The 72,089-nt window shown below is 47.6% G+C and overlaps 2 protein-coding genes across 2 annotated transcripts; one reads left to right on the top strand and one right to left on the bottom strand.

Moving 5' to 3' along the window:
• The first annotated feature begins 41,217 nt into the window (after window positions 1-41,217).
• LOC146174978 (uncharacterized) lies at window positions 41,218-46,499 on the top strand. Its single transcript, XM_084584237.1, has 4 exons — window positions 41,218-41,767; window positions 41,827-41,934; window positions 42,019-42,090; window positions 42,782-46,499. Exons 1-4 carry the CDS (start codon window positions 41,464-41,466, stop codon window positions 43,894-43,896), a joined length of 1,599 nt encoding a protein of 532 aa, XP_084440363.1. The 5' UTR covers window positions 41,218-41,463; the 3' UTR covers window positions 43,897-46,499.
• A 3,586-nt stretch (window positions 46,500-50,085) lies between these two features.
• LOC146174977 (uncharacterized) lies at window positions 50,086-51,722 on the bottom strand. Its single transcript, XM_084584236.1, has one exon. It carries the CDS (start codon window positions 51,635-51,637, stop codon window positions 50,369-50,371), a length of 1,269 nt encoding a protein of 422 aa, XP_084440362.1. The 5' UTR covers window positions 51,638-51,722; the 3' UTR covers window positions 50,086-50,368.
• Window positions 51,723-72,089: the final 20,367 nt, after the last annotated feature.

Below are 72,089 nucleotides of genomic sequence, written 5' to 3'. Positions count from 1 at the left end.
AACTGAGCGCACTGGGATGCTGCATACTGGGACGCTGCGCACTGGCAGCACTGTTCGCCCGGAGAAAAAAAGGCGTGGGATGAAAATTAAAAAGTAAAAAGTAACGAAACAAGTTAGGTACATAAAAAACACTTAAAAATTAAAAAAAAAAAGAAAAAAATATTAGTGCACCAAGCGCACCTCGAACTCAGACCCTAGGCACATCAATCACTAGCTCAGCACGCTAACCGCCGCCGAGTTCAGCACGCCGAGCTCAGCACGCTAACCGCTCGGCCACGCCGAGAACCGGATTTCCTTGAAACATTTCTGCGTTTTATGTAATGATCGGCATTTATAAGGTTGGGACTTCATGTTTCGCAGTCTACCGGCCAATGCTACCGCTCTAACAATTGCAACTTCTTGATCATTTTAGCTTGCTGTCTGCTCTCACGACTTGCAACTAATGTTCTAAGTGCCTATGTGCGCTATTTTGTGCACTGGAATCATTTTAACATGTGGAGTTTGACATCGCCGGCAAATTTACCAACGCCGGCTCTTGGGTGGTGCTCTGCTACCGTGGGCGTAATTTTCGCTGAACACGGAGCTTTAGTAGAAGCCTTCAAGGAAAAAAGTGCGACGAAGCTTCAATACCGGCAAGCGCCGCAGCGACGACCCTAATCGCGTGTAACTAAACCTTATTTCTATGTAAACATTGCGGGAACGTTGCGATGACCGAGGGCTCGGCTGCTTGATACGCAGAGTAAGAAGGAGCGCAAAAGCTTGCGAAACACGCCAAATATTATGTATTACAAGCACTGTATGTTGTTGCTTTTTCTCTAATGGGTCCATCGCTCGGTAAACTACTCTCTTCCTGGTTTTAGTTTTTCTTTCTGCTGTTTATACTGGGCCGTGGTGCAGGCTACGCTTGCCTGCGATTGAGCCCGCATTGAACATTTCGGCAGTAATCATTGTTTTAGAGTGCCCTTAAGATCAGCTGTGAAGTTGGTTATGCATGGTAGCCCACATTATTCAATTCCAGCTTTAGTTGTGCGTTAATCGCCAGTTTGTCATGAGATCGAGGCGCGGCGGTCGTTGTCTCTCTCGAAACGCTCGAAACGATCTATGGAAGCATGAAAACTCTAGAAAAAAGATACTGCGTTTGTTTTCTTACAAATGCGCAACGACTTGGGAGCAAAAAGCGCTTGCTTGAACCATATTTTTCATATGCCCACGGATGGTCGATTGAAAGTACGCTGTTGCCCTGTTCGCTCCCGAGGGATGCTACTCTGGCTGACGCCGCAGGCCGCACCGGCTATACTGGGGCACTGGAACCAGTGCGGCCCCAGCGCACATACAGCGCTTTTCCCAGTGCATCGCAGATGCCAGCGACTCACCCAGCGTCAAAAGGCTAATCCCAGCGTTTTTCTTTCATCGCACCGGTGCAGCCAGTGTCTTCCCGTTAGTGCTCCAGAGAATATCGCAGACCTCCAGCGTGCCCAGCAGATCCAGTGCAAAACCAGCGCGAAAATCTTACTGGTTTCGCACTGGAGACGCTGGTTTCCACGCCGGACACAGGGAAATCGTTGCCATGAAAGCGCGTTCCAGAAGCGATACCTAACATTGACAACGAGATCAAAAGAACAGTCCGAAATTGCAAGCCTTGCCAAAGCAGCCGGAGCAGTCCGCTGAAAGCTCCTCTCCCCGAATGGGAAAAGCCACGCACACCTTGGCACACCCTGCACATTGATTTTGCAGGTCCAATTGAAGGCTGCACTTTCCTTGTGCTCGTAGATGCCTACACAAAGTGGTTTGAGATAAAGAAAATGCGACAGACGACGTCGGCAGCAGTCATTGACAACCTCCAATCACTGTTCTCAACGTTCGGCATTCCCCGCAAGGTAGTGTCAGACAACGGAACACCGCTTGTGTCTGCGGAGATTCTCAAGTTTTGTTGCGACAACGGGATCTCATCAGTCACATCGGCCCCCTACCAGTCAGCGATAAACGGACAAGTCGAACGCTACGTGGCTCAGTTAAAACGTGCCTTGAGAGCGACCAGACAGGGTCGCTGCAGTGCCGCCTTGCACGTTTTCTTTTCAAGCAGCACACGACAGTACAAAACACGACAGGCAAGACCCCAGTGAAAATGATGTTCGAGCGCGATTTGCGAACGCAGCTCACAGCTATTCTCTCCGAGCCAGAAACAGGACGACCCGGGAAGAAAAACCGATTCCGTGCTGCGGGACCCTTGTTGAGAGGCAGCGCGTCCTCGCCCACCTGTTTCTCAGAAACCCACGCTGGGAGGATGCTGCTGTTGTGTGACATATAGGCCTGCGCTCTTGGCTCGTCAGCATACATGGAACAGTGGCACGCCGACCAGCTGCGTCGATTTACGACGCCTTCCAAGAGCGGTTCGCCAGCAACGAGGATATCGGAGCCATCCTCCCACATAGCCTGGAATCTCTCCACAGAAGAAACGACTGCATCTGGGACAAACCTGCAAACAAAGCGGGCAACATCCAGCCTACACGTGGTTCTTCCCTATAGGGAATTCAAGCTCAAGTTTCGCCGCGCGATGGCAGCGCCGCATTCCTGGCATAGTGGCGAAATGTGAAATAATGCGACGTCGCCGGAGCAGACGTTCCGCTAGCTTCCTGTGCACGTGCGGCGATCAAGTAGCGCCTGGCGGTTATTTGGCGATACAAAAACGCTTCCGCTGATGCGAGACGGAGGTACTAAGTAGCATTATGTCATGGGTAGCCACAATAGTAATCGAAGCGCCAAAAGACGAGACTCACGTGTGTAACTTTGCAGATTTCATTGGAAGCGTTTCCACAAAACCTGTATTCCAACCGCATGACAGCATTCCGAGAAGTCTCGCGTTCTTTGTGGAAACGAAAAGGGCCAATTTTCCCCTTCTCCATAAACTCAGAAATGTTCGACAGTTGACAGAGCCGTCTTAGAGAGGCATCAAAAAAGTACAATGGTTTAACACCATCTAGACGAAGTGAAGGGGGTAGAGGATTATCCTATTCTTCGCTCCGCGCGTGTCTTGCTTTGCCGATTTTCTGTGCTCTCTCCCGGCTTTGCGAGTGCTCTGAAAGCAACCAATCAACAGATGTCCAGCGTGCGACGTCCGCGATCGATAATGATGTGTGAATGTGCCCTACGACCAAGAAAATATCTAGGAACGAGGCCTTTTTTTTTGGAGGGGGGGGGAAACATGGGGGGAAAACAGCGAGCCGGTTATGTCGCGTGCAGCGCGCGGAGCACGCATGTGCTCTTGAGACTGCTAGCGTTCGTGCCTTTGAAGAAACATCTCCTTCGGACTATAGCTTATTCTTCTGCTGCAAGATTTGCTTTGGTAACATCGTAATAATAGAAACAAAACCGTATATAGATATCATGCTACAGGCCAAAACAATAATCAACCAGCGAGCAACTTTATCTCAGAGTACTGATAATACTTCCGCAGTTTTTAAACATATTATATACGACAATATAGTTGCATAGCTGACTTACCTCGAGATAAACTTCCTACGTTTTCGCTCACGTCGGAAACGCATTAACAATCAATATTTACTCATCGCCGTCTGTCGTCTGCTCTACAGTGCTGACGTGAATAAAAATTTCCTCGCCTATAATTACGTTTCCTCCATGGAAATACGCGGCAGGTTGTCCAATAATCAAGACGGAATGCAGGCGGCATGTTGCGATGCGCCTGCGGGGGCGCGTCAGGGCGCGTGCTCGTTCGAGAGAAAGCGCTCGGAACACGTCGCGAAGGCAGCGAGCCGAGCCGGGGGCGTCCCAGTGTGTGTTTTTCTGCCACAGATGGCGTTGCCCATCAGGAGCCGCAGCGCCGCCGAGCGATGCTTTGGGAGCCTTTGCGCACAGAACCAGCGCGTCTCCACGCGTCCTCGCCGACCCCCTGCACGCTATCAGGCAACTTTTTAAGGGGGAAGGAAGTATTGTGTTCGAAGTGCTGTGTCTTCGTCGGTTCTGTTGTGACTGGAGCAGCGCGCGCTAATGGACAGGCCCGCACCCCTCTTCGCGCTTCACCGGGATGCCCTCCAGCGGGATGCCCTCCACGGTGGGCTGCCTCAATCTCCTCTAGTTCTGAGAAGCAAGCCCATCCACATCAACGGCCTCCGTTCACTCCGTTCTTCGCCCGGCAGTGCGGCTTACGCCTCGGCCGACGCTGGTCGCACCCTCGTATCTGGTGAATAAACAAATTTAGCAATTTAACAGTAGCGCGTACGTCTTTAGTACATCGACGACACGCAAACACGACAAGTTACATGAACACTAAAGTGTTTATTGGTTTTCTATTTATATTCCGCAAACTATGCGCAACCCTTACTACTTTCGAGCACCACGCAATGTAATGGGAGATTGGTTTTGTATTTTACACGCACCAGTAAATTACATCATCACCACCATCATCAGCCTGACTATACATACTGCAGGGCAAATGCCTCTCCCATATTTCTCCAAATAACCAGGTTCTGTGCTAGCTGCATCCCCTTGACCCTGCTCTTATCCGCTCATCTAAATTTCTGCCGCCCCTTGCTACGCTGTCCTTCCCTTGGAATCCAGTATGTTACCCTCAGCGACCATTAATTATCCTCTCTTCGCACTACATGTTCTGCCCATTTCTTCTTCTTGGTCTCCACTAGAATGTCAGTAAATTGAGTTATTTCTCTGACCAACTCTGCACGCTTCCTATCTCTTAATGTTACCCCTACAATTTTTCGTTCCGTAGCCCTCTGCGTTATCCTAAACTTAAATGGAACCCTCTTTATTAGCCTCCACGTTCTAGCCTTATAGATGAGTGCAGGTAAGATACAACTGTTGTATACTTTCCTCTTGGGCGATACCGTTAAGCTGCTAGTCATAATCGTCGAGTGCTTGCCAAATGCGCTCCATCCCAATCTTATTCTTGATAATTCCTTTTCTTGGTCCGGGTCTGCGGTTACTACATGTCCTAAGTAGACATATTCGCCTACTACTTAAAGTGCTTCGCTACCTGACGTAAAGTTCTGTTCGTTCCCGAGGCTGTTGAACATTACCTTAGTATTCTGCATATTGATTTCCAAGCCTATATGTGTACTTTTCCTGTCTAGTTGACCGATTATTCTTTGTAGCACATCTCCTGAGTTACTTATCAAGGCAATGTCATCAGCAAGTCGCACTTACTAAGGTATTCTCCATCTACCCCTATCCAAAACTGCTCCATTCCAACACTGAATACTTCCTCTAAGCAAGCTGTGAATAGTACTAGGGAGATCCTGTGTCCTTACCTAACACCTTTCTATATGGAAATTTTGTAACCTTTTTCATTCAGAACTATGGTTGCTGTGCAGCTAGTATTATATATATATATATATATATATATATATATATATATATATATATATATATATATATATATATATATATAAGCAGATCAATTAAGGGGAAAATGAGGGTGCTCGTTATAATACATGACGGAAAGAAGCCAACAGTCGGCGAGGCCAAGGAAAGCGTTGGGGATGGTACTTTGTCTTTTTTTTATGTTTACTTGGATAATCACAGAAATTAGTAATGTAATCTGTTTAGGGGAAGATAGGTAAACACAAAGTAGAAGAAAAAACAACGTGCCGATGGTGGGAACCGAACCCACGACCTCCGAATATCGCGTCCGGTGCTATATATATATATATATATATATATATATATATATATATATATATATATATATATATATATATATATATATATATATATATATATATATATATTGTGGGAATTCAACATTTCCTTCGCCGGCACGACGCGGCGAACACCCTCTCTTTCTCTCGGGGAGCCTCATCTTTCACCTTCTGGCCTCTTTCCTCCGGTGCTGTGGCGAAGAGGGCTGGGGTGAGAGAACGGCCCCTCCCCTACCCTCTCATCTCAGTGGACAGCACCCAGAGAGACGACGCCGCGACGCCGTAGCTCGCGGATGCTGCTATGACACCGAGGAATAACATTTGGCGTTCCCAATAAACAACTTGGCCCGCTGGCTATGTTTGCCTCGGTGTGACGTTCTTCACGGCCACTGCTACGGTCAGAGCTAGCGGTGTGGCCTCGCTTCTCACTGCGGAGCCGCAGCCCCGTGAGAATCCCCACAATATATATATATATATATATATATATATATATATATATATATATATATATATATATATATATATATATATATATATATATATATATATATATATCTTCAAGGAATTTCACGTAAGGAATTCGTCTACCTCCTGATTTCGCAATGCCTGCCTCACCGCCGAGGTTACTACTGAGTCAAATGCTTTTTCGTTATCAATGAATGCTATCTATATGGGCTGCTTATATTTGGAGCATTTTTATCACCTCGTTGATGGTATGGATATGATCGATAGCAGAGCACCGTTTTCAAAAACTTGTTTGATCCTTTGCTTGATTGCAGTCTAAGGTTGTCCTGATTCTATTAGCGATTACCTTAGTAAATACCTTATACATAAAAGAGAGTACACGGATTGGTCTGTAATGTTTAAGGTCCCTAACGTGTCCTTTTGTATGAATCAGGATAACGTTTGCGTCCTTCCATGGTTTCATTACCGTCGATGACACCAGGCACTGCGTAAACAGAGTGGCCAGTTTTTCTAGCACGAATGTGCCTCTCGTCATTCAACAAATCTATAGTTACCTGATCCTCTCCAGCTGCTTCCACCTTTTCAGAGTTTCTATTGCTTTCTTAACCTGTCCTTCGTCACTGGTGGAACGTCTGAATTTTTTTAAGTGTGCCAATTTCATTACTGTCCTGACTACTTTGGCTACAGTAGAGATCAGTATAGAACTCCTCAGAAGCATTGACTATCTTCTTCATATTCGTGATGACGTTGCCCGCCTTGTCCTTTAGCGCATACATCTGTGTTTGGCCTATGCCCAATTTATTCTTCACAGCTTTAAGACTTCCCCCGTTCTTTACAGCATGGTAAATTTCCCTCATGTTATATTACCTTATATCAGCCACTTTGCGCTTATGGATTAGCTTTGACACCTCTGCCAGTTCTATCTGGTTTTTTGGATTGGAAGCTTTCATACTCTGCCGTTTCTTAATCAAAACGTTCGTCTCCTTAGATCGCTTACCGGTATCTTCTCTAACTATCCGACCGCCTACTTCTACAGCGCTCTCAGTAATGATATCTCTGAAATTATTATTCATCGCTTCTAGGGCAATGTCGCCATCCTCGGTTAGAGCTGAATATCTATTCTGTAGTGAGATGCTGAATTCTTACAGGATCACTTACAGGAACGTCTACAGAAAATTACATGTCGGCGTTTTATTCCTCCTTTTTCAGAGTTTCTGAATTTTTTTTACTGGACGTGGGTAATTATTGGTACCAAATACATCAGTAATATTGTGGTAGTTAGTGCTGTGACATTACGTATATCATCATCATTATCATCATCACCAGCCTGACTATACCCACTGCAGGGAAAAGGCCTGTCCCATATTTCTCCACTTAACCCGGTTCTGTGCTAGCTGCATCCATTTGACCCCCGCGAACTTCTTAACCTAACCCACCCACCTAACTTTCTGCCGCCCCCTGCTACGCTTTCCTTCTCTTGGAATCCAGTTTGTTACCCTAAGCGACCATCGGTTATCCTCTCTTCGCACTACATGTTCAGCCCATGCCCATTTTTCTTAATTTTCACTAGAATGTGGGTAACTTGAGTTATTTCTCTGACCCCCTCGGCACGTTTCCTATCTCTTAATGTTACCCCTACCATTTTTCTTTCCATAGCCCTCTGGGTTGTCCTCAACTTAAGTAGACCTCTCTTGGTTAGCCTCATCGTTTCAGCCCCATAGGTGAGTACAGGTAAGATGCAACTGTTGTATACTTTCCTCTTGAGCGATACCGGTAAGCTGCTAGTCATAATCTGCGAGTGCTTGCCAAATGCGCTCCATCCCAATCTTGTTCTTCTTGTTATTTCCTTTTCATGGCCCGGATCTGCGGTTACTACCTGTCCTAAGTAGACATAATCGCCTACTACTTCCAGTACTTCGCTACCTAATGCAAACTGCTGTTCCTTCCCGAGGCTGTTGAACGTTACCTTAGTCTTCTGCATATTGATTTTCAAGCCTACATTTCTACTTTTCCTGTCTAGGTCATCAATCATTATTTGCAGTTCATCCCCCGAGTTGCTTAGCAAGGCAATGTGATCGGCAAATCGCAGATTACTGAGGTATTCTCCATCTACCCTTATCCCTAACTGCTCCCATTCCAAGTCTCTCTAAGCAAGCTGTGGATAGTACTGGGGAGATTGTTTCTCCTTGCCTAACACCTTTCTTTATTGGAATTTTGTTACTTTCTTTATGCAGAACTATGGTTGCTGTGCAGCCACTATATATATCTTCCAGCACTTTCACGTATGGCTCGTCTACCCCCTGATTTCGCAATGCCTGCATCACCGCCGAGGTTTCAGCTGAGTCAAATGCTTTTTCGTAATCAATGCATGCTATGTATAAAGGCTGATTATATTCTGAGCATTTTTCTATCACCTGATTGATGGTATGAATATGATCGATAGTAGAGTACCGTTTCCGAAAACCTGCTTGATCCTTTGCTTGATTGCAGTCTAAGGTTGTCCTGATTCTATTAGCGATTACCTTAGCAAATACCTTATACGTAACAGACAGTAAGCTGATTTGTCTGTAATTTTTAAGGTCCTTAGAGTCCCCTTTCTTGTGAATGAGGATAATGTTTGCATTCTTCCATCGTTCCGGTACCGTCGATGACACCAGGCACTGCGTATACAGGGTGGCCAGTTTCTCTAGCATGATATCCCCCGCGTTCTTTAGCAAAGCTGTAGTTATCTGATCCTCTCCAGCTGATTTCCCCCTTTTCATAGTTTCTAGTGCTTTCTTGACCTCGTCCTTCGTCAGTGGTAGAACGTCTGACTGTTTTTCCCTGCCGCAAATCTCGTTACGATTCTGACTACTTTGGCTGCTATAGAGATCTGTATAAAACTCCTCGGCTACTTTGACTGTCTTGTCCATATTCGTTATGACGTTGCCCGTCTTGCCCTTATCGCATACATCTGGTTTTTGCCTATGCCCAATTTCTTCTTTACCGCTTTAAGGCTTCCCCCGTTCTTTACAGTATGTTCAATTTTCTCCATGTTATACTTCCTTATATCAGCCACTTTGCGCTCATTGATTAGCTTTGATATCTCGGCCAATTTGATCTGGTCTGGTCTATTTTACTGCAATTTTTACAATAGCAATTTACTTAAGGTCTACAGCGCATTTATTGCTAATCTGCTAGTGTGGTCAATGGTGTTATTGTCCCTGCGTCGCTGGATGTTAAAGAAGAGGACGATCAACAGTAGTGATGCGAAAGGAAGACGAAGCTGGAGCAACGGTAGCTGTTACTACGAGCAGGTTAGCGCCTACCCGAACATTCACTAAGTTATCAGCCATTGCGTTCTCGAGCTAACATTCTTGCTACGTGTCATCTTAGTGGAGGGGACCACAGATCCCCGTGCGCACAGATTACCCCTTGCGCTGCCAAAAGTCGGATTTGCGCAGTGGCCGTCATCTACTTGGGCTTTTAACGACGTCAACAACTACCACTACGACCTCTGAGGCAGTCCCTACCACCGCGGCAACTTCAGCTCAAACAGTCATGCTCACAAAAATCCGCCACCCTTCCATATTTAATGGCGAAGACAAGACAGACGTGGAAGATTAGCTGAATGAGTAAGAGCGCTGCAGCAAGAACAACCGCTGGGACGCGACCATTATGCTGGCCAACATCATTTTATACTTGGCGGGAACAGCTCGCACGTGGTTCCACAATCACGAACAAGAGCTGGTGACGTGGGTAATCTGTAAGCAAAAGCTTCAGGACCTGCTCGGGAAGCCCATTGGTCGAGCTGTCGCAGCAAAAACAGAACTTTCATCTCGCATCCAATCTTCCACGGAGTCCTTCATTGCGTATATGCAAGACGTGCTTGCGTTGTGTCGCAAGGTCAACTGCTCAATGCCGGAAAATGACAAGGTAGGCCATATCTTCAATGGCATTGCGGATGATGCGTTCAACATCCTGTTCTGCATGGATTGCTCCACCGTCGACTCAGTACTTCAAGTCTGTCGAAAATGGGAGCACGCATAACAACGACGCCTCGTACATCGCTTTGAGCGCCTTCCAAACACCGCAGCTACATTATCCTGCGATGATCTGGCCCCTTTGCCAGAGTCTTCTCATCCCACGTACATGACTCGTATCGTACAGAGAGAACTCGAGGCCTTAGATCCTACACCACTCATGTCTCCGCTACCCGACACAGTGGCCATGATACAGGCCGTAGTTTGCCAAGAAATTGCAAACGTCGGCTTCTCCTCCAGCCCGGTGTCGCCCACGCCACCATCCCACTCTGTTCCTGTAGTGGCTGTTCCTGTAGTGCCAGCCCACCTTCCCCACGTCGCTACCTTAGTCGCAATCCTGCAGAGTGGCGCACCTCAGATGAAAGGCCAATTTGCTTCATTTGCTGTCGCGCCGGTCACACATCGCGTTATTGCCGTAACCGTACCTTCTTCGCTTCTCGCTCCTATTACAACGCCGACCACCAATACAACCAAGGACCTCGGCGCTTCCCTGCCCAACCAGAGGAGCTCCGCCTCGCTTACGATGGACCAGGACATTATCTTTCTCAGCAAGATGAGACTCGAAATGAAATCGTCCCTACTGCCCGTCGTTGTGAAGACATTTTGCTGTGCCGCCTGTGGGTTGGCGTAGAATACACGAACTCTTGTTAATTTATGATAACTCTGGCGAATAACCCTGCATGTACAAACTGCGGGTGCGACGAGACTATAGGCCACATTCTATGTTAGTGCCACATATACAGTGAGGAAAGACACTGTCTATGCTCCGCGCTGGAGCGTCTATATGTACGCCCACTGACTGAAATTAATATCCTAGGTCCCTGGCCACAGCGATCGTCTGCGGTGAAGGCCTCCCAGGCACTCCTCCTTTTTATGAAAAGCACTGGACTGATCGAAAGATTAGGTTTTTGCTGTTAGGTTACATGATATGACTGCGACGTGATGGGGTGTGACATGTCTGTGATGTGACTGTACTGACTTTATCCATCTCTCTCTTACCCATAGCTTTTATATCCACTCACCCCTTCCCCACTGCAGGGTAGCAAACCGGTTACGTCTACCGGTTAACCTCCCTGCCTTTTCTCTTCACCTTCCACCTCCTTATGCGAAGCCACTGCAGTTTACTATACATGACTGTTCGCTGGAAGAGGTCTAATTAGGACACGTAATAACCAGCCGCTATTCGCTGGAAGATGTCTACTAAGGACATGTAATAACCAGAGATGCGGACCGCCAAAGGTAGTAGAAGACAGCAGGCCCGGAAAAGCACAAGCCTCACAACCCACCAGAAACGGGCCAAATTGAGGTAATGCAGAGTGGGGCATAACACCGGGACGACGCTTGGCCAGCGTCACAACGCTTTAAACCGCCGTTTGCCGGCTTCTTAATAAGGTTATACATACATATATACATATTGAGGCGCAAAACTGAGGCGCCTAATACATCGATGGCTGGCTGGACGAGCAGGCGCTGTTCGTCACCCTCAATACGAAACCAGTACACCCAGGCCCAGATAGTATGGGACATAGGGTTTCTTACTCTTACCTAGAGGGAAAGCTGTGCTGTGCTGCCGTCTATGGGAGTTTACATGGAGTTTCCAGACGGCCAGTTCAGCCACCATGGGCGCTCAAAGCATCATGGGCCGGTGAGCTACCGAGTGCAGAACTACAACTTTTGGCCAAAACTAATGCAAAGATAAACGTTGTTCTACCGTAAATGATGTCCTAAGATTGAATATTGTGACTATAAATTGCAAAAAGAGTGAGAAACAGAATGCCAGTGTGAGATTTATCCAATATAAGCGATGGCCCTTTCTCCTATTGGCGTAGTTTTGAGCAGCACAAATACTAATATTTCGCACTTAATAGGCAAAGTTTGAAATAAAAAATGTGAAAATATTTATCGTTGTGCCATCACTTAAGGAAGTTTTTAGTGGCATTTCGGGAAACAGAAACCATTTATTGGCGACGTCTGCTTTTGCGCCTTCGCTACTATGTCTTTCGCGGTCTATGTAAGCACCTTCAGATGATGATGATAACGAAAAGAAACATTGCAGTAACGCCACTCCACGTACTCGAGAAAAACCGACTGTCCCGCAACAAGTAGCATACCGGCCCATGATTCTTAGCGCGCCCATGGTGGCTGAAGTGCAGCGCCCTCAGCTTTCCCTCTAGTTAGTGTAAGGAACTCTATGGTATGGGAGGAGGTGGGAAAGAATCCCAATTGCAATGCAACAGGACATGAAATAGCAAGTGGCCTGCATTCTTGATCTCTGCATTCTTGATATTGTGCTTTCAGATAGGAAATAATAAATTTTATTACTCAGTTAGAGGTAACTGTACGTTCATTACGCTATCGACATCATCCGCCGGGATAACACCCACTGTTAAGGAGAGCTCTCTCCCATATTCATTCAAAGAGCATTTCCTCTTCGAGGCGCTAGATCTTAAGATTTTAAGTGCAATATCGACGACACACAGAAAGAGAAAAACACCAGGACGGGATGTACTTGTAGCCCTGTATTCAGTTTTGAAATGTTTCATATACAACCATTAGAAGGAGGGGAGTGAAAGCGAAAACATTTTGGATAACGCACGAGATCAAGAATAAGGCACAGGAATGAACAAGCAATAAAATGTTGCTACCGTGCTTTGTCCTACTGTCACTCCTGTAATTGATTCTCATCGCTATAGCGCTTTAATTTTTCGAAACTACGCGAAAACTTGCTCCACAAGGTACATTGTCACAATTCATTTAATCCACGCAAACTTCCTAATCTCCTGCTCCCAAATTCCTCTCTGCCGCCCACTGCAATGCTTTTCGTTTCTTTGAACTTTCGATTTACCTTTAGCCACCTTCAGGTATCAAGCCTTGTCAATATTTAACCAACCTGTGCCAATATCTCCTACGCTTCTCCTACTGGTAAGGCATTGCCCCTCTTTTTTTCCCATGATCCACTCCGCACGTTTCCTGTTTGTTAACGTTACATTTCAACTGTTTTCCTATAACATTCTGCGTGTCCTCTATTTATGTATAACCATATCGTTAGCCTTTAGATTTGACCATTATAGTTGAAGGTATTTATTTTTTTATTAGTGTATTTCTAAGATGTAGCTCTTATACACTTGTTGAGAAATACTGGTAAAGTGCGTTTGTGCTGTGAGTGTACTTGGCAATACGCAGCATCCCAGTATTATTCTGTTAGTTATTAACCCGACCCCCATCTCATCAGGCTATTGAAGCATCTCCAAAAAGCTTCTTCGAACAGCCTACACTGCAACTGCGCTCCATCAAATTTCAGACCACCCTTTCAATTGATATCGTGACATATTGTGCTACGCTTGAGGATTCTCGATGGAATACTCTATGCAATAATCTTGACACGGCGCTCTATAAAATATCACCCTGGAGTCTTTTTCTAACCCTACTTTGTACAGTTCTAACCCTACTTTGTGCCACCCTGCCCCGACTCTTGCTAAATCCAGCCACAAATTAAGTCTCCCAATAAGGTTTTCGCAACCATTTCAGATCTTTATATCCCACCCGTTTTGTCCCCCTTTTATTATGAATACACATGCTGTGCAAGCAATGACCTCAATGCCCGTTTTACACTGCGCAAGCTTGAAGCTGTACTTCTTGCTAAAGCAATTCGGTCGGCTCTGGGTGAAGATGGAATCACTTACTCCGCTCTAGGTTTTGAGTAAGCTCCTCTCGCGGTTAAGTTATTGTCTATTCATGACCTTCAAGACTTTTTTTACGCCGACGGCATCACACCGTGGTGCTCGTGCGGATCTGCTGGTCACGTTCAAGACACCATTCAGCATGAATTGGATATTATTTTTTGCTTTCTTCACCATCCAGGCCTGTCTCCCGCGCCCGCGAAGTTAGAACGCCTACGTTTGACATACTCTGCTATATTAACAAGCTCACAACTCACTGATCATCCTTACCTTGGGCGGCTCCCCAATTCCCAGTTTCCCAGTGTTGCATTCTTGGCATGCCTGTGCATGCCGCCAAAAAAAGCCCGGCCTCTCCATGCGGCTGTTGCTGCCTGTCAGTCTGTCACCATTTATTTTGGCGAGTTGTGAGATGGTCGTCTGGCCTGAGGGAAGCCCACGCCTGTCGACTGGCTCACACAATGGCTCTTAAAAATTTCTTTTACCTTACACCATATTTTATTCCCCCAGAGCTAGCTAGACACACTTGCAATAGCTTTTCATGGCATTTATAAAGCTGCTCTTTGTCTACCCACAGCCACTTTCACCGATAAGTTTTATGCCACCGGGCTTTTTCATTCTCTTCGCAGTCTCCTTTCTCTTCATCGCGACTGACAGATAGCTCGCCTCTCCGGTACAGTTCATGGGTGCTGGCTTCTCAACCAGGCTAACATTTCACCCATCCAGTCAGTCCCTCTGCCAACTCCTTCCCCTCCGGAGGCTATTAACCTTCATATGCTTCCTCTTCCAGCCAATACATCGCCGTTCCAACATGCTGCCCGCTGACATGCTGCTGCCTCTCCTCATAGTCTGCCCTTCAATACCCATATAGTCGCTTACACGGATGCCTCTTATGTAGCTCCTCTCGGGTCCGGAATCCAGGTACTCTTTCATCCTCGACTATCTAGCGGCCCCTTTCTCCACCCTCCGGATATTACCTCGCTTGAGGTCCTCATCATCATTCTTCCCTTTGAAAGTTGCCATTCTCTCCTCCCTGTATGTTGATACAGGAACTCCAAGGCTGTTATCCGTGCCAATCAATCTAACACTCTTAACCATGATTTGTCCACGGAGCTTGAAGCCGCACTTGTTGCTCTGCAACCCTGCCCCGTCTTCCTCTAAAGAATCCCTGGGCGCTCGGGGTTTGACAGCAATGGATGAGCTGGAGAAAGCGCTCGCTCGTGAAACTCGTAACCGGCCACCGTTCATCCCCTGGTCAAGATGGAGGGCGGGTCGAGACTGTCTCTTCGCGCAATAATCAGCGACTGTTACAATACTACTCGTTTAGACCGCAATGTCTACCCCGACCCTCATCCTAATCTCTCCATTCGGGAGCATCATGCCCTTCGGCAGATACAGCTGAACACCTGCACGGCTATATCTATACAAATGCCGTCGGGATCCTTCATGTCCCCACTGCCCTTCTCCTTATGCAAACGTTTCCCACTTGCTATTTTCATGTCCAGTTGCATTGCAATCGGGTTTCTTTGGAATTTGTATTGAGGGTGAAGAACAGCGCCTGCTCGTCCAGCAGGCCATCGATGTATTAAGCGCCTAAATATTGCGCCCCAATATGTATATATGTACGTATAACTGTATTAAGAAGCCGGCAAACGACGGTTTAAAGCGTTCTGACGCTGGCCAAGCGTCGACTCGGGCTTATGCCCTACTCTGCATTACCTAAATTTGGCCCGTACGTGATGGATTGTGACGCTTGTGCTTTTCCGGGCCTTCTGTCTTCTACTAACTTTGGCGGTCCGCATCTCTGGTTATTACATGTCCTTAGTAGACATCTTCAAGCGATTAGTCGCTGGTTATTACGTGTCCTAAGTAGACCTCTTCCAGCTAATAGTCATGTATAGTAAACTGCAGTGGCTTCGCATAAGGAGGTAGAAGATGGGGAGGAGAGGCAGGGAGTTTAACCGGTAAATGTAACCGGTTTGCTACCCTCCGATGGGGTAAGCGGGTGAGTTGATATAAAAGTTGTGGGTAAGAGAGAGATGGATAAAGTCAGTATAGTCTCATCACGGACATGTCACATCACATCACGTCAAAGTCACATCACGTAACAACGTAACATAAAATCAAAATCATAACCTTTCGATCAGTTCTGTGCTTTTCATAAAGAGGAGGAGTACCTGGGAGGCCTTCACCGCAGATGATTGCCGTGGCCAAGGACCAAGCATCTTAATTTCAGTCAGTGGGCGTACATCCAGATGCTCCAGCGCGCGGGATAGACAGTGTCTTTCCTCACTTTATATGGGGCACTAACATAGAATGTGGCCTATAGTCTCGTCGCACCCGCAGTTTGTACATGCAGGGTTATTTGCCATACTTATAACAAATTAACAAGAGTTCGTGTATTCTACGCCAGCCCGCAGGCGGCACAGCAAAATGTTTTCACAACGGGGTAGGTCAGGTGGAAGTCGGAGCTGCTTCAGGTCAGGATCCACAGGTTTTAAGCGGCAGTTCGCAAACAGGCCAGAATTCCACAAGGACATCGTTTGTTCCCGCGCACGTGCGTGAAGCCTGCCCAGTGCGTCTGCCCTGGAAAAGGGGATCAACACACAGTCGCTGTCTTGGTGGGCTGTTCGTGTGACCACGTCCGCCCGGAGATTGCCCTCTATGCCGCAGTGTCCAGGAAGCCATTGGTAGATGATGTCATGTGCTTCATTTATGGCGCAGTGAAGAAATTGTCATATTTCCGCGAGGAGTAGCTCATGGACTTCCTGGAGAAGAGCCGCTTTTAAGGCTTGTAGGGCTGCTTTTGAGTCTGTGAAAATAGACCACCACTGGTGGCTTTGCTGACTGATATGCCTAGTTGCGACACGAAGAGCGGTTAGCTCTGCGGCTGTGGAAAAAGTCCGGTGAATTGTCCTAACTTTTATTTATGTAGTAATGTCGCGTATGACCATGGAGCATGAAGAACTCGCGGCATTGAATGAACCGTCAGTGTAGGCATGCACTCGATTTACATGGTGCTCATGGAAGTATTTAAGAGTGACTTATATTCGTTATGCCGGCGATAGATTGAACTTCTTCCTGATGCCGCGTATTGAAAGAAGCACTTGTGGTTGAAACAGGCTCCATAGTGGAGAGGGTGGCCTAGATGCTGGTGTAGTCTGGGATGGCAGGGTAGCGTGATGCGCATCAACGGTGTTCGTGAACAATATACCTGGCTTGGTAATAGACAGACTGGCCAACTGATGACAAGAAATCCGGGTGATGAGTCGGAAGTGTGCCTTCAGGGCATCAAGTGTTAAGTACGTATATATGAAATGCTCCTGTGCAACTAAAATGGTAGCCGCCATAGAGGCACATTTCGGCAATCACAGGCAGGATCGCCGAGCAACAACTTGAACGCTCTGTAGAATTACTAAGTTGGGTTTCCTGACATTTCCAAATGCGGTAGGCTGCACCAAAGAAATCCCATAAATAATGCATGGTACAGCTGGTGCATTGACCGCACGGGAGCTCCCCTTGACTTTCCCCCAATAAATGCAAGTACGCGAGCAATTACTGTCAGCCTCTCTTTCATTATTGAATGTTGGGAGTCCACGAAAAATTTCGGTCGATGCTCACTCCCAAAAAGCGATGGCTGCTTTCGTATGCTATTGTTTTACCATCAATGCATACGCTGTAAGATGACGTGTTCTTGCGTGTATATGCAACTACAGAACACTTTTTACTTGATATCTGTGGACCTTGCAGGTGGAGGTACGCCGTAACTGCACTTGTCGCCTTTTGAAGCCTCGCTCTAACCTGTGGTCGCATAACTCCTGATGGTGAGATGCAGATGTCATCTGCATATATTGAAATTTGCGCCGACTGTGGTATTTTGTCGACCAGCCCGACAAAAGTAAGATTGAAGAGCATTTAGGTAGTTCCATCTTTTTGAACTCCACGGGAAGTGAAATGAGAAGTTGGGCCATCTTCAATCTGCATAAAGTAAGATCTCTTGGATAAATAACTGCTTATCCAGCGAAAAACACTACCGTCGAGCTCGGCAGATTACAGACTGTCCAAAATGGCCTGGTGAGTGACGTTGTCACATGCGCTTTTTATATCCAGGAATAACGGCGCGGGTAAGCTCTTCAAATGTTTTTGGCATTGTACAGATGATACCAGGTCTGCCAACGTTTCAATTGAAGAGCGTCCACGTCGAAACCCGGATATTATATCCCAATATAAGCGGTAGCGCTCCAGGTACCACTCAATACGTCTAAGCAGCATTCTATCCAGTACTTTACCAACGCAACTAGCCAGTGCAATTGGACGGTATGATGTCAAGTTCATAAGCAATTTGCCAGTTTTTCATTAGCGGAAATAAAGGACTGCACTTGCACTAGTTTGAAACTGTACCCTCACTCCATGATTTGTTGTAATATTCCAAAAAGCGTGCCAAGCTTCTTGTCCAAGCTTTTTAACCGCGGTGTATGTCACACCGTCGGGACACGGCGATGAAGTCCGTCTGAAAGAAGCCAGCACTGCTCGTCGAATATAGATGATGCCGTTGCTGTTTCTCTGGTGCGTTGGAGATGGAAATGCCTCGTAGCCTGACAGTCGCAAGATCTTTGGAACATTCGCCTCACAAATAACAAGGATGAGGATGCGATATGCATGAACATATTGTTACTAGTGGAATTCACGCGCCGCAGGGTAACACCACTCTGAAATTGATGGGCACCGCTTAGCCGCACAACTGAACACTGAGTGTCGTCTTCGTCCATACTTCATGTTGACTTGACTTCACGTTGACTTCACGTTGAATCACCTGGCGCTCGGAAAGAGATATACGGTACGGTCGCTTCTGAATAATAGCAGCGTCGCCGGTGTCGATGCGCTGGGCTACAACAGACGTTTCGCCAAGAGGTCGGGCCCCAAAATAAAAAATGTCGCTATATGAAAGTACCAGCTTGTAGATCGAGTTGACAGAATCGGATTGCAGTTCGGCCGCAATCATGCTGGAAACAGGATCACGATATAAAGTAAACAACTTAGGAGCTGTACAAGGTGCAGAAGGAGGGTCGGTAGGTAGGGATGAAACTTCACAGTCGGTCAGCGGGGAAAGTTCAGCTAATGAAATTCCGTCGGGGAGGACTTGGGTCGACAAACTGAAGTTTAGGACTAGGAGGGTGGTGCGATTCTGAGATACGTATAGGATGAGGTGTGGGAGGATGACGAGACGCTGCAGGATGACGTCTGTTCTTGGGCACGCCAGGTAGTCTCCATCGGGAACGGGCGGGAAAGGGCACATAGGAATATAAACAACAGCTTCCGGAGGGAGGCGGGATTATTTTGCTGAGTGGAGGCGAGGTGGCCTGGAGAGGTCTTCAGAGCAAAGGGGAAGGTCCAGGCATAGAATGACGGTTGAGCAGTAAAAAGGGCTGAGTGAGCTGTCAAGAAGCCAAGGCGAAGGATCAGGGCATGGAAGCATTACTAGAGCACAGTGAATAAGACTGGTGTGTGACGACCAGCAATGATTACATGGGCGGCACATATTCCAAGCACGGCAGCAGGGCCGCCATTGCGATACGAACGGTGGGCGAAACTGCTGGCGTCAGTACGTTCTTCAGGCGAAGACGAAACGAGGAGCTGAGGACAGAGAGTTGGGCACAAGTGTCAATAAGGGCAGAGACAGAAACACCATCCACAATGACTTCGATAAGGTTCGAATGTGGAGCGATGATCACACAAATGTTTCTCAGTCCGGGTCGTGAATGCAGCATCACCTCCAGGAGCTGCATCGTCTAGTTTTCCGATAAGCGGCCGGCATAGGACGGTGAAAGATTACGACGAGGAAGAGGAGAGCGGGAACGTCGGTTTTCAGGGAAGGCGACCGGTTGGAAACACGAACAGGTGGAACAGAATTTGCACGGAACGGGTCAGGTTGGGGCGAGGAACGGGAAGGTGCAGGGGCTCCACTGCGATTGACATAGTAGAATGGGCTTGAAGGCATGGACCAGCGGTTGCGGCAGTGACGGGAGATATGACCAACACGGGAACAGTTAAAGCAGATGGGGCGATCGTCAGCAGTTCGCCAGTCATTAGGATTGCGGTAGCGGTATCGAGGCATAAAGATGGGGTGAGAGGCAGCAGCGGTCACAAGAGGGGCTGAGTTGGAGTTGATGGTGTCCAGCACGAGGCCAGTAGAGATACCCATGTTAGAAACCTCCTGGCCACCAGCCTGGATGAAGGATATTGTAGGAATGGTGTTGTCCGTCAGCTGCGATGAGGGAACAGCGGGAGCCATGGCCTCGAGTTTGCGGCGGACGATACGTGTCAAGCTAGTCTGGTTGGAAGGCTGAGGGAGAGTAGGCAGGTCAGTACAGAACGAGGTAGCAGCTGTGTTCGGTAGGCGGTCAAAGCGGTGACATATGCGTTTTATTTCGCCTGCTAGAAGCGCGGGCACACCTGATGACCAGAGTCCACAGTTCAACAATCCTTCCATAAGAACAGGTAAAAAGCGTCGTCAGCTATATCCTTTAGTATGCGGCCCCATTTATCTTCCCCACTCATGGTTGAGTCTCGGTACGACAGGAAATATAAGATTCGGACGCTGCTTCGGCGCGAGATGCCGGGTCTTGGCAGCAAGGCGGCGTCCAATGGGTTTGCCAAAGAGGTTGTGAACCTTCTGCTTGCATACGTCACAAAATGTCAGTTCGTCTTCGTGCGTTTCGAACCAGATGCGCGCGGTGCCGGTCAAATTAAATATATTTGCCAGCATGAGGGTTGCATCCCAGTGGTTGTGTTTGCTTACTCGTTCGTGAATGCCAACCAGTCGTCCACATCAATGTCGTCGGTCCCGCAGAATGTGCCCGGGTCCCGGGGGTGAGCCATGACGACTGTTGGGGCGGCGACCATAGAGGGGGTGGGGTCTGTGTACATGGTGACGGCACCGACGTGGCGTCCACTGCGGAGATCCAGCCTGTTGTACGAGATCGATGATTTCGCCTCCACGAAAGATGTTACGAGTAGAATTCACGTACCGATGGGTAACACCAGTCTGAAATTGATGGGTACCGCTTAGCCCCACAACTCAACACTGAGCGTTGTCTTCGTCCACACACCCAGACCCTTCTTTCTTAACTTGCTGAATGCCAGCGTGGTACACCACATAACAATATTGTCGAATATGTGCAATTTGTGACTGAAGCCCACGGGCATTCAATTGAAATATAGAGGCGTCCTTAAATTTTATCAAAATGTTAAAGCTGAGGGAACCTTGTGTTAGCGCGTCCAGAACCTGTAGCGCATTCTGTGCTTCTGGCGTGCGCAGACTAGATAGAATATCGCGGATTACATTCATCATGGACCTGAGATTGGCAATTACCTGTAGGTCTTGCCCATTTCCCACATCCTGACGTTTCTCTAGTTCAGCAGTAGGTGCAGGATATTCGGTGCGTGACAAGTGTCCTTGGGCAGCGGACGTGGGAGGTTTTGGTAGCGGTGGCCAGGTAACGTCTGATGCAGCACCTCCAGCTTCAACTACCATCGAGGTTCCTTCATTTAAAACAGAGCCTTAGGAATAGGACAAGATGTAGGAGAGCTCGAGGCTGTGCTATCAAAATTAACTGCTTTCTTACATGAACTTCGGTGACGCGAACGACGCCGTCGCACATTAGCAGCGGCCTCTTTGTGCGTAGATTCATCACGCACCATTTGCTTCAAGACTGGCCGTTCTGCCTTTAAATGGGGCGGTCCTTAGAAGAAGAATCGTGAGGTAACGACCGTGGGCGCACTTCAGAAAAATCGCGCGGCAAATGTCGCCGCTATGTAACTCAGAGCATCTAAGACACTTCGGTAGAATTTTTGCAGAAGGCACTCTCGTGCCCTATCTTCATACACTTTCTGCATTGAAGTGGCTTGGGAACGAAAGGCCGGACCGGGTGTCGGAAATGTCCAAGCTTCTCATGGTATGGTATGCAGTCGTTCTTGAAAGTGAGCTTGATGCATTAAGATCTCCCGAGTCGCTACACTTGCAGTATGGAGATGGCTTTCAAGGAACACACTCGTGACGTGCCTGTTGAATAGGTTCAGATTGTGTATTGGCGTTGTTGCGAATTTGCAGGGTCGCAGCGGAACAAGATGACCAGCATGGCAGGCTTCTCATTCCGAACAGCCCATGCCGTTCTTGCGCTTCGAGCACGCGCTGTACATCTTAATTTTCCTTTAACACGGGCTGGTAACGCTGATCTCAGCGCCTCCGCTTTATAGCGTCGGCGGCCGCTATAGGACCCCCCGCCTAGTCCGAACGGCGAAATGTACGCGCCGACGGGGCAGAGATGGGGGGGGCCACGGCGGCAAGCAGGTCTGCAGATAAGCCTGGAACATCTGAGAGGAGCTCCTGGGGAGGTGTCTCGAGGTACGTGGGATTGAGGCGATCTAGAGAGACGACCTCTTAATGACCATCCCTCAGTATAGTCGCTGACTTTCTCGTCCTGTTGAGGATGCGGTATGGGCCGTGGTATGAGGGGATAAGAGAGGGAGAGAGAAACACATGCGTCGAGGAAGCAAGGTCTGGGTGCACAAAGACGAGATTGACAGACGAGCGAGGCGGCACTGGGCGCAGATGCTGAAGGCAGTCTTGCAGACGATGAAGGTTATTCTAGGGGCTAGGACGAGGGAACCGAAAGTACGAGCAAGTCTCCGGGAAGCCGCAGGGATGTTCCGAAGACGCTTTTGGCCGCAGAACAGCCAAGGTCACGGCGCAGAACGGCACGTAGGCCTAGGAGCACCACAGGGAGGTTGTCGACCCAGTGCTCGCGATCCAGGCGCACAGTCAGGGCAGCCTTGAGCTGGCGATGGAGCCGCTTGACGATGTAGTTAGCACAGGAATGGTATGATGTGATGCGGCTGTGTTTAGTGCCGAGTAGCCGTGAGAGCGAAGTGAAGAGGGAACATTCGAACTGGCGGCCGCGATTCGTGGTAACTATGCCGGGACCGCCGAAGCGGGAAACCCACACTGAAACAAAAGCTCTGGCAACTTTGCGCAGTAATGTCCGGAATTGCCACGGCTTCGGGCCAACGGCTGAAGCGGTCAACCATCGTCAGAATATACTTTTAGCCCTGAGAGGGGGGAAGCGGCCCAACCAGGTCAAGATGAATATGGTCAAAGCGCGATTCAAGCGGCAGAAAGACTGAGGGGAGTATTGGTATGGCGTGTCACTTTGGCGGGCTGGCATGCAAGGCATGAGCGGGCCCACTAGCGAACGTCGGTGTTAATGTTCGGCCAGACGTACCGCTGAGTAACGAGGCGCTGCGTGGCTCGAATGCTAGGATGGCAGATGGCGTGGAGGGAATGGAAAATGGCACGACGAAAGGCCTCCGGGATGAACGGCCGCGGTAGAGCCTATGATATGTTGCACTAGAGCGATCCGGGTTCAAACGGATGAGGCACGAAGCTGCAGACAGAGGGCTCGGGGGTAGGCACGCAGGGCTTGCAGCTCAAGGTCTTCAAGCTGCGCCCGGGCCAGACACTGCCAGTCCACAGCAGGTGAAGACACCCCGATGGTGGTAATGCGTGAAAGTGCGTCAGCTGCCTCGTTGTCAGTGCCTTTGATATGGCGAATATTGGTTGTGAACTTCGATATTTTGGCCAGCTGACGAAGTTCACGGGTGACGTACTTCGAAGAGTTCGTACGGAACACATAAACCAGAGGCTTATGTTCCACGAGAACGTAAAATGGCTGGCCCTCCAAAAAGTGGCGATAGTGCTGGATGGTGGAGTCGATGGCAAGCAGCTCACGGCCAAATGCGCTGTAGTGAGTCTCGGCAGGCTGGAGTTTCTGAGAGAAGAAACCCAGTGGGTGCCACTCGGAGTCGATCTGCTGCTGGAGAACCGCACCCATGACCACGCTAGAAGCATCCATCATGATGCGAGTGGGCGCGGAAGTCCTAGGGTAGATGAGGACGACTGAATCGGCGACGGCCTGTTTTGCAGCCATGAAAGCGGTCTGCGCTTCGGGAGACCAGGAAATCGCGGAGAATGAGGACTTAGTGGTGCGGAGGTTACTGAAGGGGTGAAGAAGCTCAGCGCAGTGCGGAATAAAGCACCGTGAAAAATTCACTGGGCCCAGGAACCCACCGAGTTTGCGTAGGGTAGTGGGTGCTGGGAAGAGCTTAACAGCCTGGACATGAGAAGGCGATGGACGAATTCCCAGCGCCGAGATGTGGTGGCCCAAAACATCTAGCTCAGAAGAGCCGAAAACACATTTCTGGGCATTCATGACTAAGCCAAACTCTCGGAGGCATTGAAAGAGTCCCCGGAGGTGACGCTCGTGATCATGTGGAGAATGACTCGCGACGAGGATGTCGTCGATGTAGGCAAATACTGCCGGAAGTCCACGCGTCACTTCAGCAATGCATCTTTGGAAAGTGAGCTGCGTTGCGTAGCCCAAATGGCATGCGCACGTACTCAAACAGTCCGAAGGGTGTAGTGATGGCTGTCTTCGGAATATCGGCCGGCTCAACAGGGATTTGGTGGTACCCCTTGATAAGGTGCACTTTACTAAAGATCTTGCAGCCTTCCAGGTGTCCAGAGAAGTCTTGGATGTGTGGAAGGGGATAGCTGTCGTAGACCATGTGAGCGTTGAGAGCGCGGTAGTGACCGCATGGGCGCCAGTCACCCGGTTCTTTCTTGGGCACCAGATGGAGTGGTGAGGCCCAGGCACTGGATGAAGAGCGAATAATACCCCGCTGGATCATGTGGTCAAATTCCCGTTTTGCAATAGCCAGACGCTCACCGAAGAGGCGGCACGGACGAGCTGCGACAGGTGGACAAGGCGTGACAATGTGGTGGGTTATACCATGCTTGGGTGGCTGATGGAGATTACAATGCCTCGTGACCTCGGGAAAGTCTGCGAGGGCTTGGGCCTACGGGCATGACGGAATCAGAGTTCGGATACCAGTGGAAGGGACAGCCGAGATAAAGCCAGTCATGGAAAAGCGCGTCTTACTGTCGATCAGTCGATGGCGACGCATACTGACGTCCAGATCAAAATGCGTCAGGAAGTCGGATTCAGGGATGGGTGATGTACATCAGCGACGATGAAGACCCATCGAAATGTGCACTGTAGGTCAATGTCCAGAGTGAGGGATCGCAGACCATACGTTGCGATGGAGGTTGAGTTGGCCACACGGAGAATAGGTCCAGGTGACTTGGAAGCACGGTCGTCCTTTGAGTACGCTGACTTCGGCACCAGTGTCGACGAGGAAGCGCAGGCCAGAAATGCGGTCCATGACGGCGAAAAGGCGGCCAGGTTGAAGAGCGAGGTCACACGCCGCCATTAGTGATCTCGCTCCACGTTTCCCGACCAGTTGCATGGTGGAGTGCACTGGCGGGCGCGGTGCTGGAAAGTTCGGTGATACCAGCAGAGGCGCGGGCTGCGAGGATTGGACTAGTGCGGACCGCTCGGCGAAGACGAACGGCGACAAGATATTGAAAAGAAACCGTGCTGGGCATGACAGGACGTCCGAAGGGCATCGGTAGAAGCGGCCAGCTGATCGATCCGGGCCTCTAACCGTGAAATGACGGAGGTCTCCGGTGGAGAAGAGAGGGCAGCGACGGAAGAAGTCGTGTCGTGGACTCGATCAGCGAGCTGGGCAAGGCGTTCAAGGCTCAAGTCCCCCGCAGCAGCCAAGATGATGCGGGCGGACTGCGGCAAGCGTTGAAGGAAGAGCTGCCTCAACAGTGCGCCATTCGAGTCGGCATTGCTTTCGCCCAGGAACTGCCGCATGCTAGTGAGTAGCTGGTAGGGGCGGCGGTCTCCAAGCTCTTCGTAGGTGAGCAGCTGCTGGAGACGCGCAATCTCGGACTCCATGGTGCGGTCCAGAAGGCCCTGCTTCAGTCGCTGCTACGGGACACCTGATTCTTCCACCTGATTAATAATGTTAAAAAGATAAGCTTCGCATGGCTTTTGAAAGTTACTTATGTCTTCCACATAACATTTTCGGTCCATCGTTTTTGCCTGTCCATCTAACCACTTATTTGAAATTTCTCACCTGCTTTACTAAGCAAGGCAATGGCAACGGCAAATCGCAGATTAGTGACGTATTCTCCACAAATGTTTATGCCTAAGGTTCTCATTCCAGGTCTCTGAATATTTCCCTTAAGTAAGAAGATAATAATACTGTAAAGAATATGTCTCCTTTCTTGCCAAGATTCCTTATTACACTTCAATTACTCTTCCGTACGTACCTAATTGCAGCCATCCTCTGAAACTAATCTACATAGAGAGCAATGACATATCTCGCGGATTCCCGTATAAAATTTGTAAAGGGCACAAAACACCCTTTGCAAAGTCACTTTTTTTTTGGGGGGGGGGAGCGGAGGGCGTTTTTTTTTTCATGACAAGTAATATTGTCACGGGTTCTATCGTTACCTGGACGGCAGTCCAGAAGGACAGGGTCAAAGGACGGGGTTGGGGAGCTGAGGCACAGGAGGCAGAGAGCAGGCGCTTGACCAGGCAAAAGCAGCGGCGGCCCAGAACCACGAGCACTCCGCACGAACTTCTTCCTTCTCCAGAATTGACACGATTAGCGCGGGTTGCACTACTCCTCCCCCTGAAAGGCGCATCGTCTCGATGCGCGCTGCAGCGTAACTGAAGCGTTAAATCGAGCAGAGCTCAGAGTCAGAATACGTGGTTCTAGCATTCGCAGTAAGTTTTGAGGCAAACCACATGCACTACTTCAGACTGAGGGAGCCGACGAGATGTGCTCGGAGCAATCGGAATCACCTCGTAATTCGCGTCGCCTATACGGCGAACGACCTCGTATGAGCCAAAGTAACGTTTTAGGAGCTTCTCGCTGAGACCGCGACGGCGAACGGGAGTCCACACCCACACGTTATCACCAGGTGCCAAATGAACTTCACGATGGTGGAGGTTGTACCTGCGTGCATCGATGCGCTTGTGGTCTTGGATGCGTAGTCGTGCCAACTGTCGGGCTTCTTCCGCGTGCTGGGTTACCAGTTGGACATCGTCGTAAGAGTAGGTCTCCGGCTCATGGGGAAGCATGGTAATCACCTCTCGACCATGCACCAGGCGGAACGGCGAAAACTCGGTTGTTTCCTGAGTTGCGGTGTTATAAGCGAAAGTTACGAAGGGAAGAGTGTCGTCCCATGTATGGTGCTCGACGTCCAGATACATAGATATCATGTCGACCATAGTCTTATTAAGGCGCTCAGTGAGCCCATTCGTTTGGAGGTGGTATGCAGTAGTTTGGCGGTGGTGCGTGTTGCTTAAACGCAAGACCTCTGCCATTAGCTGGGACACGAACGCGGCACCGCGATCTGTGATCAAGACTTCGGGAGCACCGTGACGGAGGACGATGGACTCGATGAAAAACTTCGCTACATCAGCCGCTGTTGCAGAAGGTAAAGCTCGCGATTCAGCATACCGCGTGAGGTAATTCATAGCAACAGCAATCCAGCGGTGTCCCAAGTTGGACGTAGGAAAAGGTCAGAGCAAGTCCATGCCTACCTGCTGGAACCGAGTCATAGGCGGCGGAATGGGGTGAAGATGTCCTGGGGGTTGTACGGGCGGAGTCTTACGTCTTTGACATTCGCGGCAGGTCCTGGTATAGTGACGGACAGTCTTAGCAAGGTGAGGCTAGCAATACTTAGAACGAATTCGTGCGAGTGTTCTGCTGTATCCCAAATGCCCGGAAGTTGGGTCGTCATGACAAGCGTTCATAATTTCATTACGTAGGTCAGCCGGAACAACCAGTAGCCAAGACCTCGCACTCGCTGCGAAGCTCTTTTTGTATAGCACATTGTGGCGAAGACGTTGTGCGGGTAGAACGCGCAAGAAGACGCGTGGAATGATGCCTTCTTGACCTTCCAGATGGGCGATTACTTCATGGAGTTCAGTGTCGTGTCGCTGCCGCGCTGCCATATCGACCGTGCTTATGGTACCTATAAAAGCATCTTCATACTCGTCGTCTTGACCGTCAGATGCTGATTCTATAGGGGCTCTCGAGAGGCAGTCAGCATCTTTGTGCCTGAGACCGGACTTATAAACTGTAGTAGCATCGAATTCTTGCACTCGAAGGGCCCACCGTGCAAGTCGCCCTGAAGGGTCTCTCAGCGTGCTGAGCCAACATAGAGTGATGGTCGGTAACCACCTGAAATGGGCGTCCGTACAAGTAGGGTCTGAACATATTAATCGCCCAAACTACCGCGAGGCATTCTTTTTGAGTGGTCAAGTAGTTAGTCTCCACCTTCGATAATGTTCGACTTGCGGAAGAGATTTTCACGCTCGGTCCCGTTCTGTTTTTGAATGAGCACGGCTCCGAGGCCCTTGGTGCTGGCATCTGTATGAGCTTCAGTATCGGCGTCCTGGTCGAAGTGCCCGATTACAGGGGAAGTCTGTAAGCTTTGTTAAGGCGGTCGAATGCATGCTGCTGTTCATCCGACCACTCGAAGGCGACGTTCTCCTTCGTGAGATGAGTAAGTGGTGCAGCGACATGAGAAAAATTGGGAACAAAGCGCCTATAGTAAGCACAGAGGCCCAGAAACCTCCATACAGCGTTCTTGTCCGATGGTGTAGGAAAGGAGGCGACGGCGGCTGTTTTATCGAGATCTGGACGAACACCCGCGCTACTGACGACGTGGTCAAGAAATTTTAGTTCATCGTAAGCAAACTTGCACTTTGTTAGCTTCACAGTGAGGCCAGCGCTTCTTATAGCTTGTAGCACTGCTCTCAGGCAAAGAAGATGATCGGAGAACGTGCTTGAGAAGATTACAACATCGTCAAGGCAGACCAGACAAGTTTGCCACTTCAGTCCGGCCAAGACGGTGTACATAACGCGCTGAAAAGTTGCTGGGGAGGTACAGAGGCCGAACAGCATCACTTTAAACTCAGATGGACCATCCGGGGTGATAAAAGCAGTCTTCTCTCGGTCGCGCTCATCAACTTCGATTTACCAGTAACCACTTTTCAGATCTATGGATGAAAAGTAACGGGCATGTCATAGATGATCAAGTGCGTCATCAATGCGAGGAAGGGGATAAATATCCTTCTTGGTGACGTTGTTTAGGCGGCGATACTCAACACAGAATCGAAGAGTGCCATCCTTTTTCTTTACTAGTACCACTGGAGCTGCCCATGGGGTGTGCGAGGGTTGGATTATATCGTCGGCCAGCATTTCTTGCACTTGGTTCTGAATAACTTCACGTTCTTTGAAAGAAACTCGGTAAGGCGACTGACGAACAGGGTGAGCAGCGTCATCGGTAATTATTCTGTGTTTGGAAATGGTCGTCTGGCGAACTCCGGATGACGTAGTGAAGCAGTCTTGAAATTCTGCAAGAAGCGCTATCAATTTGGCCCTCTCGCTCACAGAGAGATAAGGTGCAATGCTTACACCCAAAGGTGCATCGTTCTGCTGCGAAGAGAAGGAGAAAGCACCTTCGGACAGGGCAACAACTTGAATAGGGGCGGTAACGCTCTCGATGGTACCAAGAGCCGTGCCTTTCGTAAGGCGCTGTGGAGTGCCACCAAAGTTGGTGACTAGGACGTGTACGCAGCCAGTATCTAGCTGCGCGAGGCCTCGAGCAACGCCAAGACCCCGTTCAAGAAGCAGCAGAACTTCGCCAGAAGCAACATGGTCGGACGCGACAGGGAGAAACACGCTAGACTGGGGCGGTACGGATACGTGCTCCGCCAAGACGCGTGCAGTGCAAACTTGGGGCTTTGTTTGCGCCGAGGTATATCGAGGTTGACGAAGCGTGAGGCGGCGGTCGGTAAAGTCGATTACAGCGCTGCAATCACTCAAAAAATCCATACCGAGAATAATGTCTCTGAAACATTTCGATAGTACAACAAAGGAAACCGGGCACCTGAGCCCGTTAATCTCAATAAGAGCAGCGCATCTGCCGATTGGTCTCACGAGGTGGCCTCCAGCGGTTCTGATATCGGGGCCATACCACTCCGTCGTTACCTTGCGAAATTGGCGGCATAGCTCCCCACTCATAACAGAATAATCTGCACCGGTGTCAACGAGTGCCGTCACGTCGTATCCGTCGATCACAACATCAAGGTTTTTGTACACTGTGGCGCGATGGTCGGCGGAAGCTCCGTCGGGGAGTTCGTCGTGAAGTTCGTCAGAAAGCTCGTCGGAAAGCTCGGCGGGAAGTTCGGCGAGAAGTTCGGCGCGAAGTTCGTCGGGAAGGTCGTCGTGTTGATCGTCGGTTCGCGTGGGGGAGCGGGGCGAAAAACGTGGATGCTCTTTGACAGTAACGGGTTCGGCAACGTCACCTCCAGACGTCGCCGGGCTTAGTTTTCCCGATGAGGGGACGGGCTTTCCCGTCGATTGCTGCGAAGGGGAGAATCGTACTGGCGGGACGGGGTCGAGCGAAGGTCGCGACGTGAAGACCGGTGGGGTGGTGGTGAACAGCGCAGATAATCCGCGATTTCGCGGGGTTGCTCGCCGAACTCCGGGCGGGGAGCATTCCACTGGAAACCGCGAAGACCAAGTTCACGGTAAGAGCAGCGACGGTAGACGTGGCCTGCTTCTGCGCAGTGGAAGCATAGCGGGCGTTGGTCGGTTGTCCTCCACGCGTCGGCCATGTTCATCCATTGCTGCCCCGGACGAAGATCGTACACAGGGATGCGGGGTTGTGCAGGAAAGTACTGACGGCGAACAGGCGGCGGTGGTGGCTGCTGCGGCGGCGGGCGACTAGCAACGGACGCGTACGTCTCAACGGGCTGAGTAGGTGAAGAAGCAACGGAGCACTGTGGATAAAGGGCACGTTGTACTTCTTCGCGGACAGCATTCGTGAGGGCGCAGGATGCCGTACCATCAGCATGTGGAAGCAGCTGTCGTATTTCCTCGCGTACAACTTCGCGGATGATCTCGCGTAGGTTTGCGTCGTCGAGGGAACCAACAGGAAAGCCAGCAGCTAAAAGGTTCGAAACGCTGAGACCTCCAGTAAGGCGACGATAATGGTCCACTCGAGTAACCAAGGCTCGCTCTATGTTCGTCGCCTCATTTACAAATTAGGCCACTGTAGTCGGCGGATCCCGAATAAGCCCGCCGAAAATGTCACTCCTGACGCCCCGCATGAGTGCACGCACCTTTTTTTCCTCGGTGGCACGGGGGTCGGCTCGGGAACTAAGTCGAAGGACGTCCTGAACAAAACTTGTTACGGTTTTGTCGGGTCGTTGTAATCTCGTTTGCAGGTCTTCTGCTCGCTGTCGCCGATACTGATTGGCGAACATCCGTCGCAGCTCTTCCTTACAGGTGTCCCAGGATGTAAGGGAAGCCTCGTGGTTTTCGCACCAGTGCCGAGCCGTACTGTCCAAGCAGAAATACAAATTCTGAAGACTGGTTTCGGCATTCCAGTCATTGTGGCGGGCCACACGTTCGTACTGTTCCAGCAAATCCTCCACATCTTCGGAGGCATCGCCATGGAACGTGGCAGCCGCTTGAGGAGCCAGCGGTAGGTATACCATGGACGGCGCGAGGAACGAGTCCGTCTGTTGACATTGGGTCGTGGTACTCCGGGCCATTGTAAGTCGTGAAGAGCCGGTGTTCGGCAACAGACCAAATTCAGGAGCAAGCCCTTGAAGTCGCCGGCTAGCACGTATCTCGGCCTCCTCATCGATGGAGCGGCAGCTGAGTCTTGGGGGTGGACTCAGAGTAGCGAGTCTTGAGGGGCTGTGCTGCATTTACTCCGCGTCTCCACCGGAATGTCACGGGTTCTATTGTTACCCGGACGGCAGTCCAGAAAGACAGGGTCAAAGGCCGGGGTTGGGGAGCTGAGGCACAGGAGGCAGAGAGCAGGCGCTTGGCCAGGCAAAAGCAGCGGCGGCCCAGAACCACGCGCACTCCACAAGAACTTCTTCTTCTGCCCTCTCCAGAACTGACACGGTTAGCGCGGGTTACAATATAATATAGCAAGGTGTAGTAGTTTAAATAATCCTGACCGCCATTGCATAGCTTCTGTACCATCTGAATTCTGAGGAATAAGGGACCTCGGTATTGAAGAATATGAAGCATCGCGTGTGTTACTAGTTTTCTGCTAGGGCTTCTGTAGGCGGATCGTGTTTAGCGTAGATACACATTGCTACTCACAAAGGCACTAATTCCTTAGACCCTAATTTCTTGAGCTATATCATTCAGTGCATACTCATTAATGAACAGTTCTACATGATGCTATATTATATAACACCCGGCGTAGATATAAAGGTTCGCTTTAAATACTCATTCTGAATACTCACATATCTTGTGGCCTATCATACGCGTGTCTGACATGAGGGAAGGGTCCGAGTTTCGAATCTCTCTTCGTATACGCTACCCGAGTAGGTAGCTCCTGCATGCTAGGCTGTGCTTTGATATGTTTTGATGGCACTCAACTCGCAGACAAATTCTCATGGCACTTACTAACTACTATTTGTCAGAGGTGCCCTCACGACATTCTTCTCTAGGATAATGTGTATGTTCTAGCATTTACATTAAGCTTATCTCCGTCAAGTTAAAATCTGAGAAATTAGCATCGCAAAAAGCGTCCTAATGTGAGCCTATTATCAACTGAACTTTTTTGTAGCCAGACTCAATAATTTGGGCGAAGGTAACGAAACGGTATATTTGTGAAGTGGCTGCGGTTAACCATAGACTTCCGTTTGGGAGGGCGTGTGAAAAAGAGATAGACCGAATCATTTTTGTCGCAAAACCACACTCTTAGTTTGGTCTTCAAATTCTGATCACAAAAGTACACCTTATTTTGGGGGCTTGTCGCGGCCCACTATGCCTGCTTTCTGCAAGACATTTGGCCGCAGAACGACTGCAGAACAAGATTATTTCCATAACATTTTCTCCCCATATCCTGCGTTGTTAATTATTTTATGCATCTGCGTATTTTTAGCTTTTGACTGTTTAGTCAGGCAAAAGAATTTTGCAATCTCAATAATGCAGCTTTTTTTCTGCTGTAAAATCTAATACTGAGTTAGAGAAAGACGACGCTCATAATGCTGAGTGGAAGAGCAAGTATGCTTGAAACCAGCATTCATAGTTTCGCACAGAGCGCACGAGCCGACTTCAGCATCTTTAGCATTTTTTTCTCCCAGGCGCCACCTAAGGATATCGGGAACACTAGGTGGCATTACTCCCCGTCCTACAAAAACGAAGGCAGAGACTGAGAGCGAGCGATGGGCGTTGCAAGCGAAAACAAAAAGATCAGCAGAGAAACCAAATAGAAAACGGAAGCGAGGTAAGGTGCCCTACACGACAACGAAACAAGCTCATAGTACACTGCACATTACCGTGTAAATTACGGCTTCATGCGGATAGCGTGCACCACTTGGGAGAACGGTTGCCGACGCGAGGGCTGCACAGTACCCGCTGGAAAAACTTCGTATGTCGCTCACGTCACACGGCACAGAACTTCGTAAGGTCCAAATTAACGCGACATAGGGTTTTCAGACAAGCCGGGCTGGCACATCGGTGTCCACCCACAAATTTGCTCTCCAGGTTGGTATGTGACGTGTAGATGGCGGAGGTTGTAGCGACGCGTATCCTTGCTCTTCTGTTGCTGAATGTGAATGCGGGCACGTTGACGTGCTTCCTCTGCGCGCTCAGCAAACTGTTCGGCGTCTGGCGTGCGAAGATGATCATCAGTGTAGGACGGAAGCATGGCATCCAACATCGCCTCAACGTCACGTTCGTAGAGCAGGCGAAATGGCGTAAACGCATCGTCTCTTGATTGGCAGTGTTGTAGACATGTGTCATGTACGGGAGAGTCTCATCCCAGGTCTAGTGCTGGGAGTCTATGTGCATTCCAGGCATGTCGGTGATCGTTTTAATGAGCCTGTCCTTGAGGCCATTCGTCTGTGGATGTTAGGCAGAGATTTTGCGATGGCTCGTGTGACTGAGCTCAAATACGTCGTGCATGCGTTGTGGCGTAAAGGCCGTGCCTCGATTGGTGACGGCATGAGCCGGTGCGCCATGGCACAACACGATTGGCTGCATAAAAAACTGGGCTATCTCAGATGACGTGCCATCTTTCACAGGCTTGGTTTCCGCATACCGTGTGAGGTAGTCGGGCGCGACTATAATCCGTTTGTTACCGACCGAGGCCAGCGAGAATGGGCCGAGAAGGTCGATGCCGATTTCATCAGAAGGCGTCTGGGGAGGCGCAATAGGTTGTAGCAAAACCGCTGGCTTGAGAGGCGGCGCCTTTCGACGTTGGCAACTCACGACAGCTTCTGACGTAGCGATGAACGGCGTAAGCAAGTTTAGGCCAATAATAGGCTAGACGAACTCGGGCGAATGTGCGTGCAAAGCTCATGTGGCCAGAGGTGGGCTCATCATGGCAAGCAAAAAGGATATCGGCACGGAGGTCAGCCGGCACTACGAGGATGTATGCTCGGTCAACAGTGCTGGAGTTTTGCTCGAAAAGAATGCCATTCTGGAGACAGAAAGCAGACAGATTCCGAGCTAATTGGCGAGGGATATCAGCAGCGCGACCCTCCAGGTGATCAATTACAGGTCGAAGGTCCGGGTCAGCTCGATGTCGGGTCATCACGTCTGAAGCACTCACCAGTCCAAGAAAACCGCTCTCGTCGTCCATGCTTTCATCGATAAACCGATGGGTGCTCGCGACAGCGCGTCAGCATCTTCATTCTTCTGGCCAAATGTATGCACAATGATGTACTCAAATTCTTGGAGGCGAATCAAAGTACGCAAGAGCACCGCTCGTTTGCAGTCGTCTGCGCAGCTGTGCAAAAGCCTCTCGTTGCTCGGCGATCCACACGAACTGTGAATCATCGCGTGTGAAGCGAGTCAGGGGGGTAGTAATCTTAGAAAAATTGGCAAATAAGCGCCGGTAGTACGCACAGAGACGAAGGAAGAGTTTCAAACTTCTCTTGGTCGCAGGAACAGGAACTTTTGCGACAGCAGAAGTCTTGTCGGGGTCTGGCCTCACGCCAGCGGCGCTCACGAGATGACGAATAATCTTCAACTCTTTGCAGTCAAAGTGGCATTTCTCTGGCTTGAGTGTTAAGTCAGCCGACCGAAAGGCGTCTAACACTGGGCTCAGGCGTTGAAAGTGTTCAGCAAAGGTTTTAGAGAACACGAAAACATCATCCAGGTAAACTAAACAAATTTGCCATTTGTGGCCAAAGAGGACCGTGTCCATCATGCGCTGAAAAGTGGCCGGCGCTGAACACAGACCGAAAGGTGGCACTTTAAACTCATACAGACCGTCTGGGGTGACAAAAGCCATTTTTGCGCGGTCCCACTCACCGACTTCTATCTACCAGTACCCGCCCTTCAAATCGATTGAGGAAACGTACTGAGCGCAACGTAGCCTGTCGAACGAGTCGTCGATACGGGACAGCGGGTAGACGTCGTTTTTAGTGATGTTCAATTTTCTATATTAAACACAGAAGCGAAGGGTGTATCCTTTTTCTTTACCAGCACAACAGGGGACGACCACCGGCTTTTGGAGGGTTGCATGACACCATCATAAAGCATCTCCTAAGCATGTGTCTGAATCGCTTCACGTTCCGTCCTTGAGATGCGGCATGGCTACTGACGTATTGGGGCGGTCATTGTCGGGCGTAATTATGCAGTACTTCACAAGAGGCGTTTGCCGAATTTTCAGTGAGGTTGCGAAACAAGCGCTGTACTCTAGGAGGAGAGAACGTTGTTCGTGCTGCTGTGCTTTTGAGAGATCTGTACTAATATCAAGACGGGCAAGGAGGGATGGGCGCAATTTTTCAAGAACTCCAACTGTAAAACATTCAGAAACGTCCGCTAAGCAGTCGGCGAATGCGATTGCAGTAGCGCGGAAAAAATTACAGGGTTCGTTCGTGAAGTTAGTCACCAGGGGCTCAGATAGGCTGTTACTGATTTGCAGGAGGCTCCGAGTCGAGGTGATGCCATGGATGAGCAAAAAGGGACTGGCTGCCCTCAGAAACCACCGTCCCGTCACGTAGTTCGTCGCAGGTAATAGTCACAAAAACACTGGAACGTAGCGGAATGGAAACGCTCTCGGGGGCAATTCGAAGGGCGGTGAAGCAGCATTGGCGATTCTCGGTGTCAGTATCAGCAGCTTTCTCGGTCCAAACTGTCACGGTAGGTTTCTGTATATTGATAATGGCTCCATACTCCCGGAGACAATTTACACCAAAGATACAGTCGCGGGAGCAGTCAGATATCACGAGGCAGCTGAGAACAAACGTGGAGTCGCGAATTTGGACTCTCGTCGTGCCCTGACCGCTCGGAGTTACAACATGTCCGCTAGCGGTGCAAATCTGCGTGTCAGACCATGGCGTAATTACGTTTTAAAGTTGCGCCGCTAGCTTCCCACTTAAAATCGAAAAATCAGCGCCAGTGTCTATCGATGCGCTAAAATTATAGCCGTCGAGGACCACGGGTATATTCAGCGAGAATCTAGCTTCATCTGTACGAACTGTCGTCGGGGCGGTCAAGTCATGGTCGCTCAAAGGTTGCGTTGTCGGGGGGTGGGGGGGGGGGGGGGACTTCGTCGCGTCGCTTACAAGCGGCCTCGCCCCCGGAGGTCACTCTGCTTAGTTTTCCCGACGCGGACTAGGCTACCGTCGCTACGCCATCCAGGAGGAGCTGGACTGCTACGATGGTCGACGTGGAGACAGAGAGCGTGACTGTCGCCGTGAAGTTGGCACCATGAGCTGTTGGGATAAGTAGTCCTCAACTCACGAGGTCGTTTGCCTAGCGGAAGGCAACGCGTGTTGACGGGAAATCCGTGAAGTCCCAGGGGTCGACAGGGGTCGACAGGAGTACTTGCGATACGGACGACCTGGTTCCCCGCAATGGAAGCACAGGAGTGGCGTTTTGGGGAGCGCCACAGGTCCGCCTTCCGCTGGGGTGGTCGTCGGTTATCGATGTGTGGGTATAGAATGAGTCTTGATCGGGAGGTTGTAATGGCGTCGTAGTAGGCGCAAGGCGACGATGGTACTCTAAGGGAAAAGGGGCGGTTCAGCGGACGATACCGAATGCCTCAACGCTTGAAGCTCTTCACGAACAATGCTAGCTACAGAGCCGACCATCGGCTGGAGAGCACCGAAAAGCATCTGGAGCTCTTCGCATAAAAATGAACGGATGATGCCGCGTAGGTTCACTGTGGCCTCGAAGGCCGAAAGCGGCCCCGCAACCGAAGCGGCGAGTACCAACCTGTCGTAGGTAGTAGACCGCTTCTGGAGCATACGCTCCATTGTGGCAGCTTCCGCAAGAAACCAGGCAACCGTACTCAGTGGATTAAGCAGGAGACCAGTAAACAGTTATTCTTTAATGCCACGCATGAGGTTGCGCACCTTTTTGTCTTCGTGTATGGCCGGGTAGATCGTCGGAAGAGCCGGGTCATGTCCTCCATATACGTGCTTAAAGTCTCTTTCGGCATCGGCATACGAGACTGTAAGGCCCTTTCTGCTCGTTCTCCCCGATCCGCGCTGGACTAGTTCTCAAAGATGCGTTGGCAGAACTCGCGCCATGATGTTAGGGCGGCTTCTCGGTTTTCGTACCACGTACGAGCGCCATCTTCCAGGCTGTAGAAGACGTTTCTAAGCTTTGCGGCGTCCTCCCACTGATTAAATGAGGCGACCCGTTCAAACTGGACACGTCAGTCTTCAACGACTTCGTTCTGACTGCCGTGGAAGGGCTGAGGCCGTCGTGGGTTCCACAAAGTGTAGTAAACTTGAGCTTGCATGGCAGGTTGAGGGGTGGCTGCGGTGAACTCTAATTGCCTGTGCTCAGGGGGCAGGCCTTGATTCCTCTCGCTAGCACTGTGCACAGGGGTGCCGACTGGCACAGGAGTTGAGTCCTAAGCGTGCGGAGGTGTGCGTGACATGTACTGGGATAGATACTCTGCGCCTCCACCAAAGTATGTCACGGACTATAGGGCTAGACGTGCCTAAAAGACTGGGCGAATCTATATCCGCTGCCAGTGTTTCGCCCAGAGGGCGCGAGCCGACATCAGCGTCTTTTTCTCCCAGGCGCCACCTAAGAATCTCGGGAACACCAGGTGGCAGTATAAATGTTTACCATCCTGAATTTTGCTAAATTGCTTAAAAGAATAAAAATCTCACTTAATATCTACAAAAATAAAAGTTCAATCAGGCTGATAATTTACATTTCGGTCGCACTTCTACTGCTGCAACTTGTTAGAGAAGACCAGCGTTGTACGAAAAACCTTAGCGAGCTACCTAACCATCAAACGGAAAGTCCGATTTTACCAGTTATATTATTCAGTGATTACTCATATTCAACCTGCAGTCTACACAATTGGAATTCCAAACGTAGCTTTTAAAGCGGAGTCCTTTGATTGAACAATTTAATATAATGAAATATTTCAGTGCAACAGAAAGTTTTAAAGCTTATCGAACTCAGTTCGCCATTTTACACAGCTCCTAACGCAATTTTCAGTCGAGCAGGGGATTTTGCTGCATTGAATGAACGGTTTATGGCCAGATCAATTCCAATTTTAGCGAAAAGATTCTAGGTATTTTTATTCGCCAAATTGCACATGTTGCAAGAGTTACACTTGTCAGTGGAGACGACGGAAAAAAAAAATACTCGCTGCGTATTTTGCTAGTTACAAAACTTCTATTGGCTCGTGAGTGACATTGACACCAACTGAAACAAGAGCGTGTCCACGCAAACTCTCAACAGGGACAAATATTTCTGGTGCTGGGCTTCGAGCGGCGGCCATAACGAACAGATCAAATGCCCTCGCCAGGAAGCAAAAGCGCGTTGCTATAAAGGCTGCCAATAAAGCCTTCTTCAAAATTACAACGCACTATCGCGTTGTGCACTAACCAGTAAATATCGTTGTCTTCAAGTTGAAAAGCTAACACATTCTGCAATGAGCAGTGATCAGCGTGGCCTTTACAAACGTCCATTTGCACCACTCCTTCAGTTAGCCTAAAATGCTCTTCAACAATACCTCCTGCACAATTCTGTCCATGGATCTGATGAAATAGTTCATTTTGCTTTGCTAATTTTTTAATAATTATTTTCCTCTTCATTGAGGCGTTTCAGATTAGGATGCGTTTGCATAGAGTCAGAATGTTTTTTTCAAAATGTGACTTTTGATTAGTTCTTTTCCCATTCGCTGATTCATTCATGTTCATTTCAACACTCATGACAATAGCAATGGCCATGCGTACATTTGTATTCAGCAGGAGTATTTTCTAAAGTTCGGCAATGAATTTTCTTTTATCTTAATACTATCATAAAGAGCATTTCTCTATTTACCTTTTACCACATTCCAATCACCGCAGCTGGCAGGTGTTGAAGGCAAAACTAGATACGACGCCGGCTTCTCATCTCTACAAGGGTGTTAGTACCCAATCTTAATATTTTCTAGTTTCTCTAAACTTTTATTATTGGACGGTGAAGTGTAAACGAAAGCTATATTAAGGCTATAATGAAATATTGTACCTAAATGTGTGCTTTCATAACAGTGATTAACCTGCTATCGGTAACCTGTCTTTTATGCAGAATGTTTTTGCATAATTCCAAAATGTTAATGATGTCAATCGAAATTTAAGTGCCCATATACCATTTCATGATGAAAGGAGTAGTTTTAAAGCGGTTCCCTTTGTATATACATGAGTAGACGTATGATGGTGCTATACTGACAACGTCTTACCAAATCACTGGCTAATCAAAACGACCTAGAAATTACGCTTCAATTCGAGAATGGTGCCCGCCTCGTTTTCATAAAACCCGAGAATTTTCACACCTTACAATAACAGATTGAAAGAAAATAGAATTGAATTGAAGTCATTAGCGAGCTGTTTATTTAGCAGATTTTTTATAGAAGTGAAACTGGCTTTATCCGCAAACTTCATTAGCCAAATTGGAGGATGCTACAAAACCAGGTAACATACAGCAATGTAGCAATAAGGTTGCTTCACTCACGGGCTTCGCAAGTAGGAAACGCATTTTCTGTGAACAGTTCAACCTAAAGAAGATAATCAATGAACAAATTTGAAATATTTTTTGTTGATAATAGGTGGTAGGAAAATGTACAGTGCGCAAGGCGCAATATTGTTAGTAGTTCTCGAAGTTATCATAAAACCTATCTGCAAGCTTGGGCTCAAATTCACACTTGGCTTTCGATAAATGTTCAGGTTTTCTGCATGGCTCATCGGACTGCATTTCTCTCTTTCAAACTGCGGTAGAAGCTCAGTGTCTCTACTTTCGCAGTATTGGCTGCGAACACACTCGGTCTCTAAGCATCAGCCGGCAATTTAGCGTGGCAGCCATTCCTCTATGGTATCCCGTGCTATAGTGGTGACTAAATTCTGCTCCTAGTTTTGTTATATGTTATCCGACTGCTTTCTTCCCGGTCGGAATGACATATACAGATAACAAAATTATGGAGATCAGACACTTCAGGTCAAGAGCAACATACCTAATTTGTTAAACAGCAGGTCTTTTTCGGGCTTTAAACAGCGTCACTGATATCGTACATTGAGGTCTCTCTAGTCAGTTCCCTTTGGAACAAGAACTCAGAAATAATTCACTTAGGTCAAAATTTCTATATTTTCGGATCTGGTTTGGGCATGGTTCATACTCCATGCTTCCATACTTTGAAGAATCATGTCACTGCAAGGAATATCAGAATAAAGTAAGGCACAAAAAGCGCGTCTTCGGGGCCCATAGTAGAAGACATCGTCAAAGACGGATATTTCCTTGTGCCTGCGTTTTCGTGATTTATGTGTTCATTAATAAATTTATTTTGGAGATGAAGTTCAGGAGCCATACAAACGTACTACACGCACACAAGGCAGTAGTGCTAAGAGAGGATCGGGGAGAATGACTGGAGTCATAAGGAGATTACAGAATGAATGGCCTTTTTTATTTTAAACTGTCACTACACAGCGACATTTGTGCATCAATATAAAACAACCCAATCCGATCTCAGCAGTTACTTCTTGGGGAGCTGAGTTTATCGTCAGGGTGCATATTCAAGACAATATTAAAAAAAGTGAACTCTTAATACCTGAGAGACCAAGGCGGCGCTTGCGTATGACAACCATCTTCTATTCCTAGTAGGAAAAGGCAGCTTAGTGTAAATTGGCGTATGACTAAATTTTGTCGTGTCAAAAGCGACCATTGCGTTGTCAGCAGAAAACTTCAGTAATTAGAATACATTACGCAGCATTGCCTAATTAACGGTTTTATCAGTATTTGCTTACAGAAAATCAACAGATAAAGATTGTCTAGACCGCAATATTTTGAGTATAGTAATACGATTCATAAATAAAAATTATGAACTAAAGCTATGTGCCGAGATGATCCGCTCAACAATATGGTTCCATCTATAGTGCAGTAGTAATAGTCTGAGAATGCACCATTTCGGAAATCGCAGCGCCGCGAAAAAACCTAGCGGGCGCGCGACGCATTATGGGAAAAGTGAGCGAACGCCGACCGACCGCCCGTCTTTCCTGCCTCCTGCGTTCGCATAGCTGCGGTGTGTGTGTGTACGTGCTTCGATTGCTTTAAGATTTCGTGTATTTTTTGGTGGTGGGCGGTTGCAGGTGCGTTATATAAAGTGTTACGTGCCTGTGGGTTACTTAGTGGCCGCTGCCACTACTGCGCGCGATGTCGTCGAAGTGCCGAGGCGGCGGTCAGACTTGTTGTGTGCCTGGCTGCGACAACAACACGCTGAAAGACAAGAACGTTTCATTTCACGCGTTCCCTGCAAATGAAAAAGAAAAAAAGGAGTGGGTGAGAAGAATCAACCGCCAGGGAAGTGCTGGTCGCTTCTCTTTGTGGCAACCTTCTAAGCACCACCGGATCTGCGGAGCTCACTTCAACGCAAGTGGACGCCGTGGCTATATGGACCGGTTGCCGACAATTTTCCCTCATAAAGTCATCAGTCAACTATCTCCTTCCTTTAATACCGGTAAATATATATATTCAGGCGGTTATCGCATATTATCATTACTGCCAAATCTCTTCCAGTCGCGAAACGCAAGAAGACGAGCTCCCAAACTGCCTCTGCCAGCCCTGTGCTCGTCCTGAACGAGTTGGAGATCGGCTACGTAGTTGACGTGCCCCAATGCGATCAACGTAAGAGACGCTTTAACTGTGCCATCTTTTTTCTGAGGCTTCGATTTTGTGTGTTCGCATTTTCATCAAAGCGTTTGTACGCAGAGAGCGACGTAGTTTCCCAGGAGCCCACCCAGCTGACCTTCGGTGCACCGGCTTCGTCTCGCACGGAAACAGGTTAGTGATGGTTCAAAATTCTCACTTTCTCCATTCTACTATGAAAACTTATTTTTCGCATTTAACGGACCCCTATCGCGCCCACTCATTGTGAGGTCCACGGGTGCTGTGGCGACCGGTATATTAATTAATGGACCAAACTTTTTTCCCGCGAAGCCAGTTTTTCGCAAGCTTTTGCAGCTAGCCATGGGAAGTCTACATGTTATGAGTTGCATAACCTCATGTATTCTGTGACATGTCATCAGTGATTTGTACCGTGCATGTGTTATTACTTCAGCGAGTTTTCTGATAAACGCGGTACCTCTTCCACCAGTGCACGCATTGTGAAACTTACCCATTTCATTTCTTTCACCGCGACATTATTCCCTTCACCACAGCTTGGAAAAATGACACAAAAGTCAGGCTATCCAAATGCATATACAGTGTAGATTTGGCTGATGTGCTGGGTGCATGAAACCTATGGTTCCATGCTGGTTGGTAAGCTGCTTGCACAGGTGGATCAGTGGAGTGAAAGAGAGTTGGGCTCTATGGCTTTGTCATCCTAGTTCTTTGTTGTCTGTATATCAGTGTAAGCTGAGAGCAAGGGTTCAGAACACACATTGTGGGCTGAAGTGACTATTTCAAGCCCTGAAATCTGTATTAAAGCACGGCCTAACTGTTCGCAAATCAATAAACAGTTTTTATTTTCTAGGTGCCGAGCATTCATACTCCATGGGGCCTCCAGACACAGCATCTGCTGCCGCACTAAGGAAAGTCAACCACCTTCTCGAAGTATGTGGAAAACTGGAGCATGAAAATAACTTGCTTCGAAAAGAGAAATCTGTGCTCCAGAAAACGGTTGAGGATCTGGAGGCTCAGTTGCACCATGTGAAAGTTGAGGCGCTTAAAGAGAAGCTAAAAACAAAAAACCTTGTCTCAAAAGTTCACGGTTTTGTTTCAGATCAAAAGCGACTAGTGTTTTATACAGGGTTTAACTCCTTTGAAAAATTTGATGCGTTTCTGGAACATGTTGAAGGCATGTACCAGACACTGAAAACAGGTGCTGGCAGGCCACCAGCACTGAAAATGAAAGAACAGGTCAGTGCAGTGCTTTGCAGGCTCCGGGTTGGGTTACTGGAGCAGGATTTGGCATATCGCCTGAAAGTGTCTGTGTCAACCGTGAGTGCTATGTTCACATTTTGGGTAAATTTTTTGTTTGAAATGTTAATCCAGATACCAATGTGGCCATCCCGTAACACAGTGGACATGTTCATGCCAGACAATTTTAAAGAATTGTACCCATCGACACGCATTGTACTGGACTGCACAGAAATTTTTATCGAGAACCCGTCTGATTACAGTACGCAAAGCGACACTTTCAGCTCGTACAAAGGACACAACACTGCAAAAGGACTCATTGGCATCACTCCAAACGGCTTCGTTTCTTTCGTGTCAAATCTTGCACCTGGGAGACTTTCCGATCGAGAAATCACGAGACACAGTGGCCTCTATGAGTTGCTCGAGGAAGGGGACAGCGTAATGGCGGATAGAGGATTCCTCATTGAAGATGACCTCCGTCAGCTTGGAGTCGAATTAAACATGCCACCTATGTTGAATGGCCGCTCGCAGTTGTCACTGGCAGATGAGATAGCAACACGGCAGATAGCGAGTTTGCGAATTCATGTTGAGCGTGTCATCAGGGAAGTTAAAAACTTCAGAATACTCCGTGCTGTCTTTCCTAATGTTATGGCAGAGAAGCTGAACAAGATATGGAAAATTTGTTGTTATCTCAATAATTTCATGCATGAGCCCATTCTAAACCGATGAGCGATGGTAGTGTTTTTAATGTTTTGTATGTTATGCATGATCTACTGTAATGCAGGGGTGCTCAAACTCTTTAGCCTTCTCATTTGAAGACCAAATCATTTCGCTAAAATGCAGTCGGCTTCTAACATGTTTCATTTGTGTTCTGGCCAGCTTTGGTTACGGAGCCTGTCTTGAAAATATTTGTTTTATGGGGGATTAACGTCCGAAAGCGACTCAGGCTATGAGAGACGCCGTAGTGAAGGGCTCAGGAAATTTCGATCACCTGAGGTTCTTTAACGTGCACTGACATCGCACTGTACACTGGCCTCTAAAATTTTGCCTCCATCGAAATTCGACCGCTGCGGCTGAGGCTTGAAAAGGTGCTGGCCGACATATGTAAAAGGGGTATGCAAGCTGCGCAGCACATGAACAAGTACTTAAATTCTGTTATGACTGACTGTATAGTGAGATAGCTGTAAGCAGCTGCAGCATTAGTCCCAAAATAACTGGCTAAAGTGGATGAAGACATGCATGAACATAGGTGCTTGGGGATTCTAGGAACTGTTCCAAGAACCCCTAGAGTTCCCCAAAATGCAGTTTGAGAATCCCTGCTGCAGTGCAAGGCATCGAACTTGCACTGAATTACACTATTTCATGTACAGCAGACTAGAGGAGCCTTTCTTTCTCTGCTGAAGTAAATCTGAAGTCAATGTACAGGCTATATAGAGCTGCAACGCCTTATTTCTCTGTCGGTGTTGTGCAAATGATTTGAGCATAGATTGTGGCAGTACTATATCCAAGTCATGACTGGAAACGAAATCACCAGTCTCATTGCTGATCTACACAGACAAGATGGAAAGTTGGTGTTTGCAGCCATTGTCTTTTCTACGACAGATTGTCTTTCCTAACTTTTTGGAATGAAATCTGTAAAGTGAATTTCACTTTGTCATTTTTACATGTGTTAGTGATGTACTCATTTTAAAAAAAAGTGATATGTATTGTATATATGTGTACTGTATATGTAAAAAATTTGTACATGTATGCGAGTATTTCATGGCACTGAAATTTGAAAGCTTTATTACCAACTCTCATGTAATGTCTTGCATGGAATCCTTCAGAAAGAACTTATATCAGCTACAATACCCGAGATGCGACAGATTTGAGCTTGTCGTCAAAGAAGTGCGAGCTCAGTGCTACTCGAAACTTGTGCATTAACCCCTCAGAGCAGAGATTAAGTATGCTGAATCTGCACCTTAGGCACTGTCTATGACGGCACATTGATTTACTGTAAAGCATAAGCCTTCATTGGTTCACTTCACATATGTTACAAGTCGTACCGAGTGCAAGAGTATCTACAATACGGACAACACACTTGTCACTTTGCAAAGATTTTGCTTGCAACTTTCATTGCGGTTTCCTTACAGAGACCAATGTGAAGTATGTAGCTGCCCATGTGCTTGTGACTGTAGCTGTGTTCCTAGTGACTGGAAGGTGGGCAAGGTGGTTCCCCTGCACAAGTCTGGGGACAAACATTCTCCTAATAACTACCGACCCATTTCACTTACTAGCATCCCATGTAAGATCATGGAACATGTCATCTGCTCTCATCTCGCCAATTTTCTTGAATCAAATTCGTTCTTCAGTCATTCCCACCACGGGTTTCGTAAAACATTCTCATGCGAGACTCAGCTTCTATGCTTGTCACAAGACCTTCATTTCATTCTTGACCGGGGTTCCATAGCAGGCTGTATATTCCTCGATTTCTCCAAAGCTTTCGATAAAGTTTCTCACCAATTACTACTTTTCAAATTAAGTAACCTCAAACTCGACCCTAGCATCGTTTCGTGGCTTGAGTCTTTCCTCACTAACCGTTCTCAATACGTGACAGCAAATAAATGGAACTCTCGTTCCTCTCCAGTGGGCGCAGGCATTCCCCAGGGCTCCGTACCAGGGCCCCTACTTTTTCTAATTTATATTAATGATTTGCCTAACACCATTGCTTCTTCTGTGTGTCTCTTTGCTGACGATTGTGTAATTTACCGTGAAATTAACAGTGACTCTGACATTTCTGTTCTTCAGTCTGATATTAACCAAGTTTCAGAGTGGTGTAAATTATGGCACATGAAGCTTAACATTAACAAGTGCAAACATATGCGTATTTCTCGTCGTAACAATGAAGTAGCTAATTACAACCTCAATAATACTCCTCTTGAAACTGTGTCTTCGTATAGATACCTTGGTGTGCACATAACTTCTAATCTTTCTTGGAATCTGCATGTGGAATCTATTACTAACAATGCTAACCGCATGTTGGGGTACCTGCGCCGAAACCTTAACCTTTCTTTTAGTTCAATAAAACTGCTTCTTTATAAAACCCTTGTTCGTCCCCTGGCCTTGCATCTCTAGAATCTGAAATCGAATCTGTTCAAAACCGCGCGTCACGTTTTATACTTTCCAACTATAACCGTAACTCCAGTGTTACCGTTATGAAAACAACATTATCATTGCCACCGCTTTCACTACGCAGAAATATTTCCCGCTTATGTCTATTTCACAAAATCTATTACCACAATCCTGCCCTTAAGAGCCGGCTACTAACTACCCCCACATATGTTTCAGGTCGCATTGATCATTTTCACAAAGTAGGTGTTCCGTCATGTCGTACTAAACACACCTCTTGTTCTTTCGTTCCAAACACTTCTGTCAGTTGGAACCGCCTTCCTAGGCACATTGCTGATATTACGGACCCAAATTCTTTTAAGACTGCCGTATGTAATCTATATTTATAAATGGTAGTCAAATGTTTTTGTTCGTTTTCGGTGACATTGTTGACTGTCGGAAATGATTTTTTTTTGTCTCACCTGCTTTTCTGTTTTTTTTTCCGCCAATCCTTTTTTTTTTATCACTTTTCGCCGTGTTATTGTTTCTCCTATGATGCTTTATGCTGCACTGTACCCTGTACCAATGTATCTTTCCCACTCCCCTCTTTAATGCCTTCGGGCCCTGAGGGTATATGAATAAATAAATAAATAAATAAATAAATAAATAAAAGGCTTTCTTACAAAGAAAGGCTCTTGTATTGCACAGCTCACTTAAACATCTTGTGCCAATATATTTTAAGAGCATAACACAAAAGCATGCTAAGCAATGCATCTCTATGTATAAGCACGTTGCAGAAAAATTTTTTTAATACAGTCTTGTTCAAACATAAGTGTAACGAAATAAATAACTTCAATTATCAAAATCTCAAGCAACTCCGTTGGTGTGAAAAAATGAACAAAACATTGCAATGCGTGACATTATGCAAGAGGTATTTGTGTTCTTAACAATTAGTAGTTAGGCTTTCCTACTAGCCTCACTACGGTGCTGAGCTCTGGTTTGGTTTGAGAGGTTATTGGGTTATGCCATGATCATTCTTTTTGGTGCTTTGAATTCCCTACAATTAGATGGTGGGTCAATGAAATTGGTTCAAAAGTGTAGTGGAGTCCATTAATCACAGAAGAGGATGCACAGCTAAATGACAGTTTGGAGAACAAGAGTGCATGCATCTTCCAGGATACTGCTTCCATTTTGAATGTAAAATTTTAGATGCAGCACCTACCGAGCACTCGCTTGTAATTTGGCTACTTTTATGCGCACATGGGAGTTTTTTTCCTACCTATTACGTTTAAAAAACAAAATGTTGCTTTGAATCAAGAATATATAGTATGTAATGTGGCAGTCTTACAAAATACAATAACAAAAAAGAAGAAGTACGCAAAACTGTCTTGACGCCTTAAGTGCAGAAATGAAGAAAGCCAAGCAACCAATATGAGCATATAAACTGTGCACCTCCCAAAGAACGTATTTCTGCAAGGAAGAAAGAAGGACTTTCATATGTTTCTGAAGTGCTGGTTCCAAATGAGCAATAATGATGAAGCAAAAACAAACTGTTAAATTAATGATCTCAATACACTCATTTTGCATCGAATGAAGTGCTGGTTCCAAATGAGCAATAATGATGAAGCAAAAACAAACTGTTAAATTAATGATCTCAATACACTCATTTTGCATCGAAGCATATACATCAGCTTGCAAGTACATAGTAAAACCTTGCACAAGAATTACCTTTCTTACGGCAACAAGTCATCCTAAAAAGTACAAATACTACGCCAGACACAAAATCAAAATGTTCACAGATTTCGCTTGCACAGCAATGATTGCAGTACACAAGCAAGAACTTGCACACAACTCTCAATCACAGCTACACAGCAAGTAGACATACTGAACCTGTGTATGCCAACTAGCAACTAACCGCCGCATTTGCAAATTCTTCTTTGATTTTATATAGAAGATGAAAGTAACCATGAGAAAACATGGTGTGAACAGAATTAAACATCATATTTCAAATATAAATGACTATCATCAAGTCGGTAGTTTGCCCAAATTAACCACACGCGAACCTGCTAGACAGCAACACATCAATCAGTGCGTGTGTCCTGACATCCAGAAAGTGTAGCAGGAAGGATTTAACATGCAGGCACATGAACTTCATAGGATCAGGTAGCAGAACCTATACAGAGTCACACTCATGAATTCTAGCTCGTACAAATGACAAGAAAAAAAGCGTCGGGGACACCAAAACAAATGAAGCATAGGACGACTCGCACCAAAACGCAGACAGACAAGATGCGTCTACCTCCACAGTAGAGGGGCACATTGTTTGGCAGTGGTTTTGACACTCGCATTTCTAGACGTTAAATCCAAAGCCTCGACAGCTTTCCCTTCTTTCTATTTAGGTTTTCAGTACAAGGGGAGAAGGATGCCGCCAATAGAAAGTAACAAAAAAAAAAGGTAAAGGAAGCACAGGGTCAGTGTAAACATGGTTCAGCAGTCCAAATCTCAGTCCTCCTTTCTTTAGACACAGCAGCACACAAAGTGAGAAACGATTTTTACATTCCATACTTCCGCTATGGGCACACAGTTGTCAAGGGCTCCAGACCAGATGAAACCATGTGAAGCCTATTATCATGCACAAAACTTTTTACATACAAGCATTTCTGCACCTTGCCTTGATCAAGATGTATCAAAGCGCCTGTGTACCAAATCAATTGATCTGTCTTCAGCAGAAGGACCCCACATCTTCCGAATCAAAGTGGCCGATCTGTTCATTAGAAGTTGCCGTTTTGTCTTTATTAGGCATGACACGAGACCACCAAGGAATGTCATCTCCGTCCGCAAAGAGTTAAGCATCCACCACGATGGCTCTGCGACTATGGAATTTGGCTGCTTGACCCAATGTCATGGGATGAAATCACAGACATGAAAGTCCCATTTTGGTGGAGGCAAAATATAATGTGCACATTAAAAATCCACGATGGTCAAAGCTGTTTGGGAGCCCTCCATCCCCATGTCCCTCGTTGCCTACAGGATGTTAAACCAGAAAAACGTAGGCTCGACTCAAAACATAGCAATGATGTGTGTCGAACCAAATCAGCTTTCACAATGTGATGACTGGATGAAGTAAAAAATAGAGCATTTAGAATTTAACTCACTACTACTTGAAGGCATTTCAGACAATGCTGAGTTCAGCTTCTCCTTACCCTTACAAGTGAGGTTGATAAAACAATTACCAAACTGTCAAGCTACAAGAGAAAATTGCGTGCAGTGAAAATGAATTAAATTCCAGATGTCGCATGAAACCTTGGCAAAACAGATGGAGAAGCTACAACGACTGTAAGGAAGGTGCGTGATGTTGCTACGCAGTGGCTACATTCTTTTCTTAGGAGTTTACCCGACAGACCAACAGACTTAATGAGCATTGATACCAAGACAAAACAGATGAACACAAACCTTAACCTCATCAGGCTGCACAGTGTTTCTCCTTCATCAAACCTGACTTTCAACTTTAAAGGTCGCACTGCTCCTATTGGCTAAACCTAAGCGCTTTCTTTTTATTACAAAATTATCGATGAGGAGTGATGCTCTGGTATTCAAAACACATTTGAAATGTGAAAATGCTCCTTCATAGTTAGGTTAGGTTAGCAAATGGAGGTGGGAAAATCAAGTGGCAGGAAACGACAGTGGACAAGGAATCCAAAAAATACCTTTCCTCTGTCTGCCAAGAGAGCACGACTTTCTTATCGACAAGCAACACGAGAAAAAAAGTTGGTTCAAAAAAAAAAATTCAGGCAAAGGACAAGGGAAAAATCACAAGGAAGGTAACCGACAAATGTAGAGACAGGAACTTGGAGGACAAGGCAGCAAGACGTGTGGTGCTTGACATTTACTTTTTACACACAGATTAGTGGCACACACATTTAAATGGGTTGTGGCACAACGTGCACATCGCCATAACGATATTACGCAGAAAAACACTTTCTTCATGGAAAAAAATGCAATACAAGATATTTAAGAAACAAATATACATAAGTATGAACACATGCCAAAGCATGTTACGAGTCCGAGCATCTTTGTCCTGCAGACCAATGTAACATAAATAAGTCATTGAAATTCACACACAAGCACAGTGCTCTTGGTAGTTCTTGTGACATTCCAGGAGACGTGGCAGCATTTTGGAAATCCAAAGCGAGCTGTCAAAAGTGATCCTCTGAAGAGTGCAGTCTGTGCCATTATCAACCACAAAATCACACCAGGAGAGTCCAGTCAAAGCCATTTGCCCCTGGACCTGGTAAAAGTACTTGTGCGTTGGTTTAAGAACTCCATTCTTCAGGTAGGGTGCCGTATTCACAGCATTTTCTAATTCCTCACCCCGTTCCTTGGCAGCTGAGAGGGTCTTAACTTCAAGGAGACCAAAATCTCCTCCCTGCTCTACAACACGGTCAGGCGTTGCACCAAGAACAGGGACACCAGGGTTGACGCACAACCCACAACAGTAAATCCTAACTGGGACCTTTTTCTTGTCTATGTAACGCTGCACGGCTGCATCTTCATTCCTTAAACCATCAGCCATGTATTTGGTCTGCATCTGGCTAGACCCGAACAACCTCTTAAAAAACTTCTCATCAGCTGGCTTCTTCCGTGACACCACATCTCCAAAGTGTGAAGCAGTCAGGCGCTTGGATCTCTCGAAGCTCCATGTTGTAGAGCCGCTCTGCATCCTAGTCGCTTGCTCAAGGGCCCATGAGTCTTCTAAAGTAAGCTCACAGGAGCCGAACGTGTACCCAGCTGGCACATGCTCAACCCACAGGGCTTGCACCGGCAACCTGATTGGCATCTGGCTGAGAGCCTCCTCCTGACGTGTTCTTTTCACTTGTACGGGCAGAAAGTGGTTGTCCTCCAGCGTCTTGCATAGCATGGCGTTTGGAATATTTTTCTGTGTCTGATACATTCTCTTAATATGGTCTTCTGTTACTGTCAGAGAAACTGTGGTTTCTTGAGTTGCATACCTGCCAGCTTTCATTGGCATATGTTTCACAAAACGCAGTTTTGAGAACTCGCGTGTGTGCACGTTGGCCTTCTTTGCCCCAGTACCCCATGCTCTGGGTTTGTCTGTACATGACTGTGTGTCTTGCACGTAGGCTGCCCCAGAGCGCTTCAGGTCTAATACAAACCATAGAATTGCTACTACATGTTTACAAACACCTGCAGCTCCAGCCCGGCAGTTGCAGGTTCCTTCGTCCACAGTTCCATTTGACGAGAGCACAGCAGCAGTGTTATATAATTTTGCCAAAGAGAATGATGCCTCCACTGTTGCTTTAAGAAAAGTGGATCTGTCAGCCTTGCAAATAAGAACATTGTGCACCTTCTCTGCTTTGAACATCCTGTATCCGCTTACAGTATGCTTCTGAGCACCACGTGAATTCTGATGTGCCAAGATTCCTTGCTCTGAGAACCCATCTGGAACGTCTTTTAATTGTTTTGTCCATGGCCCTTTCGGTAGCCTTGCTTGGAGAGGAAGTGCATTATGAATGGCTTGCAGTGGTACCTGCAACATGGGTATAAGCAAGTGTCAAAATGTTTCTTTGGCACTCCACATATAAACAGAGCATGGAAGCATACACAGCTGATCATGGCATCACCAATGCGATCTTGAAATAAAGTATTCATTCATTGTGTCTTGGTTACTTGTGGCAAGCATGCTTGAAAAGCAACGCTGAACCCATTTCATTTACTACGCGCGGTCGTGAAGAATGTTGCACAAGGACGGCCTCGGTAAACCACCAGCTAACTAAAACTCCGAGGCCGCCCAAGTACAAGGTACTGGCGCGTCCATGTTTTTCACGTTAGCAAAATATCCGCCGCAGTTTTTTTCGACCGCGTTCGCGTTACTTGTAGCCACCGAGGCACGTTCATATTTTGGCTGCGCCTATCTGCACTCCACGGTAGTAACAAATGGACACCGCGACCGAGATAGTACGAGCCGTCAAACTCGTTGAATATGGCACAGACAGCAACTACTATTTGTATCGCAAAAATATGCTCAGCTACACACAATGTAACAGTGCTTGTTGGTTCTGCTTCGCACTTGCTGCGTGCTATTCGAACAACACTATAGGTAAGAAAATGCGCTCGCACAAGCTAAGCACCAACTCAACTACTACTTTCTTCCAAGATGTACTCATTGAACGAATGCGCTGTCCGTTTCTTTCGACGATATACTTGTTTCAGACTCGTCCGTAGACTAAATAGCACGCTATAACCAAAAGATTGAATGGGCAGTGCGCGATAACGACGTATTTTGCTAAAATATAGCGCGTACATTCTCGCAAGACTATGTCGCACTGTTGCAACAAACATGAATGCGTACGCTACGTACTACGCCTGCCGCCGGGACAGCCGCAGAAACTTTGAAGGTTCGCGACGGGCGACCAGTAAATAAATGCACTGTTAGCGCGCGCTTACCAGCAAAACACGCCTGCTAGCCGTAGGATCGCGCTCGTGCCTTCTGAAGCGTAGCTAAAACTATACACTGGCACATGTGCGCGCTTCACGAGCGCTCACGTGCGAAAATACTCGCTTCGCGCTCGTAGCGTCGGCTGCAAAACCACAAAAAAAGTTGTACGGCAATGCAAAGATCACTTGCGCGGCGCAAGCATGCTACAAAAGCATTGCTAGCATCCCAAAAAAAAGTTTTGTTTACCTGCTTTTACGCGACGTCCATGTCGAACCACTCCTGCGCTGGATCCTGCCCGGCAAGCCACGCTCACAATTCCCAGCCTGCTTTGCGGCGGTCGCGTAGGGGGCGCGCGCAACTTTCCGAAATGGTCCATTTCGCGTGCATTCATTCCTTTCAGAAAAGCTTAAGGCCCATGTAAAGTGCTTGAACACGATCGTCAATACGGAAAATTCGAATTAGAAGCCTGGACGCTGTATTCCAGTTCTTCAATGAAGGCTTTAGACCAACAAAGACTGTTTATTTCGGAAAACTCTACAAACATGGGCAAAGACGGTGCTACAAACTATGTAGCACTACTCGGTGCACATGCTTGCTTTCTCCTATTAGTATTTGGGGGTTTAATGTTTCAGTTCAGTTAGAATGAAAAGTGAAAGTGCGTGTTTCCGCTACCACGCTTTCCTGTACCATGACAAACTTGAAGAATGCTCCTGTTCATTTCGTCAAACTGGAGGATTATTCAGGGATAGCCGATATTATTACGACAAGCAGTCCAATACCTGTCAATATTTTGAAGTGAGTGACGAGCACTGCAACAACTTCGACACTGAAGAGGATTGTGAAAATGCGTGCAAAAAAGGATAAGCTTAAGAAATTCACAATAAAACCATGATACGTGAGGAAAAACCTGTTCGAAGTCGATTTGTAATTGTGCGCGAAAAGCTTGGCAATACGAAGATTACTCATAAATGTACATGAAAGTAAGATATATTGAAACAATTTCGTTTTAAATACAAATATACTTTGCTTGGATTCTACCAGAAGGCCAGAGATGGTCATTCGCTTCACCGCTATTTGAGGATTTTGTGGCGTTCTAATGCGTTATTTTGGTGAAATAAAACGTTACAATGCTCCTGATATTCCCGCAGCTTTTACAGCTGTAAGTTTGGCTTTTCTTTGGTAAATAACTACGCTAAGAAGTTTCAAACAACAAGAGTTCTTTTTCGATGTCCGATAATTATTAAAAGGTTTTATTGAACGGTGAATAGCTGAGTAGAGAGGAAACAACCTACCGAAAAAATATCAACACATAACAGCTTTATTGCCATGCCTGTACCTATTGCAGTAGAATGTGTCATTATACACTTACTAAATTGAGCTGGTCTTCCACCAGTCGCACTTGCTAATCTGATGTACCCACCTGATTATTTTCCGCCTCTGGCTGCATTTTGATTCCATTCGAATCCAGAATTTCATTTTCAGGGACCATGGATTGCATTGTCCTCGAAATGCATCACTTGACCATACCGAATTTTACTTAATGATTATGTGAGATAAGCCAAACGATCGTCATAATCAGGAGAATAATTCTGCGTGTGCCTTTATGGTGATACCAAGCCTCTGCAGAGCCACTTTTAAGCAAGTCATTTTGCATTCGTGGCACAAATCACTTCCATGTGGCGCCATATTGTGAAAATCGTGATGCAATCATCCTTTCTGTAGCCCCTTGTTTGATGTTATACAATTTGGCACCTTATTTAGCAACCATTTCAAATGTAGCTGGAGGTCAGTGCTTGATAAAAATTCGGAACGATTACATAGGGGCCATGCAATCAAGACGGCAAGCGATCACCACTCTAGGCTCTCTGAAGCTAAATCATCAAGCAAACCTTTAGTAATTCTTACCAAACACTGCAAAAATTGCTTTCACAATTCGCAATTGATTAAGAGGGAATCACACCGCTTAAAGTGTTGGATATAATGCGCGTTAAATTGTTTTTATTTTCTACTCATCCTGAATGTTTCTTAACTTTTAACTTTGCATGCATCATTGTTCGCTTGGCTCTGCTCAGTGTAAATAAGAATTCCTTTTGTTTTGTTCACCTTGATTCTATCCAGGATAGTGAGTAAGGATAAAATACAGCTGACGAATACTTTCCTCTTGAGGGACAAAAAATCAAGTCTTTCACGACTTGAGATCGCATTCAAACCGCTCTCGTCCAACTTCAAAATTTCTAGAATTAATTATTGATGCATTCTCCTCTGTGAATGCCTGATTACTGGAGTATTTCTCATCGAAACTAATATTGAACTGTTTGCAGTCTTTGTGATTCCATACTGACTCTAATACTTTGTGATTATAATTGTGCAGCTCGATCCCTTTGGATATCGTTTATCGATAGGAAAAATTTGTTAATTTCATTATGATGGCTTTATGGCTGCTGCAAAGCCACTCTATATATATAACAGTACATGCATATAGGGCTTCACTATACTGTTGTTACAACTCTTGCCAGCCTAGGGCCTAGGGAGCATTTGACAGAGTTGAATTTTTTCTGGCAATTTATAACACTAATTATATGCGTATTACTATGCGAAAGGTAACGTAAACTATTTCCGAACAGAGGCTGAACACAGCCTACTTAGACATACAGACAAATTAAAAGCGGGCAGCTGCACTTTCGAGTTGAACCCCTATCCAAATTTCCTGAGTCCTTTTACTGGATTTTCCTCTTCAGCACAGTGCACTTCAGGAAGCAATAGCCAACTGAAGGACAGTTTCTGCTAGTGCGTGATGCTTATTCTTGCCTTCAATCACACGGGTCACCGCAGGATGACTTGATATCAATCCCAAATTAACGAACTAATCAAACATGTGAACAATTATCTTGGTTGTATATTCAATGTACGTCGATGCGAGTTGGCACAGTGTAATGATGCCATATCTTACGTCACGTTCGAAAATGATAGTCATCCAAGAAGTGTGCACTAAGACGCCGCCTTTTTCACAGACCAGTAACCACAACACTGTACACCACGCTGCCGTATTTCAGTGGACATCATTATCGCAAACCTCCGCTGATTTTAAACATGGTTAAAGACACTGATTCTTAATCAAATCTTTCGTCTCCTTAGACAGCTTACCGGTATCCTCTCTAACTATCCTACCGCCTACTTCTACCGCGCACTCAGTAATGATATCTCTGAAATTATTGTTCCTTGCCTCTAGGGTAATGTCGCCATCCTCAGTTAGAGCTGAATACCTATTCTGTAGCGAGATCCTGAACTCTTTTGCCCTCCCCCTCACCGCTAATTCGTTGATGGGTTTCTTTCTTACTAATCTGTTGCGTTCCTTCTTCAGATTTAGGCTAATTCGGGACCTCACCATCCTGTGGTCACTGCATCGCACTTTCCCGATTACCTCTACATCTTGAATAATACCGGGGGTTGAACACATTATGAAGTCGATTTCGTTTTTAGTCTCCCCGTTAGGACTTTTCCATGTCCATTTCCGGTTATTCCGTTTGCTGAAGAAGATATTCATGATTCTTAAGTTATTGCGCTCTGCAAACTAAACTAGTAACTCCCCCCTGCTATTCCTAGAACCAATGCCATAGTCACCTACTGCCTGGTCTCCTGCCTGTTTTTTCCCTACCTTGGCATTGAAGTCGCCCATTAGTACAGTATACTGCGTCTTTACTTTTCGCATTGCCGATTCTACATCTTCATAGAAGCTTTCAACTGCCAGGTCATCATAACTACATGTAGGTGCATAGACCTGTACGACCTTCAGTTTATACCGCTTATTAAGCCTAATTACGATTCCTGCAGCCCTCTCATTAATACTATAGAATTCATCTATATTACCTGCTACATGCTTATTGACAAGGAAACCTACTCCTAGTTGTCGCCTCTCTGGTAAGCCTCGATAACACAGTACATGCCCATCTTTCCGTATAGTATATGCCTCATTCGGCATCCTAACCTCACTAAGCCCTATGACATCCCAATTCATGCCCTCTAGTTCCTCTAACAGCACTGCTAAACTAGCTTCACTAGGTAGGACTCTAGCATTAAACGTTGCCAGGGTCAGTTTCCAATGGCAGCCTGTCCAGCGGAGCCAGGCTTTCTTAGCAACCCCTGCCGCATCACAGGTCTGACCGCCGCCATGGTCAGTTGTTCCGCAGCCGCTAGTGACTGAGGGCCGGGGTTTTATGGAGCTTATCATAGGAGGTTGCGGGCAATTACTGCACCAGGGTGGCCAACTCCTGTTCTGGTGAGGGAGTGCGTTGCCGGAGGTGTTCACCGGCATCAGGTCGCACCCCAAACCTGTGTATGCAATTCCATCGACACGCGGATTTTTTTTTTCTTCTTTTTCATCCGGTGGAGAATTGCGCGGCACCGGGATTTGAACCCCGGTCCTCTTGCATGCGAGGCGGATGTTCTACCGCTACGCCACCGCGGCAACGTCTCTCATAGCCTGAGTCGCTCTGGGACGTTAAACCCCACCAACTAAACCATAACTATAGTCAGTTATAATGATCGAATTTGCCAGTTTTCTCAATATCACTGTAAGTGGAATGGCCTGTAATAATTGCAAGTTCTTGTTTCTGACATACAAAAATACCCAATTTGTATAATTTCTATTTAACGTTCAATGCTGTGCTGACTTCATCTGTATCTCTGACAAGACAAACAGTCAAGACATGTACAGATATTTAAAATAACACAATTGAACTATGAAACAATTTGAAAAAGACTAGCAGCAAACCAAATGTTCGCTTCTACACATCATAACTGAACTAAGTCTACTATTCCGACATGGATTAAAACATGGAGTCTATCCCTTTGATGTGCTCAAGTATAACCACTAGCTTGGAGTTCACATCAATGACCAGCACGTTTCCAGTGTCCTTGTGCACATCCTTTTTGAACCTATGCCTATGCTGAAAAACTCCAGGATGCAGGTCAGTAGTACCTTGAGGAAGAATTGACTGCACTAAGGGTAGCCTTTTCCTCCTCCAGATTCTTTTGCCAGTAGCCTTCTGTGAGTGGCTCCTGATGTTTTCACCTGAGCGACACTGGCGCTTCCTTAATTTAAACACACTGAAAATAGGCCCTGTATGGCTTTCCAACACTCTTGAGAATACATCCCGTGAATGGTTCCTTTGTGGCGTCACCCCCTTACGCTTGGTACTAACAAAGAGACGCAATGGTAAAGTGCCCGCTTGTTTTCACAGCTGAACCCTTACAACAACTGGAGTCGTTCTCTACTGTCGGACAACTTTCCTAACGGCTCGAAGTACCCGCCACGACTGCTTCATTCACTTCTCTCACTACCGGCAATTCAAAAGAGGCTAGGAGAATATGCTATGTGAAGTGCACAAAACATTTTTCCCCAATTATTTCTTTCCAATTGTCTAGAAACGCCAGAGTATGAAAGCTTCCAGTCCAACAGACCAGATCGAATTGGCCGAGATATCAAAGCTAATCAATAAGCGCAAGGTGGCCGATATAAGGAAGTATAGCATGGAGAAAATTGAGCATGCTGTAAAGAACGGGGGAAGCCTTAAAGCGGTAAAGAAGAAATTGGGCATAGGCAAAAACCAGATGTATGCGATAAGGGACAAGGCGGGCAACGTCATCACTAATATGGAAAAGATAGTCAAAGTAACCGAGGAGTTCTATACAGATCTCTACAGTAGCCAAAATAGTCAGGACCGTAATGAGATTGGCGGTAGGGAAAAACAGTCAGACGTTCCACCAGTGACGATGGACGAGGTCAAGAAAGCACTAGAAACTATGAAAAGGGGGAAATCAGCTGGAGAGGATCAGATAACTACAGATTTCTGAAGGACGGGGGGATATCGTGCTAGAAAAATTGGCCACCCTGTATACGCAGTGCCTGGTGTCATCGACGGTACCGGAACCATGGAAGAATGCAAACATTATCCTCATTCACAAGAAAGGAGACTCTAAGGACCTTAAAAATTACAGACCAATCAGCTTACTCTCTGTTACGTATAAGGTATTTACTAAGGTAATCGCTAATAGAATCAGGACAACCTTAGACTGCAATCAAGCAAAGGATCAAGCAGGGTTCCGGAAACGGTACTCTACTATCGATCATATCCATACCATCAATCAGGTGATAGAAAAATGCTCAGAATATAACCAGCCCTTATACATAGCATTCATTGATTACGAAAAAGCATTTGACTCAGTTGAGACCTCGGCGGTGATGCAGGCATTGCGAAATCAGGGGGTAGACGAGCCGTACGTGAAAGTGCTGGAAGATATATATAGTGGCTGCACAGCAACCATAGTTCTGCATAAAGAAAGTAACAAAATTCCCATAAAGAAAGGTGTTAGGCAAGGAGACACAATCTCCCCAGTACTATTCACAGCTTGTTTAGAGGAAGTATTCAGAGACTTGGAATGGGAGCGGTTAGGGAAAAGGGTAGATGGAGAACACCTCAGTAATCTGCGATTTGCTGATGACATTGCCTTGCTAAGCAACTCGGGGATGAACTGCAAATAATGATTGATGACCTAGACAGGACAAGTAGAAAGGTAGGCTTGAAAATCAATATGCAGAAGACTAAAGTAATGTGACAGGTGCAGCGGTGGCGTAGCGGTAGAACATCCGCCTCGCATGCAAGAGGACCGGGGTTCAAATCCCGGTGCCGCGCAATTCTCCACCGGATGAAAGAAAAAAAAATCCGCGTGTTGATGGAATTGCATAAACAGGTTTGGGGTGCGACCTGATGCCGGTGAACACCTCCGGCAACGCACTCCCTCACCAGAACAGGAGTTGGCCACCCTGGTGCAGTAATTGGCCGCAACCTCCTATGATAAGCTCCATAAAACCCCGGCCCTCAGTCACCAGCGGCTGCGGAACAACTGACCACGGCGGCGGTCAGACCTGTGACGCAGCAGGGGGTGCTAAGAAAGTCTGGCTCCGCTGGACAGGCCGCCATTGGAAACTGACCCTGGCAACGTTTAATGCTAGAACCCTAGCTAGCTGTTAGAGGAAATAGAGGGCATGAAATGGGATGTCATAGGGCTTAGTGAGGTTAGGAGGCCGAATGAGGCATATACTGTACTGAAAGATGGGCATGTACTGTGTTATCCAGGCTTACCAGAGAGGCGACAACTAGGAGTAGGTATCCTTGTCCCTAAGTATATAGCGGGCATTATAGATGAATTCTACAGTAATAATGAGAGGGTTGCAGGCATCGTAATTCGGCCTAATAAGCGGTATAAACTGAAGGTTGTACAGGCCTATGCACCTACATGTAGTTATGATGACCAGGCAGTTGAAAGCTTCTACGAAGATGTAGAATCGGCAATGCGAAAAGTAAAGACGCAGTATACTGTACTAATGGGCGATTTCAATGCCATGGTAGGGAAAAAACAGGCAGGAGACAAGGTAGTAGGTGACTATGGCATTGGTTCTAGGAATAGCAGGGGGGAGTTACTAGTTGAGTTTGCAGAGCGCAATAACTTACGAATCATGAATACCTTCTTCAGCAAACGGAAGAACCGGAAATGGACATGGAAAAGTCCTAACGGAGAGACTAAAAATGAAATCGACTTCATAATGTGTTCAACCCCCGCCATTATGCAAGATGTAGAGGTAATCGGGAAAGTGCGATGCAGTGACCACAGGATGGTGAGGTCCCGAATTAGGCTAAATCTGAAGAAGGAGCGCAACAGATTAGTAAGAAAGAAACCCATCAACGAATTAGCGGTGAGGAGGAGGGCAGAAGAGTTCATGATCGCGCTACAGAATAGGTTTTCAGCTCTAACTGAGGATGGCGACATTACCCTAGAGGCAAGGAACAATAATTTCAGAGATATCATTACTGAGTGCGCGGTAGAAGTAGGCGATAGGATAGTTAGAGAGGATACCGGTAAGCTGTCTAAGGAGACGAAAGATTTGATTAAGAAACGCCAGAGTATGAAAGCTTCCAATCCAACAGACCAGATCGAATTGGCCGAGATATCAAAGCTAATCAATAAGCGCAAGGTGGCCGATATAAGGAAGTATAACATGGAGAAAATTGAGAATGCTGTAAAGAACGGGGGAAGCCTTAAAGCGGTAAAGAAGAAATTGGGCATAGGCAAAAACCAGATGTATGCGATAAGGGACAAGGCGGGCAACGTCATCACTAATAAGGAAAAGATAGTCAAAGTAGCCGAGGAGTTCTATACAGATCTCTACAGTAGCCAAAGTAGTCAGGACCGTAATGAGATTGGCGGTAGGGAAAAACAGTCAGACGTTCCACCAGTGACGAAGGACGAGGTCAAGAAAGCACTAGAAACTATGAAAAGGGGGAAATCAGCTGAAGAGGATCAGATAACTACAGATTTGCTGAAGGACGGGGGGGATATCGTGCTAGAAAACCTGGCCACCCTGTATGCGCAGTGCCTGGTGTCAGCGACGGTACCGGAAACATGGAAGAATGCAAACATTATCCTCATTCACAAGAAAGGGGACTCTAAGTACCTTAAAATTACAGACCAATCAGCTTACTGTCTGTTACGTATAAGGTATTTACTAAGGTAATCGCTAATAGAATCAGGACAACCTTAGACTGCAATCAAGCAAAGGATCAAGCAGGGTTTCGGAAACGGTACTCTACTATCGATCATATCCATACCATCAATCAGGTGATAGAAAAATGCTCGGAATACAACCAGCCCTTATACATAGCATTCATTGATTACGAAAAAGCATTTGACTCAGTTGAAACCTCTTCGGAGATGCAGGCATTGCGAAATCAGGGGGCAGACGAGCCATACGTGAAAGTGCTGGAAGATATATATAGCGGCTGCACAGCAACCATAGTTCTGCATAAAGAAAGTAACAAAATTCCCATAAAGAGAGTTGTTAGGCAAGGAGACACAATCTCCCCAGTACTATTCACAGCTTGTTTAGAGGAAGTATTCAGAGACTTGGAATGGCAGCAGTTAGGGATAAGGGTAGATGGAGAATACCTCAGTAATCTGCGATTTGCTGATGACATTGCCTTGCTAAGCAACTCGGGGGATGAACTGCAAATAATGATTGATGACCTAGACAGGAAAAGTAGAAAGGTAGGCTTGAAAATCAATATGCAGAAGACTAAGGTAATGTTCAACAGCATCGGGAAGGAACAGCAGTTTACATTAGGTAGCGAAATACTGGAAGTAGTAGGCGAATATGTCTACTTAGGACAGGTAGTAACCGCAGATCCGGACCACGAAAAGGAAATAACAAGAAGAATAAGATTGGGATGGAGCGCATTTGGCAAGCACTCGCAGATTATGACTAGCAGCTTACCGGTATCGCTCAAGAGGAAAGTATACAACAGTTGCATCTTGCCTGTACTCACCTATGGGGCTGAAACGTGGAGGCTAACCAAGAAAGTTCTACTTAAGTGGAGAAAAACTCAGAGGGCTATGGAACGAAAAATGGTAGGGGTAACATTAAGAGATAGAAAGCGTGCAGAGTGAGTCAGAGAAATAACTCAAGTTACCGACATTCTAGTAGAAATTAAGAAGAAGAAATGGACATGGGCAGGACATGTAGTGCGAAGAGAGGATAACCGATGGTCGCTGAGGGTAACAAACTGGATTCCAAGGGAAGGAAAGCGTAACAGGGGGCGGCAGAAAGTTAGGTGGGCGGATGAGATTAAGAAGTTCGCAGGGGTCAAGTGGATGCAGCTAGCACACAACCGGGTTAAGTGGAGAAATATGGGAGAGGCCTTCGCCCTGCAGTGGGTATAATCAGGCTGGTGAGGATGATGATGATGATGATGATGACGAAAGACACTGAAAAATTGCCATGTTGCAAATCTGTGACCAAAAGTCGTATATTGCGGGACCTTATGGTCTGAGGCATGGGGAGGGTGGATATTAGGAAGGCGATCTTTTCTGTGTTAGGTCCTCATCAGCGAACAGGTGCTGCTCAGCGATTTTAGGCCTACCATGTTCGGTGACGCGTTGGCGTCCTCAGCTATGAAATTGTTCCTTAGAAGGCCCCACAATCTGGCCATGACGGACGCCACAAGCGGTCCATGTTGTCCGCTTATACTATATTTTGCAATGACCGCCCTAATTCTCAAATCATGAGTTGCTTTCAGCATGGGGTCCATGCTTCGTCTTTGGGGCGGCGAAGGAGGGCGATAATGTTGCCACTGAGGGGAAGGCAAGTGTGAAGAAACGAAATGAACCGGTTCACTCCAGGATTGACCTATCCTGGAGGACGCCGCTGCCGGCTTTCTATTTCACCGGCACTGTTACTTGCTTTTCTTCTTTCAGTGCCATGAAAATATTCCAAACATTTCGTTACACTCTGGCTGATAGAGCAGACATGAGCAATTCTAGCGTAGCTTTAAAAAAGTCCGTCTAGTCTTTTTTTGTTCGAATCTCTCCCCACATGCCCCAATTGCCTTCCTAGTGCTGGCGCTGGCCAGCTGGATGTTTCCACTGTAAAAATGGCAACTTTGCCTATGCTTTTTTCGACCAAGGTGAATGATACATGCTTGGATGTAAAATGCCCTAGAGCTGCCTCTAACTCGTGCTGTTGTCACCAATTTGTGCCGTTGGTGTCTTTAGCCTCGTCCTGTTCTATCCCTGAATGCTACCTCTTCTCTAACACCTGAATTACATTCGACTGGAAGTCCCTATGCTTGGTTTCATGTAAATTCACACTCTGGGTGGTCTGTGTGAAGCTTGCATTTGATTGTCACCGAAACCTATCGTACTGTTATTTTACTTTACGCAGGGCTGAGCATACACTAGTACCGTGTCACATTGCTTTTGGAAAAAGTGGATATTTCATCCCCATTGTAATGCGAGGACCATCTCTGGGTATCGCTTTAGTTGAAAACTTTTTTTAGGTCTTTCTAGGTCTGTACTCCGACAGGGCAGTGTTCGCAGCCGTAATGAAAATTGGTACTTGGCAGGTATTCCTTGCTACATTAAGCTTTCTCGTCCGTAAACAGCTCTCAGCGGTAGAGCTATGTGTTTGAGAAATTTAATTAGGATGCCATGAGAAAGCAAGCACGGGAAAGCAAGCTATGATACTTGCGCGCCTCATTGATTTCTAGCGTTACCGCCTATTTCACATTGGTGGTATATATGTTATGGGCGATTCCTTAGCCCGAGGTAGTGGCACGACACACACAAAGCGGGCCGTGGAAGAAACGTCTTTATCTCCCGGTCTGTTCATGCAGATTCAGTGGTAAGGGGTCGTCGTCGGCAGAGCAGCCAGGAAGCAGCCAGCGCGATATCCAAGAGTTAAGAGAAAAGTACGAAGAGGGAATCGAGACGCCGGCAGGCCTTATTTTATGTGGTGCGACCAGGGATCGACCGGGGACCGGTTTCCCCTGGGTAGTTGAGGGAAGGGGTTGCCGGAAAACGGAGTGCGCTCAAATGTGTCTGGCGCGCCGCTGTCTTTAAATGTCAGTGGAGCGGGCCCCCACATCTCCCCCATTCCTCAGCGTCCGACCCTGGGTGCGGCAGCAGGCAGGCTATGTCTGTGTCGAGCCCGGGTCGGCGTTCATTATGCAAGCCTATCGCCTTGCTCTGGCGGGATGTCATCATCTCAGCTGGTCCGTATAGCGGCGGGGCGTGGCGGTACTATTCCGGCTGGTCCCTCGCCTGCAGCGGCCACTTCCTTGGTGTCACAACGTTGCTGCGCTCGGCCGCTGATACGACCGGCAGAGGCCTAGAGCTGCTCCTCCACAACACCGTCGACCCCTTTCAACGTGGCGCCGTGCTGGATGCCCCGAGACCCCTTGGCAGCAGGCGTTTCCGCTCCGGATACACCTGGCTCCCCGAGGCCCTTACTCAAGGCCTGGGCAGCGGGATCCGAATCCAGCCTCTTTGAAGATGACCAGCATGGCCCCGCTGGTGACGATGATGGGCTACAAGCCGCGACAAACTGGGCGTGTGCCCCCCGTTTAAGTGGCCCCTCCTTGAACCATAAGGCGGGTGCGGTTTCCCGCCCAAGCGACGGTGTACCTCTGGCTATTGCAAAATCTTATCAGAATGTTATCTGAAAGAAGTAAAGACGTTAGAAGAAGTGCACTACTTTGCTCTAAGGTTATAACGTCGGTTGCGAACCGGGTTGCTACTTGTACGCCTTACTTTGGGGGAGATCGCTGCATAACATTGAGCTTCCACCGCTTCGCAGTTATCGCCCTCGCGAAGGTGGCAAGCCTTCTAGTCTGCGACGTGCATCGGACCGGTGGTTCCACTGCTCGTTAACAACCCCAATGGTTGGTGAGCGGTGTAGCCCGTGCCGTAACTTCGAACGGTCGAACCCACTTGCACGCAGCCACGCGGTGAAATCACGCGCTGCGTTGCTAAGCGGGTGCGTTCTTTTGAGTGCCATGTCGCCCGTGTTGAAAATAACGTGACAACGACCGTTTTTGTACTTATCCACCTGCTCCATGTTGGCGACATCGAGGTTTTCACAAGCCGCACGCTACGCTGCCGCAAGGCGCTCGCGGAGCTTTGCCGCGTACTGCGTAGGCGGAGGGGCGCAGGCCCCGCCGCATCAAATAGGGCAATCTCTAGCGGAATAGAGATCTCTTCCCCGAAATTCAAGTAAGCTGGTGACATACCCACCGACCTGGTCACGGTTGTTCTGGTGGCGAACGCCAGTTCGGACAGCCACGCGTCCCATTCTCTCTGCTGCTCGGTCTTCGCGACCAGCATACTCCTAACATTCCGATTCATTCTCTCGGTTATCTTGCTCTGAGCGTGATAGCGACTCGTTTTCCTGTGGCGGCTTTGAAGCGCCCGACAGGAATCCACAAAGATTTGCTTGTGAAATATAAGGCAGTGTCTGCAATCAGGTCGAAAGGGAAACCGAATCGAGTAAATGTCTCCAACAGTTTCTCCCAAACCCGCTTCTACACAAGCTTCTTGAGGGAGACTACCTCAGCCCACTTGGAATAGTGGTCCCTTATTACCAGGATATATTGGTTCCCGCGTGCACAGCGAGGGAAGGGTCATATGCTATTGCCGCGAAAACTTCAAAACTGTATTTGCTACTTTGTAACAGCCGCCGGCATAAAGGCTTATCACTCTGATTCTGGATCGCTTATCAGTTCCGTAATCTTTGTTTGTTAATGCTCCATGTCGCTAGTCACATCTTTATCTGTTTCGTTGTAGCGCAAGATCCACCGAGATCTATATCGAAGATTCCGGCCACTCGTGTGTCCTTCCACAATGTTCCAGCCCGTGCTGGTAGCTGTTTGCGACGTCATCCAGATTGTTCTGAGCTGCCTTTAAATTGAGCGTTGACGAGTTTGACGAGCATTCTTTGTTCGACGACCGACGAGCACGTTTGTTGCTATCGCCGCTTCCGAGTTGCTTAGTTCTTTTGCGGGCGCAACTCAGCCCCAATAAAGAGTTATTTCAGTACCATTACGTCTGTGTCTCCTTTTGGCGTGTACGGCCTCGTCACCACTACGTGACAATATCGCACGCGACCACATGCCACAGATAGTTGCAACTACCGGCTTCATCATGCCAGCGGGCTTCCCCGCCAGACACTTGGCTACCTGGTGAAAAGGGCATGTACGGGCGTAACCCAGCGCATCCTTTCTCATACTTGGCCAGGTCGCGACACTGCATAACTTGTCGTAGGTCTTACTCCCGCTGCCATAGGCTGTTTCCGCAACTTTCCGTGACCACGACTCGAAAAGGGAATGCAATCCCCACTTTCGCGTCAAATTGGGGGATGCAGCGGAGCATTAAGCCATCATGGCCCAGCAGGTAGGCGTCCTACTTGCCCTCAGCGTTCGCGGTGCAAGCTGCACTACTTGCAAGCTCTGTCAGCCCCCGTTGGCATAGACCCTCTACTTTCTGTGCCTCAATCGGCTCTTCCTTACTTCCCGCTACTCCCCAAAATAGATTTCACCCTGCCTCGCTTCTTGGCAGGCGAGCAGTGGCAGCCACTAGCTGCTGCGCCTTCTCTCTCTCGCAGCACAGCGCAGGAACTCTGTCCGCCTCCTTTTTCTCTTTAACTAAAGGGAGCGACACACGCATCCGCCCTTTCCTCCTCTCCAACAGCGACGACGCCGCTTTCAGCAATGCTGGACTGCGCCTCGATGCGCTTCAGGGAGGCTTTCACGGCGCGCGCGATAAAGTATCAGCCATCTTATTCATGCGGACCCGGTGGTACTAAATGGTGTACGCGTAACGTTGCAACGTCAGCGCCCATCTCGCGAGTCTGCCTGCGGGGTTTTCCAGCCTCTTTAACTACGAAAGTGCCTGATGATCTGTCTGCACGGCGAAAACCGCTCCGTCTAGGTACATTACGAACTTTTACAACGAGAACATTATCGTCAGGCATTCGTTTTCGGTCACGGAGTAGCGCGGCTAGCTAACGCGACAGGACGCAGCTTGCGCTCGTGTTCTTGCAACAAAATAGCTCCCACACCAGCATCACTCGCATCTGTCTGAAAGACAAACCGCTTGTTCAAGTCGGGGAGGCGCAAACTAGCGGTACTCGCTTTCGCGTGAGAAAAGGCAATAAATCTCCGTTCTGTTCCAGGACCCAGACCCACTTCCAGCCTTTCCGAAACATTTGATTCAGCTAAGGTGGTAGTTTGAGCTTATTGGTAACACATGTCCACAAAAATAGCGCCGGGACAGGGGTAGTTCAGAATTGCCTACAGTTTGTCATCATTCGGTCTCAAAGTGCCGTCATCAAACACAAATCCCATAGGTTCCCTCTCTTGATGGCAACTGCACTGTTGTTGGGTTTATCACTAGACCCCCACATCTCATTCTTTCAAGAACTCAATTCAGGCGAATTACGTGCTCTTCGAGCGACTCCGAGAATATCACGACGTCGTCGAGGTACGCCATCGCGCAGTTGAACCTTGGATCGCCCAGATCGATGTCCATCAATCGCATGAACGTCCTCAAGAAATTCGACAAACCAAACGGGAGCCGAGTAAATTCGAAGAGCACGTGATGGCAGGTGAATGAGGTTTTCTGAATGGCCCTTTCTGCCCCCTCAAACTGCAGGTACTCTCTGCTTTCATCCAGGACCTTGCATTCCCTAACGCGTACATTACAGCCTCGATCGACTGGAAAGGGTACGCAACCGTAGGAGTCAGTGAGTTGAGCTTTCGATAATCAACACACAGCCTGACCTAAACATCTTTCTTTGGCAATAGAACACAAGGGGACGCCCAAGGTTTTTTGGAGGGTCTTATCGCGCCGGTATCAATCATTTCGTAAAGGGCGCTGTCGAGAATATCTCTCTTATGCGCGCTTATTGACCGCGGGTTGCACCTAAAAGTGCGCACATCACTCGTTTCAATCTCGTGCTGAAGCACGTCGTTTCTGCCCGATTTCTCTGTGAAGCAATCAGAAAACGAGAGTAAAGTTCAGCGCTGACTACCGTCTCGTGAGAGACTCGATAATTGCTTCTACTGGGCTACTTTTCAGCGTCGCGGGGAGCCGTCTGCTACAGAAGCGTGGACGCTCGCCCGCTGAGCGGCAGATTCCTGCCTCAGAGCACTAATAAAGGGAATGAGGGGGTGAAGGGGCTGCTACGATAGCCGTTCTCCTCCTTGCCGATCACAATGCCTTCGCTCGAAAGGAAATTGCTTCCTTGAATACCTGGTGAGGCTAAGCTGGGCAGGTAGACGCGATGCCGCCGCTCTCTGCCATCGGAGAGAACCACGAGACAAATTGCTCGCTCCGCTTTTGCCGTCCCGGCTGCTACGCTCGAAGGGGTTTTGACTGGCCTGACACGGATATTACATCTACGGCTGGCCTCAAACACGTCGTCACCGACCAGTGGTAGCGTTGAGCCCGTGTCAACAAGTGCAGAGTAGCTTTGACCAGCTAACCTCAATAGCATAAAAGGGCTTGAGCGCGACACACTCCTTTCGCTCTACAGGCGAGAGGAACGAAAGCCTCCAAGGTATATATCTGCGCGGCCGGTGTGGTCGCCCCGTGACGCGGCGTGGGAGTGCCCTTCACATTTTGCGCCGTGGCTACTGCAAAATTATCCCGCTGACGGCGACAGTCTTGAGCTACCAATTGTCGCCGCCGGTGGACCGCGTCTCCCTGCATACTCCTTACTTGACACTCGCCTGCCACGTGGCCCGGCTGGTTGCAATTCCAGCAAAGCCGATCGTTCACCTGCCGGGCGATCGGGCGATTCCGCGTTCCACGAAGCGGTTGGGCACGTCTTTCTCCTCCATACGCGCCTACGCGGACGCGGCTGCTCGAACGCGTAGGAGTCAAGAGCGCGAGGGATAGCGCAGCCTTCCCCTGACCTTTCCTGCCCTACCGTCATTACGTCAGCGCCTCTGGCACGCATCGCAGAGTCTTGACCTCTGGCCAGGCGCATTGCGGCTCTAGCGATTCGGTTTGCCTGGGGGGTGGCTCGCAAGACAGCGTTAAAATCCGCCTACACTATCATCGCTTCCTGTGCTAAGACCTCGAGGTTTGCAAAACATCGTCCTCGCAAATACGGCTTGAAGCGAGGATGGCACTGCCTGATCGCGCGCGCGTCCTGATCAAGATAGATTGCCGCGGTATCTGCCCTCTTGTAGATCTCCTACATTGAGCGTATATACTCAAGGAGGCTCTCCTCTGGGTGCTGTATGCGCAACGCGAGTTATTCAAGCATCCAGCGCTCGTAATCGGGCGGTAAGAACTCGGCGCGGAAGCGATTTGTGAAGTCTGCCATCGACTGGAAGGCCGGCTGGCAGCGTCTCCATCTCGCCGCGCTCTCAACAAGTGCTACGGAAATTACCTGCGCTAGAACCACATCGTCTGGCGAACCCAGTGCCGTCTGATAGTCATCGAGTTCTTGTAAGAACTCGTGGACTGTCTTCCCGTCTGTGTTGCTTGAAAAGAAGGGAACCTCTACATTTATCCGCGGACGCGAGACTGTCGCCGCAGCTACGGCTTGGTTGGCGCTAGCTACCGAAGCGAGCTGACGGGCTAATACAGACTCATGTGCTGCCTAACCGCCCTAATTCTCAAATCATGAGTTGCTTTCAGCATAGGGTCCATGCTTCGCCTTTGGGGCGATCAAGGAGGGCAATAATGTCGCCACTGCAGGAGGAAGGCGGAAGGAAGGAGACAAGTGTGGAAAAACGAAATAGGCCGGTTCACTCTAGGATTGAACTAGCTTGGAGGACGCCGCTGCCGGCTTTCTATTGTTGCTTGCTGTTCTTTTTTCAGTACCATGAAAATATTCCAAAGATTTCGGTGCACTCTGGCTGATGGTGCAGACATGAGCAATTCTAGCGTAACTTTACAAAAGTCCGTCTAGCCTTTTTTAGTCGAACCTCTCCCCACATGTTCCAGGTGCTGTCCTATTGCTGGCGCTGGTCAGCTGGATTTTTTTACTGTAAAAATGGCAACTTCGCCTATGCTTTTTCGACCAAGGTGAATGATACATGCTTGGATCTAAAATACCCTAGAGCTGCCTCTAACTCGTGCCGTTGTCGCCAATTTGTGCTTTTGTCTGTTTATGCCGAAGCCTCGTCCTATTCTATCCCTGCAGGCTACCTCTTCTCTAATGCCTGTATTAATTTTGGCTAAAAGTCCCGATGCTTAGTTCCATGTAAATTCACTCTATGGGTGGTCTGCGTGAAGCTCGTGTTTGGTTGTCACAGAAACCTATCATACTGTTATTTTACTTTACTCAGGGCTGAGCACACACTAGTTTATGTACCATGTCACATTGTCTTTTGGAAAAAGTGGATATTTCATCCCCATCGTAATGCGAGGACCACCATGGGTATCGCTTCAGTTAACAATCTCTTTAATCTTTCTAGGTCTATACTCCTACAGCGCATTGTTCGCAGCCGTAATGAAAATTGGCACTTGGCAGCTATTCCTTGCTACATTACGTTTTCTCGTCCGTAAACAGCTCTCAGCTGTAGACTTACGGAATGCTCTAAGAGGAATGGCGTATTTTTTTTCTATTCGTGTGTGTAGAGGGTGTCCATAATTAAATATGCGGTGTTGAAAAACCTCTATTTTATACTACCGGTTTTCTTTATGCTCCCTTCATATGCGATATAGGCATTCGTTGGATTTATGACAATATTATATTCCTCCACAGCCAGCTACGATTCTTGGGACGCCACTGAGCGTTCGTCATGTTTCCAGTTCAGAATGCTATCCCGGTGTCCCTGCTACCAGCTCTGCTACCATCTTGAAAGTTTTGGATGCCTCCGCTGACGTGGTTGTTTGCATCTTTCGTTGCTTTCTGTTGACTCGCTTTAGCATGTGCTGAGGTCACAGACTCTCGGCCAAATTTTCTAGCCCTCAAACTTCATGATATCCAATCTCAAGTGATCATCGGTAGGCCCTAAACACCCATCACATTATTTTCCCGTTGCCATGTTGACAGATAGGAGCCTATGCAATCGAGAAAAATAGGAGAACATTACCCAAAACTAGTTCTACCCAGTATACTTGCAGCGCATAGAGCTCAGAAATCTTCCTTAGTCAGTTGTTTTATGTTCAGAACCTGTATCCAAAAATATTGTCACGAATCACTGCTTTTCGACCAGCTTATATTGTTATAGGTCGTTCCAGACCCCCAGCTGTAACACTTTAAAGTCATAAACATCTTCTAAAGATCAGGGCACATCAACACACCAGCTCCAACTTCAGCGCGATTGCTGTTCCACACAGTGTCCAAACAACCTTGTCGTCTGGCGACCTCTTCGGTTACACTCGTACATGGTGGCATGGGAATAATGCCGCGTAACCGTCAAAACAGTATTTGTTTCATTTCGTAAGCCGAAACATCCACATCGCAGCTGTCTTCAACCCATCGAAGTTTTTCTTGGCCCATTATCCCGCGTCGGTCTTGACTCCCTTGGGCCCTTCACGACATCGATTTCTAGGAACAGATCGATTGCAGCCGCCCTTGGTTACTCCACCTTGTACGTTATCACGCAAGCTATTCGGACACGCTGTGCTTCTGACATCTTATTTTATTCTTCACGACATCATCCTACTTCATGACGCTTCACACCAGCTGCTTAGAGATCGAGGCCCCTGCCTCATTTCTAAGTTTTTAACGACATGCTCCGGAAGTGTTCTACCCTTCATAATTTCACGACGGCATGTTATTCCTAGCTGAGTTTCCTCACTGAGCGTCTTAACCTGGCGTTTAAAAACATGATGCCATATACGTTTATTACCACCATTGTGGTGGGGACTTAAATTTGCGTTTCTTATTTGCGTACAGTGCGTCCAGTCGAGATACAACAGGCCGCTCATCCTTTTAACTCCTCTTTGGCCGCAATCTCCTTGCCTTTTGACAGTTTGCCGAAAACCGAAGAACATGCCCGTACGTATGCTTCCGACACCATAGCAC

Source organism: Amblyomma maculatum, chromosome 11 (assembly GCF_055883805.1).
Source record: "Amblyomma maculatum isolate TAMU_Amacu chromosome 11, ASM5588380v1, whole genome shotgun sequence".
Taxonomy (NCBI): domain Eukaryota; kingdom Metazoa; phylum Arthropoda; class Arachnida; order Ixodida; family Ixodidae; genus Amblyomma; species Amblyomma maculatum.
The sequence above is the reverse complement of the archived record's forward strand: the minus strand, read 5'-3'. Positions and strand labels throughout refer to the sequence as shown.

Coding starts and splice junctions, on each gene's coding strand:
- LOC146174978 (XM_084584237.1), top strand. CDS start 41,464: ATGTCGTCGAAGTGCCGAGGCGGCGGTCAGACTTGTTGTGTGCCTGGC. Junction 41,935..42,018: donor CGTGCCCCAATGCGATCAAC/GTAAGAGACGCT, acceptor GTTTGTACGCAG/AGAGCGACGTAGTTTCCCAG. Junction 42,091..42,781: donor TTCGTCTCGCACGGAAACAG/GTTAGTGATGGT, acceptor TTTATTTTCTAG/GTGCCGAGCATTCATACTCC.
- LOC146174977 (XM_084584236.1), bottom strand. CDS start 51,637: ATGTTCAAAGCAGAGAAGGTGCACAATGTTCTTATTTGCAAGGCTGAC.